Below are 72089 nucleotides of genomic sequence, written 5' to 3' on the forward strand. Positions count from 1 at the left end.
ACAATTTTATGCCGACTTTGGCAGTTAATTGCAAAGCCCCTCCTACATGCAATCATCAAAACTGCTACGTATGTCGAGGGGAATACTGCAAACAAGGCAAAAAAATTCAAGGGTTTTTTTTGAGAATCTATTTTAAAAATTCAAAGGAAAAATGGTTTACACTATTTTTTTTTATTTTTTTTAATTTAAAAACCATTTTTCTTCAATGTATTTTCTCAAACTAAATTTTTTTTTTTTTTTTTTGACTTGTACCTGGTATTTTCTTTAACCATTTCAGCCCGCGGGGATTTTTCACCTTATGCATAAGAGCTATATTCACCTCCCATTCATTCGCTAATAACTATCACTACTTATCACAATTTATTGATCTAGATCTTGTTTTTTTCTGCACTAATTAGGCTTTCTTTGGGTGGTACATTTTGCTAAGAATTTTTTTATAAATGCATTTTAACAGGAATATTAATAAAAAATTTAAAAACATTTATTAGTTTTCGGCCATTATAGCTTTAAAATAATGCTACCATAATTAAAACCTATGTATTTTATTTGCCCGTTTGTCTCGTTATTACATCATTTAAATTTTGTCCCTATCACAATGTATGGCGCCAATATTTTATTTGGAAATAAAGGTGCATTTTTTTCAGTTTTGCGTACATCACTATTTACAAGTATATAATTTAAAAATTGTTCATAGTATACTCCCTTCACATGCATATTTAAAAAGTTCAGACCCTTAGGTAACAATTTTTTTTTATTGTAATTTGTTTTCATTACATTTAATTTGGGAAATAAACAGTTAATTTTTAATGTTATATGTGTAAAATGGTATGTAACATTTTTTTGTTTGTTTGTAGATGTAGTTTTACTATTTGGCCAGAAGATGGCCACCTTGAGGTTTTTTTTCTTGTTGTACTTCTCGCTAACCGGAAGCACAAGGGGGACGGGGAAACTTTTTTTTTTTTTTTTTTTTTTTTGTTGCAGAAAGACTGAAGCTTCTAGTAGGAGAGCTTCAGTTTTGCTGCTGGGGACACGGATTGGTGATCAGGAACCATGTTCCCGTTCACTGATTCCAAGACTACCGGGGGAAGGCACGGGGGGGCACATCCACGATCGCGCCGAAGCGCGGCACTGCAGCAGAGCAGCCACTTGGACGTGAGGATCACGTCTAAGCAGCTGAAAAGGTTAACATGTGCCAATGTTGGTGGCGATGGCATGAATGGGGCTTTGTTATTCACTGCTAAAGTCGGCACAAAATTACATGAACATTTATGTGAAATTATGAATGATTATATGAAATCAATTGCATGTACAAATCATAATCAGGTATAGGCATAGTTGCAAAAATGTACGCAAACTTTTGCATAATCTTAATTAGCGGATTACGAACATCACTAGATTTAGAGTGACACTTTGAGCCAAGAATACTAAACCTTTTTACAATTTTCTAATGTTCAGAGATTGTGATTTTGGGGTTCTGATAAGCTGTAAGCCATAATCAGCATAACAAAGGCATGAAATATCTCACTTTGCATGTAATCAGTCTATTTAATATTAGTTTCACCTTTTTAAGTTGAATTACTGAAATCAATGGACTTTTGCACGATATTCTAATTTTTTTTGTTTCACCTGTAGAATCTCTTACAACAGTCATTCCTGCTGGCACAGCCCCCACTGGGAATATTTTGCCCTGTAATTTCTTCCTGGTTTTTAACATTGGCACTTTGCATGCCTGGCTGTCATGTTGAGCTATAGTTGTTTGAGACACAGCCCTGTAACAAGCATGCAGCCAGTGGAGTCTCAGCATCTGATTTGCATGCTCATTCTGGGCCAGTGACTTATAGTATTAGAAGCAGTGTATAAGCACAGAAGCCAGGCAACTGGCATGGTTTATAAGGGTCTAAAGATGGCAGCCTCCATATACCTCATTTCAGGTTCCCTTTTAAAGAGACACTGAAGGCATTTAAATGGCTTTTTACCTTTTTTATGGGAGGCATGTTTGCCCCTGTTAAAATGCCGCTATCCCACGGCAGAACAAAGGTGTTTTTTTTTTTTTTTTTTTACCAACCCCCCCCCCCCCCCTTTCCAAATCCCCTGTGCAAAACACACCACTTTCTTGGTTGTGGATTTTGCTACCCAGGAAGGCAGAGCTATAAGCTGCAGCTCTGCCTCCATGTGAGTCTATCAGCGCTGATTGCCGCCTCTCCCCGCCCCAATGAAGGAGGACAGAGGGGTGGGGAGAGGCAGCGATCTGCACTGATGGACTCGAGTAGAGGCAGAGCTGCAGCCAAAAGCTCTGCCTCTATGCGGAAGGAGACCAGCAATGTGCCCCAGGGGAAAACTACGGGGGGGGGGGGTTTGGTTTTTTTTTTGCTTTTGTTTTAGAGACCTCCAGCGATGGACCCCCAAAAGTCCCTCAACAAGCCTGACAAACGTGAGCAGGCGCAGGACATAGTTACCTCTCCGCGATACTGTGCAGGCGCAATAGCCGCTCTTTGTTCAGCTTAAGGCGGAAATACCCGATTGTATCTGCTCTACTGTGCAGACGCAAGTCCTTTGCACCTGCGCAATAGAGCGGATCGATCGGGTTTGGCTATTTCCGCCTTAACCCGAATTAAGAGTGGCTAGTGCGTCTGCACAGGATCGCTGGAGGTATTTACCACCCCGCAGTTCAGGTAGGCTCTTGTAGGCTTGTTATCTTGCTCCTGGCTGAATCTTATTGCTAAAATAGCACCCCACAACAGCTCTTTTGAGAGCTAATCTTGTTCTTGTGATCACTTTTTTTTTTTTTCGCTGTGTCAGACACTTGTGTTGCATAGACAGCCTTGCTAATTCATACTGTGTGTAGCACTGCCAGGCCCAGCCCATTCAGTGACTACCTGTGTGTGTGACAGGTGCACATTGTAATACCCAGTACTGCATATACCTACCTACCTGTTGTGCACAGTGCACCCACCTACCTACGTGAGTTGAGCGCACACAGTCACTTGGCCTGTCCGCTACCTGTCTGTGTGTGACAGGTACACATTGTAATGTAAGCTTCAAATACTTAACAGCTGGCTAAAATATAATTCATATATTGGTATAGTGCTTTTATCCTGTTGGACTAACATCAATTTCTTGGGTGCCACTACAGTGCATTCAGTAGGCAGTAACACTGTTAGGGAGTTTTGCACAAGAATTCCTTACTTTATAGCAAAAATGTAAAATCAAGATCCGTTACAAGTAAGATCAATTATGTTGTATGTAAAATTATACTCACAAATGAAGGCTCCCGCTAAGAAAAGCAATGATTAGAAAGGTGAGGGAATTTTACCTGATCTCACGTTTTTAAAAGTGGCTCTGCAGAAATAAGGTAGGGGATAACAGCAATCCACCAAGGGTCTACCAAAATATAGCATGAGATACTTGAAAAGGGACACCAACACAAGGCTAAAATATGTTAAGATTAACCACTTGAGGACCACGGTGTTTAATCCCCCTAGTGACAGGCAATGTTTTCCTAATTGGGCCACTGCAGCTTTAAGGGCTTGCTGCAGGGCTGTACAATTCGGCACACAAGTGATTCCCCCCCCCCCCCCCTTTTTCTCCTCACCAACAGAGCTCTCTGTTGGTGGGGTCTGATTGCTTCCTAGATGTTTGAAAGCGGATCACTTTTCTGCCTCCCAGGGGGACAGCAGTGTCTTATGGCTGTCCCCAGTACAGCGCTACTGTAGATCGCAGCGCTGTACAATATTAATAGATGGCGGTTTTGCCCTCTAACAGTCTCTCTGAGTGGCGATTGCCGCTGGGAGACTAAAGGCGGAGCTCCGTCCATGCGAAGATGCATGTGCGATTTCCTGCAATCCCCGCCCTCAGCCATTCATGCCAATCGTTGTGGAGTGGTCCTGGGGCCGTTCACGCCAATCTGCATGGAGCGGTAGGCTAGGGGTTAAAAAAAGTTAATGGTGGACCTACCTAACCAAAGAATACTTCTTTTGTCAGAAAATTGAGTCGCTTTTACTTAATTGACAGTTTGAAAAGGTAGGCAGTGGAGGCATTGTCTCACCCAAAGCCTCTTTTCAAGTATCCCTACTGAACAGATTGCAGGCTAACTGAAATACAAAAATCCATGATTTGAACTCGCGTTAACTATGTCAGAGGCAGAGCACTTAACCATTACACCATCCAGCCACCATTGTTTTGCACTAAACTTACAATCTGTGTTAGCAGTAATTGATTTGCACAGTTAATGTCTAAATAGCCTAATTAAATAGCATATCCCAACATACCGGGTAGTCTTCTGGAATGTCGCAAGGAAATCTTGATTCTCGCCCATAAAGCATCATCAATTGACTCTGCTTGGTTGTCCATTGCCTTTTTGAGCGAAGTGAAAACAGTGTGACCTTGAAGGTACAAGTCCCAATTTTGCTGTTTTTTTCTTCAACTTTGAAAGAGCCCTGAAAAATTAACACACATACACATAGATAAAGAGATCTATCTATCTTTATCGAGCTTGTATAACGATATATATTTTTTTATTACAGCTTTACTTTCAGAGGGAACATCGGGGTGTTGAAATACCTTTTTAGTGCTTTTCTTCATCATTTCATCAAGGCCCGTTTGTCTGTGGGTGGTATCCGGCTGTGACGCTGTGCTTCATTCTAAGAATTTTACACCATCTCTCGTTGATCTGTTAAAGAGACTGCAAGCACCTCTCATGGGCATGCCTTTAAGACTCCAACCAGTACTGCAAAGTACTTATAGATGCATACCTTTCTGTAGCTTGTGCTCTCCTCTTTCATTTGATGCCTAAATCGTTCTACACCAAATAGTTTTCATTTGACTTCCGGGTCACCCCTGTCTTCTCTGTTAGAGAAGTGCATCACTGAATGAAGCAGGAAGAGGAAGTGACACGCATGGCCATTGCAAGAGGCTCCTCCCGAGGGGTCATAGTACGACTTTGTTGAAAGTCGTCTGGCTTAAAGGCATGCCCATGAGAGATGCTCAGAGTCCCTTCAAACAAAATTGAATCAATGAAGAACAGTTCAAACCAAGTAATAATTCAACATATTATACAAAGCCAGGGATATATATTATACAAAGGCAGGAATAATATAAATATACAAAGCCAGGGATATATATTATACAAAGCCAGGGATATATAATATACAAAGGCAGGGATATATAATATACAAAGGCAGGGATATATAATATACAAAGGCAGGGAAATATAATATACAAAGGCAGGGATATATAATATACAAAGGCAGGGATATATAATATACAAAGGCAGGGATATATAATATACAAAGGCAGGGATATATAATATACAAAGGCAGGGATATATAATATACAAAGGCAGGGATATATAATATACAAAGGCAGGGATATATAATATACAAAGGCAGGGATATATAATATACAAAGGCAGGGATATATAATATACAAAGCCAGGGATATATAATATACAAAGCCAGGGATAATATAAATATACATACCTTGTTCACAAACTCTCTCTCCCTTGGTCTAACTTACTTCAAGGACAGCCGTGACGATAACATACATCACATATGTATGTTGCTATCTCGATGGCACTTTTGGTTTTTAATGGGTACACCTCCACCCATTTAGAGTAATCGGTCACAGTTAAAATGTAACGATTTCCCCTTTCTGTTAACGGAAGTGGCCCTGTTAAATCCATTCTAGCTAACTCCCAGTTATCAGAGACCTTGAAAATTAAAACATTTGGTAAGATGAAATTAAAACATTGTGCAACACTGCAGCACAAATTTACATTCCCTGAAAAAGCTGGCATAAAATGCAGTCCAAGCGAAAATAAATAACCACACATTCTTTCTAAGGCAGGGGTGTCAAACTGAAATACAAAGTGGGCCAAAATTTAACACTGAGACCAATTCACGGGCCAGCCTCAATGTCCAGTGGCTGCCCTCTTTCTTATACAGTTCCCTGGTGTCTAGTGGGCCCAATCACTCCCCTATACCATTCCCTTGGGTCTAGAGCTCTCCCCCGCCCTCTCCCCCATATGGCTTCCCTGGTGCTCTAGGGCTTCACCTCCAATATAGCTTCCCTGGTGGTCTAGAGTGGGCCAAACACAATGCAAACTGGGAAAACCACCCGAGGGGCAAATCTGAGGGCCAGATTTGGCCCACGGGCTGGAGATTGGCATATATGTTCTAAGGTGAATGATATAGTGTAGCTAACCATACATACAGTGGGTTGCAAAAGTATTTGTCCCCCTTGAAGTTTTCCACAGTTTGTTATATTACTGCCACAAACATGAATCAATTTTATTGAAATTCCACATGAAAGACCAACACAAAGTGGTGTACACGTGAGAAGTGGAACGAAAATCATACATGATTCCAAACATTTTTTACAAATAAATAACTGCAAAGTGGTGTGTGCATAATTATGCGGCCCCCTTTGATCTGAGTGCAGTCAGTGACCTATAGACATTGCCTGATGAGTGCTAATGACTAGAGTGCACCTGTGTGTAATCTGATGTCAGTACAAATACAGCTGCTCTGTGAGGGCCTCAGAGGTTGTCTAAAAGAATATTGGGAGCAACAACACCGTGAAGTCCAAATAACACACCAGACAGGTCAGGGATCAAGTTATTGAGAAATTTAAAGCAGGCTTAGGCTACAAAAAGATTTCCAAAGCCTTGAACATCCCACGGAGCACTGTTCAAGCGATCATTCAGAAATGGAAGGAGTATGGCACAACTGTACACCTACCAAGACAAGGCCATCCACCTAAACTCACAGGCCAAACAAGGAGAGCGCTGATCAGAAATGCAGTCAAGAGGCCCATGGTGACTCTGGACGAGCTGCAGAGATCTACCGCTCAGGTGGGAGACTCTGTCCATAGGACAACTATTAGTCATGCACTGCACAAAGTTGGCCTTTATGGAAGAGTGGCAAGAAGAAAGCCATTGTAAACAGAAAAACATAAGAAGTCCAGTTTGCAGTTTGCCACAAGCCATGTGGGGGACACAGCAAACATGTGGAAGAAGGTGCTCTGGTCAGATGAGACCAAAATGGAACTTTTTGGCCAAAATGCAAAACGCTATGTGTGGCAGGAAACTAACACTGCACATCACTCTGAACACACCATCCCCACTGTCAAATATGGTGGTGGCAGCATCATGCTCGGGGGGTGCATCTCTTCAGCAGGGACAAGGAAGCTGGTCAGAGTTGATGGGAAGATGGATGGAGCCAAATACAGGGCAAACTTGGAAGAAAACCTCTTGGAGTCTGCAAAAGACTTTGACACTGGGGCAGAGGTTTACTTTCCAGCAGGACAATGACCCTAAACATAAAGCCAGGGCAACAATGGAATGGTTTACAACAAAACATATCTATGTGTTAAAATGGCCCAGTCAAAGTCCAGATCTAAATCCAATCGAGAATCTGTGGCAAGATCTGAAAACTGCTGTTCACAAACGCTGTCCATCTAATCTGACTGAGCTGGAGCTGTTTTGCAAAGAATGGGCAAGGATTTCAGTCTCTAGGGGCCTGATTCACAAAGCGGTGATAACTCAGTTATCACGCCTAAAAGACTTTAGGCGTGATAACCATGGGCGTCCGCAGAAAATTTTCCAGGGGGGGGCAAAAAGTGGGGAGTTAAAAATTTGGGCTGGTGTTGTGTGGCGCGCGAAAAAATGGAGCTATACGCGCGCCGCGCCGAAAAATGGGTGTGGTCATGAACCAGAATGTGGGTGTGGTCGTGGGTGGAGACAAGTTTACATGAACTAAGCAATGGTGGGACATTAGATTAGGACAGTGGTGGCGAACCTTTTGGAGGTCGAGTGTCCAAACTGCAAAGTCACTTTACTATCACAAAGTGCCAACAGCAATTTAAACTAAATACAAACGTTTTAACTCATACATGAACATTATGGAAAATTAAGTTGAAAATAAACTGTGAAGATAAACAATTTCATCCATCGTACTCCTGAAAAAAATTATTCATTTTTTTTTTAGAACCTCCCAGTTTCATTTTCTGTTTTAAAAAGCAGAAAAAGTAGGTTTGATGCTATTGTCTCATATGATGATGATTCAGCTTTTTCCATAGTCTCGCAGTTAGCAATCATGTGACCCCCAACAAGACAAATTCAGCAATCATGAGGCCCCCCCCATCAAGACAAATTCAGCAATCATGAGGCCCCCAACATGACCAACTCAGCAATCATGAGGCCCCCAACATGACCAACTCAGCAATCATGAGGCCCCCAACAAGACAAATTCAGCAATCATGAGGCCCCCAACAAGACAAATTCAGCAATCATGAGGCCCCCAACAAGACAAATTCAGCAATCTTGAGGCCCCCAACAAATCATGAGGCCCCCAACAAGACAAAGTCAGTAACCATGAGGCCCGCAACAAGACAAATTCAGCAGTCATGAGGCACATAAATAGACAGCTTTTCACATAAATAGGCAGAATGCCCCCTTAATATGTAGACACCTCTCACCTGGCAGCAGTTCCCCAAAATACACTCAATCTGACAGCAGTGGTTCCCCAAAAATAGGTAGCCCCAGGTCTATAGGTGTCCCCAGAATAGGTGGCCAGCGGTATAGATGTCCCCAGAACTGGTAGCCAGGGGTAGAGATGTCCCCAGAACAGGTAGCCAGGGGTATATGTGCCCAGTATATGTAGGCAAGGGTATATGTCCCAGTATATGTAGGCAGGGGGTATATGTCCCAGTATATGTAGCCAGGGGGATATGTCCCAGACAGTATATGTAGGCAGGGGTATATGTAGGCAGGGGTATATGTCCCAGTATATGTAGGCAGGGGTATATGTCCCAGACAGTATATGTAGGCAGGGGTATATGTCCCAGACAGTATATGTAGGCAGGGGTATATGTCCCAGACAGTATATGTAGGCAGGGGTATATGTCCCAGACAGTATATGTAGGCAGGGGTATATGTCCCAGTATATGTAGGCAGGGGTATATGTCCCAGTATATGTAGGCAGGGGTATATGTCCCAGTATATGTAGGCAGGGGTATATGTCCCAGACAGTATATGTAGGCAGGGGTATATGTAGGCAGGGGTATATGTCCCAGTATATGTAGGCAGGGGTATATGTCCCAGTATATGTAGGCAGGGGTATATGTCCCAGACAGTATATGTAGGCAGGGGTATATGTCCCAGACAGTATATGTAGGCAGGGGTATATGTCCCAGACAGTATATGTAGGCAGGGGTATATGTCCCAGACAGTATATGTAGGCAGGGGTATATGTCCCAGTATATGTAGGCAGGGGTATATGTCCCAGTATATGTAGGCAGGGGTATATGTCCCGGTATATGTAGCCAGGGGGATATGTCCCCAGAAAAAGTGGCCATGTGTGCAGGAGGAGGGGAGCAGCGGAGAGAAGAGGGAGAGCTATGGGCACTCACCTTAGGGGGCTCTCCCTCCCTCTCTCGCTCTCCCCTCCGGAGTCCGGAATGAAGTGTGCAGCGGCTGGCAGCGGTGGGCGGAACTTACCTCCTCTCGTCGCACGCACCGGATGGATTAGCCGCTACTCTGGCCTGATCCAGACCAGAGTGCGGCACCAGAACTTCCGGCGCAGGAGCGAGAGGTAAGTTCCGCCCACCGCTGCCAGCCGCTGCACACTTCAATCCGGAGGGGACAGCGAGGGAGAGAGAGACCCCTAAGGTGAGGGAAGGGGGGGGAGACGTCCGCCCTTCCCCACTGTGCCCATAGCGCTCTCTCTCTTCTCTGCGTGTTCCCCTCCTGCTGGCTGCACGGGCACGCGGCCAGGGGGGGGCAGCGGGCGGCCAGGCTCGGGCAGATGCCCGGTTTTGCCATATGTGCGGACGCCCATGGTGATAACCTTTGCACCAGCAAAGTTATCACCGCTTTGTGCTCTAACTCGCGTGAAGTTTCCGCGCGTACTCGCGCAAAGTCCCATAGGGCTTAATGGGCACTTCGCGCGAAGCACGGTGCGCAAAACTTTGCGCGCGGGAGTTCGCGCGAATTCCTTCAGATCACGCCTAAACTAAGTTTAGGCGTGATAAAGGGCTTTTCACAGGCGTGCAAAGTGTTTGCACCGCTTTGTGAATCAGGCCCTAGATGTGCAAAGCTGGTAGAGACATACCCTAAAAGACTGGCAGCTGTAATTGCAGCAAAAGGTGGTTTTACAAAGTATTGACTCATCGGGCCGAATAATTACGCACACCCCACTTTGCAGTTATTGATTTGTAAAAAATGTTTGGAATGATGTGTGATTTTCGATCCACTTCTCACATGTACACCACTTTGTATTGGTCTTTCATGTGGAATTCCAATAAAATTGATGCATGTTTGTGGCAGTAATGTGACAAAATGTGGAAAACTTCAAGGGGGCCGAATACTTTTGCAACCCACTGTAGATAGTATGATGTCCAGCAATGTTAAAGGACTCCCTTAAGGCCAACTGCCATAACCTTTTCTTTTTCTTTTTTTTTTATATATTAACCTATGGCTTCTTTATGCTCCCGTCAGTCGTTGCATTCCCCTGCTGCAGCTCCAGTTCTCGCTGTCCCCACTGCCCACACGTAGCAATCACGACATGCTGGCGGGGTCGGCACTTCTGCCCGCTCGTCCACATCTTGCGTGTACTTATGCACAGGTGCAGTATGCTCCAGATGACACGGACAAGCGGGGATGAGTGCCCATGCATGCGCTGAAGAGCCAACCCAACTGGCCGACTGCAATAATTACGGGCGGCCAGCGAGGAGGACCGGAGCTGCTGCAAGTGAGTGCAATGCCTGACAGAGGCTGGACAGGTGAGTAAAAATAGGTTATGGCAGTTAGCCTCAGGAGTCCTTAAACTCATAGGTAAGTTGTAATGCTCAAACATTCTTTTCCGGTTACATACCTGCACAGACAAAGCAATGTAAACCTATTTCAATATAGTGGCAACCGAGAAAAAAATGAAATGGGCAGAGACCGAATGGTCCATAAAACCGTTCCTGATGTTTTTAACCTGCTCATATGTTCTCTCCCTGAGTGCCCGAGTGGTCAGCCCCACATACTGCAAACCACAAGGGCACTCAAGGAGTTATACAACCATCTTTGACTCAGTTCAGAAAGCTTTTGATGGGAAAAGACTCTCCACTTGTTTTTTGTGAGAAAGGTAGTTTTTCTTGAAACTTTTGTGCAATACCAGCACGCGTGGCAAGTCCCATATTTATAAAATCCCACAAAGTCTCCTAGTCTCCCAGATCGCTGCCTAGGGATATCCACAGCACTGCTTGTAATCAGGTCTTTTACATTTGCAGCCCTCCTAAAGATGACATTTGGTTTCTCAGGGAGCAAACCCCCTAGTTCTTCATCTGCGTGTAGAATGTGCCAATGTTTCTGAAGAATCTTTTTAATTTCCCTATGCTGAATACTGAAGTCGGTTACCATAGTAATTCTCTGATTTTCCGTATTGTTTGTTGTCCATATATCACTCCTTTCCTGTCTGTTTTGCTGCCTCCATACGTACCTTTTCTATTTCCTCTTTGCCGTAGCCTTTTTCTACAAATCTTTTGGTGAGTTTGTTGGCCTCTATATTAAAATCCATTAACTCTATACAGTTCCTGTATATTCTAAGCATCTCACTTTTGGGCACCGATTTCAACCAATTCTCATGACCGCTTTTTCTCGGTATGTAGCTATTGCGATCGGTTGTTTTTAAAGGTTTGTGTTTTGATACTCCCTCCATTGTTGCAGATGCTTAAATCAAGAAAATTCACCTTTGATTTGCTATATTCACATGTAAATACTAGATTTTCCTCATTTTTCACATGTGTTTTTCACCTTTATTCAATAAGTCAGTTTTCGTCACCCTCCCACACAAACACTATTGTCTATATACCACATCCATAGTTTGAGGGCAGTGGTCTTTCATGTCCATAAAATTCTCCTCCCATTCTGCAACATATAAATTTGCTAGGCTGGGTGCATACTTTGCACCCATCGCCACACCCACTTTCTGCAAATAGATACATTATTATACCAAAAATAGTTGTTGTTCATGGCAAACTCCAAACATTCTAATAAAAGTTTTGTTGGTCTTCATTAAAATTTTCTGATTTCTGTAAAAAGTGTTTAACAGATAAAATACATTTTGGTTGATGACCGTATATAGTGAGGTGACATCTGCAGTGACTAAAGCTATTTTCTGTTAATTGCACATTCTCATATATTAAGCTTTCTCGAGTCTTTCAAGTATGAAGGGACAGTTACTACAAGTGGTTGTAGAAAACAGTCTATGAACTCTCCCAATCTGGAAGTAATTGACCCAATACCACTGACGATTGGTCTTCCTGGTGGCTCACTGCGTGGTTACTCCTGTTGCATTTTTGCCTGAGGAAGCGGGCTAGAGACCCGCGAAACGCGTTGCAGTAGTTTTTCGAGTACTAACTAAATTTGATTGAATTTGTTGTACCATACACTTTTTTTTTGGGAGGGGGGGGGGGGGGGGAGACGAGTCCACCCTCGCCACCCACATTTTAATTGGTATCACTATTTTATTCTGTTGGCGCCTCTGTATCCTCCTTATACATACAGCATTGGCATTCTTTAAAAGGATGGCAGTAAGTAGGTGGCTTCTTTCTCCACTAGTATTCCTTGATTTTGACCCTTAATGATTAGTGTGGCGAGTTCTTGCATAAACTCAGGGCCGGGGTCTTGCCTCAGTGCTTCATGTTGTCATCTTTCAAGATCTAGTCAATCATTTTTGCATATTGTAACTTGGACAATATAACTATCCCCCTCCCCTTCCCCATCCGCAGGTTTCACCATTATTTCCTTTGTATCTGTAATACTCTTGACAGCCTCTTGAATCTCTTGTTGGTTTTTAATCTTTTATTTTCATATTCTCGAGATCTAAATTAAAGGTTTCGATTTCATGAAGGCTGCTGTGGGGTGGGTTATAAGTAGAATTGTTTTTAAGTCCACTGATAAGCATTTTCCTGCTGAGGCTGGTATCTACAGTGTTAGTGGTTGGGGCACTGTTGCTGGAAAAATACTTCTTGGGGTGGGGCACTGTTGCTGGAAAAATACTTCTTGGGGTGTAGTTTTCTAACAAATTTCTGCACATCTATAAATGTTTTTTTGGTTTTGTTTAAAGGCTGATCTGGAGCAAACTTCATTCCTTTATCCAGCAAAGTTATCTCATTTGGACTTAAGTCAATCTTGCTGATGTTTGAAGATTCCCCCTCCTCCCATTCCACCTTCCTGTCTTTCTTGTTTGCATTGTTTTCTCCTTCCTCCTCTGCATCCCCTTCTCCTATGGTGTTTCATTTTTAATTTTTCCCTGGGGGGAATTCCTTGGCCTAAAAAGCATGGATCTATGCTTGTGGTGGGAGTTCCAGGTTCCGAAACGGCAATTGTCGGAAAGGTTTGTAGTGGAGAGTATTTATGTTGGTATGTGGTACATTGGTTGTGGTCGCCAACCCTTATTATATTTTCGGGGATATCTGTATCTTGGAGACGAAGGGCCCGGTTGTGGGCGAGGACCATAGTGTGTGGGGTTTCCGCGGGGATAGTATGGAAGGGTTGGAGGATGGTTATAGTAAGTTGAATTATGAAATGATTGATTTTGTGGGTAAGGTCTGGTGGGTCTCTGGTTTAGGTCTTGTGGGGCCCATTTAGGGCCTTTGGGGGTATCACTTTCACTTGGTTTGGGTTTTACCTCTTTCGGTGGTATAGTGGGTGTGGCTGGGGGATTTTTTGGTATGTTTTTCGGCACATTTTTATTTTCTAGGTTATCAGTGGGGTTTAAGCTTTTTTCCGGACTGCCATTTGTATGCTATTTTCTTTTTATAGTCAGCGTGGTCTCTTAGATATTTCTTTTGTTTGCTTATTTTAATCTTTGTCCACTCCTTTTAGGTAATGTTGTAAATCTGCTGACAGCTTTCTGTAGTCATCTAATTCTTTATATGGTTCTAATTTAGTTTTCACTTCAAATTTTTTTTTTCATGTCTATTAAACGTCTCCTTTTATTTCCTAAATGTCCGATCTGCTCCCGATCAACAGGATCAATCAGGAGCATTTCGGATACAGATAATAATGACAACCGACATTGCTAATGAAGGGGTAAGTGAAGCATTCACACAGCAGGGCACAGGGCTGTGCTCATACCTGACTCTTAAAGTGAACCTCCAGACTAAAAATCTATTGACGTTTAAGTTTCACAGCATCAGAACTTTGTTTTTCTTACCCAAGCCTCATTTTTAGCTCTAAAGAAGAAAACTGCCCGGGCATTTTTCCCCTGATGCTGTGCAAAGCATGATGGGATTCCTGATGTTGTTCTCCTCCTTCTGCTGTTTTGGTGCAAATTTGTTTTTCTTTTAATTTTGAATTTGAGATTTGAAGCCGAGCGCGCGCGCAGCAGGGAGGAGTGATCAGGACACAGGACAGCTGGAGCGGTCTCAAGCTCCCTGTCACATCCTTTCAACCAAAAAGATGGCTGCCCCCATGAAATCACAAACATTTGCCTGTTCTTTTAAAACAGGGTGGGCAAGAGATTATATTACCTATTTTAATTAACATAACTAATGTAACTTAATGACAGTATGTTTAGGCTGAAGTTCCCCTTTAAGCTCCCCAGAGCTGCTCCATGCTCTGTACACACGCTGCTGCTCCATCCAAAGACAACTATAGCAGGGATAAAAAGGAGGCAGTGCTGTGAGCTACAGGATACTTCCAGATATTCTGGTATCTCAACTTGATCCTGTCCCCTGACACTGCCCCGGCCCTGGTCTGAGGGGGGATTCTGTGCAACTGTAATCCCCCCCCCCCCCCGCGTTTGCCTATGTGGTCTATAAACATTGGCACATCACTAAAGGCAAACTTTCCTTACACCTTCTCATTTTTCTAAGCACACCGGAATGATAGCTCCTCGGCCTTTCCATGCATGTGTACCTACTCCCAGGGCCGGATTTACCATAAGGCACGTGCCTACAGGCGCCTGATGATAAAAAGGTGGCTCAATCCTCTCCCCTAGTGCTTCCCTCCCTCCTTATGCAGAGTCTCGAGTTGATTGTAAATGAGGTTACTAACCAAGCTCTCAGCCTTCCAGTGACAAGATCTCCTTTCAGTAGAGGGTACCTCTGGCTACCTAATACTAAGGGGCACCTGTAGCTACCTATGATGGGCAAGGGAAGTAAGGGAGGAGTGACAGCTGGGTCAGGCAGCACACTTGCGGTGCAGTTCGGTGGGGGTTAGTAGATTCATGGAGGGCGGAGTCTAGGGTGCCAGGACATCTGTCTATAGGCTCCTATGCTGTAAATCGGGGCCTGCCTACTCCTCCAATCAAAAGCATTCTGGGTGCCATTTTTCTGTACATTTTTAAAAGCATTGATACTTTCAACCATTGTTCCAACACAGGATGAGGACAACTTCCAGACAGCACCTCACCCAACTTTATAAACCATCTTTATCACTCACCTTCTGCTGCTGTTGATAGCATAGAGAGCTACTGCTATGTTGCATTGCTGTGCTCTTTCAGCAGTTTTGTTTTTTTACTACTGTATTTTGCCCCGCCAACTCCAATGCGTCCATACAGATGATGTATGAGCAGATAAAGCAAGAAACATATGTCTCGCTGATCGGACAGGGATATGCTGACTGCTCAAACACCACAGGCCTATTCAGGATTGATTTAAGGATAATATTTTCTCAAAAATTGACCTAGTGATGCTACCTCTGAACCTCCTAAAGTATGTGTACCACCTGATGCCTCTGCATTGGTGCTTTACCCATAATGCTGCTGTCCGATGTGTCCAGACTCCTCTTCCGGATTTGAGCCCCACATGGTTGGCCCCGTGCTATGCACCAACTAAGTGGGGTGTGAACCCAGAACAGGAGTGCAGAACCAGCAGCCGGGGGCGGAGAGGTAAAGTTGGAAATTTATCAAACAGTTCATTGATCTGACTGGAAAACTGCATGCATTAGGCTTAAAGAGAAACTCCAGTGAAAGTAATGTAATAAAGTGCTTCATTTTTACAATAATTATGTATAAATGATTTAGTCAGTTTTTTCCCATTGTAAAATCTTTCCTCTCCCCGATTTTACATTCTGACATTTATCACATTGTGACATTTTTATAGCTGGCAGGTGATGTCAGTGGAAGTAGCTGCTGCTTTCTTTTTTTGGCAGTTGGAAACTGCTGTAAAGTTATTTCCCACAATGCCACGAGGTTCACAGACAGGAAACTGCCAGGACCATGGTCCTAGGCTTCCTGTGGGAGGTGTTTCACCACAATATCAGCCATACAGCACCCCCTGATCAGTTTGTGAATAGGAATAGATTTCTGATGGGAAAGGGGGTATCGGCTACTGATAGGGATGAAGTTCAATTCTTGGTCACGGTTTCACTTTAACTACTTTGGCCTCCTGGACGTACTTGCTACGCCCAAGAGGCCATGTGCGTGTCCGCGCGCTCCCACGGCCGATCACGCACTTGCACTCGCGCTCCCAGCCACGGTTCGTTAGCCTGGCAATCAGTGAATCGGGCTATGGTGCCCGAACACTGATTCCTCTCCCTCGCAGAGAAAGCGACAGCTTCTCTCAGAAGCTTCGCTTTTTCTGGCTGTTGCGTCCCCCATGCGTCTCTAAGCGCATGTTACGCTTAGAGTGACGTCATGTAAACAAACTCATGGCCGCCATCTTGTGGCCAAAAAGTAAAACTACAACTAAAAGTAAAAAAAAATAAAACAAACACACATTTACACTCTAAGACTACTGTTTACATCCCACCCTCCCAAAAAATACCCAAATAAAATGTTTAATATAAAAAAAAAAAAAAAATTACAATAAAAAAAAATGTAAATATTTACCTAAGGGTCTAAACTTTTTAAATATCAATGTAAAGATGAAATATTTCTATTTTTTTTTTTTTTATTTTAAACTTGTAAATAGTGATAGATGCAAAACGGAAAAAATGCACCTTTATTTCCAAATAATATTGTTGCCATACATTGTGATAGGGACATAATTTTAACGGTGTAATAACCGGGACATATGGGCAAATACATACGTGAGTTTTAATTATTGAGGCATGTATTTTAAAACTATAATGGCTGAAAACTGAGAAATGATTTTTTTTTGTTTTTTCTTCTTCTTCCTGTTAAAATGCATTTACAGTAAAGTGGCTCTTAGCAAAATGTACCACCCAAAGAAAGCCTAATTTGTGGTGGAAAAAACAAGATATAGATCAGTTCATTGTGATAAGTAGTGATAAAGTTATAGGCTAATGAATGGGAGGTGAAAATTGCTCGGATGCATAAAGTGAAAATGACTGAAGGCTGAAGTGGTTAAGGTGTCCATTAAATTTACAATATTATCATTACATTTGATCTTTCAGTTATGCATGGTACACACCATGCAGTTTCATGTCAGGTTGAAGCAATTACCGATGACTGGTCAAATCCGATTTAAAGGACTTTTTCTGACCAATTTTTGTATAGAGGTGATCATACAAAAAAAAAAAAAAAAAAGTACCTGTCAAATAGTTTGAATACATAATAGGATATTGAACGGTGTAACAGGCATAAGATTACAGCATGTATTAAGAGTAATTGATTGCTCATATAAAACCGTTGTTTAGACATTATCCTTTCTATTCCAGACAATCATAGAATCATTTCACATTGATTTTCCCCACTAAGGGCTGGTGCACACCGAGCGGGTTTTTTGGCGTTTATACGCTTGGTTAATGTATCTCAATGGGCTGGTGCACACCAGAGCGGGAGGCGTTTTGCAGAAACGCATACTCCCGGGGTGAGACATTTTTTGGATTGCGGAGGTGTTTCTGCCTCCAATGTAAAGTATAGGAAAAACGCAAACCGCTCTGAAAAACGGCAGTTCAGAGCGGTTTTGCAGGCGTTTGTTACAGAAGCTGTTCAGTAACAGCTTTACTGTAACAATATATGAAATCTACTACACCAAGAACGCTTACCAAAACCGCAAAATGCTAGCTGAAACGCTACAGAAAAATAAAAAGCGTTCCAAAATCTGAAGCATTTTGCGGATCTTCTAGTGGGTTTTGGTGTGCACCCGGCCATAATGTGTGGTTTTTTTTTGTACAATTCAGTCTTACGAATCTGAACTAAAAATCACATCTGAGGAAAATGTTATAAACATGCCATTAATGGACACTTTTATGCACACAATGCAATTTCCAAATTCACATCAAACGGATTTATCCAATTTCCAGCATGTACGATCTGCTTCTAATTAAAGGGACAGTGCAGAAACTATGGAAAGATGCATATCATTTTAAAGCTCTCTTTCTCCTCTTTCCAATGATATATAAATCACCGCCCTACGCCTTTTAGTTTTCGCTATTTTCGCGATTGAAATTGCCGCGGCTGCGATTTCGATCGCGAAAAGAGAAAACTAAAAGGCGTAGGGCGAAGATTTAGGTGTCGTCAGAAAGAGGAGAAAGAGAGCTTTAAAATGATATCCATCAAGCCATAGTTATATTGTATTACACAGGGCGACTTTTTGTCAAAGTCAGCAGCTGCATTCAGCAGAATGGAGCTGCTGACACTGGGGAAAGTGTCGGCCTGTGTAATACAATATAACTATGGCTTAAAGGATATCATTTTAAAGCTCTCTTTCTCCTCTTTCTGACGACACCTAAATCTTCGCCCTACGCCTTTTAGTTTTCTCTATTTTTGCGATCGAAATCGCGTCCGCGGCAATTTCAATCGCGAAAATAGCGAAAACTAAAAGGCGTAGGGCGGTGATTTATATATCATTGGAAAGAGGAGAAAGAGAGCTTTAAAATGATGTGCATCTTTCCATAGTTTCTGCACTGCTCGGAGTCCCTTTAAGGAGTGTAACTTTTGTGCACCATTGATCAACAATCACTTTCTTGATCAGAAATGCTGTAAATTATCCCCTAACGGGAAGATTACAGGGTGTATATAAGACACATTTTACCAGCACTTTCTGCTATATAATGTTCCTGGCAGTATCTGATACAAAAGACACAAATGGGGCAGTCCTCTGTGAGATCTTCTTAAAGCGGCACTACAGCGAAAAACTGTAAAATTTAAAAATATGTACTTATTTATACATGTTTGTACATATTTTTAGAGTAAAATGAGCAATAAATTACTTTTCTACTATGTTGCTGTCACTTACAGTAGGTTGTAGAAATCTGACAGAAGTGACAGGTTTTGGATTACTCCATCTCTTTATAGGGGATTCTCAGTGAAATATTTATTTTCAAAAGCACTTAGGGCTGGTGCACACCGAGCGGGTTTTTTGGCGTTTTTGATACGCTTGGTCAATGTATCTCAATGGGTTGGTTCACACCAGAGCGGGAGGTGTTTTGCTGAAATGCATACTCCCGGGGTGAGGCATTTTTTGGATTGCGGAGGCGTTTCTGCCTCCAATGTAAAGTATAGAAAAACGCAAACCGCTCTGAAAAACGGCACTTCAGAGCGGTTTGCCAGGCGGTTTTTGTTACAGAAGCTGTTCACTAACAGCTTTACTGTAACAATACATGAAATCTACTACACCAAAACCGCAAAAATGCTAGGTGAAACGCTACAGAAAAATAAGAAAAAGCGTTTAAAAATCTGCTAGCATTTTGCGGATCTGCTAGCGGGTTTTGGTGTGCACCAGGCCTTAGTGAATGGCATTTGCTCTGTCCAACTGCCAAAAAACTGTGTAGCGAGCAGGGAAGCTGGCCAGCATCTTTGTATGAATCCTTTTTAGGGAATATCTTTATAAAGAAAAAAAGCCTTGCTGAGAGTCCCCTATGAAGAGCTGGACTAGTCCAAAACCTGTCACTTATGTCAGCTTTCTACCACCTACTGTAAGTGACGGCAACATAGGAGAAAAGTAATTTATGGCTCATTGTACTCTGGAAAAAAATGTTTATCTAGGTTTGCACATTTTAAATTTTACAATTTTTCGCTGTAGTGCGCCTTTAACCCTCCCCCCCCCCCCCACACACACACACAGTTGCGAAACATTCACATTAAACCACTCCCATTACTGTGAAACACTCGGGCTAGGTTCATAGTGGTCAGTTGCATAACGAATGCATTATAATGCGTTAAAATGACTGTTAACTGCAATGGAGACTGGACATAAACTTTAAAGAGACTCTGTAACAAATTTTTCAGCCTTAGTTCTTCTATCCCATAAGTTCCTATGCCTGTTCTAATCTGCTCTGGCTTACTGCAGTCTTTCCTAACTGCACTGTCTCTGTAATAAATCAATGTATCTTTCCTCTGTCCTGTTTGTCGGGCTAAGGCTTGATTGTGTGGAATGTGCAGGGCTGCTTGTGATTGGTAGAAGCGATACACACCCTCTGCAGGCCCCCTGCACACTCTGAATGACTCACACACTATGCTTAGCTGAGCCTATTAGAAGCTGGTTAGTTTGTTTGTAAACACTGCCTAAAACTGTTAATTACAAGCCAGGATTGCAGCAGAGAGTGGCAGAAACAGCACAGAGGGGCACAGGAGAAAATAATGAATAGAATGGTATGCTTTTTATTGTAAGAATATTAGAGTACAGATTCTCTTTAATACAAGGCCTGCATGCAGCGAGTTAGAATAATGTGATCCGTTACATCTCAGCACTGTGAACAGGACCATATAATTGTATGGGCTGTGAGTTGACATGTAGATTTATTCTGCAATGCAACTGAGCACTGTGAACAGGGCCTCAGGGTGAGTCACACAAGTATACAGACAGAAAGCATGGTAGTCCTCTGAGATCTCCCAAGCACCCCTCCTTTGCTGTGAAACATTCAGTATTACCCCACAAATTACTGACAGAAACCTGGTAAAAGCCTTGAAGGAGGAAGTGCGCCATAGCAAGGCTTGCAACGCGTCCAATAGGCTCCAGCATGGCTCGTTGAAACGTTGGGCGGAGAGCGGCATTATGGGTAATTAACCCCGCCGCATCTAGCTGCTCAGCTGTGGCAATTTAAAGCTCATTTGAATCACGAGTTGCCACCGTGGTTACTCGGGATTAATCTGTAATGAGCAGCCCGGTCCTCAGATCTCCTATAACCCCCCTCCCCCCCTAAAAAAGGTTCAGCAACGCAAATTACTGGTAGAAACGGCTCTGTAGTCCTCAGATCTCATACCCCCTCCGTGAAACATTCAAGTACAGCAACATACATTACTGATAATAAACAGCATGGTAGTTCCTGGATCTCATACACCCTCTTGATCCCCCCCCCCCCTCCAAAAAACTTTAGGTACATCCACACTCATAGAAACAGCATGGTAATCCTCAGATCTCCCACCTATACCCCCCCCCCCCTCCCCTGTACAGCCACACATATACTACCGATAGAAACCGAATGGTAGTCCACAAAACTAGATCTCCTACCCCTTCCCGTTCCATACACATTCAAGCACAACCACACACATTACTGAGCAAGAAGCATGGTGTACCTCTCTGTACCTACAGCCTTTTTCAGGTTAGTCGCACCACCGTACAGCAACCACTCCGCATACATGTAGGGTAAACAGGGGAGGGAGATGAACCTTCAATGCGCATAGTGGGCGTGGTTATTAATGCGCACACTCATAAGAAAATGTAGGTAGGATCAATGCGTAGGATGTTCAGTAAGAGCACCCCCTCTTGTATTAGGTAATCCCCCAATATAGCCACAGATGTCCCCCCTTGTAAAAGCCAGCCCCCCCCCCCCAAAAAAAAAAATTGCAGGGTAGTGTGCACAGAGCAAAGATGGTTTAGTTGCCTATATTGATGCCACCGGAATCCATTCTCTTCACTCTGCTGAACAGCCCCTCTGTCTCCTTTTGGACTTCTCCAGCAGGGCAGAAAGACTCAATAGAAGACCCTGGAGGGACTGCGAGAGAGTGAAGATGAATGATCCCGGTGGTGACGAGATGGGCAACTATGCCAACTCACTCTGGTCCACATTTATTGTATTTATAAAGCGCCAACATATTACGCAGTGCTGGACATTAGTTTACAGACAACATTTAGGGGTGACATACAGCAATATGACAATACAGGAATACAAGAAAGACGAGATCACACAGCACAGTATGAGTACAAGGTAATGCTTAGTCACTGGATGGGAGCATGGAGATCACACAGCACAGTATGAGTACAAGGTAATGCTTAGTCACTGGAGGGGAGCATGAAGATCACACAGCACAGTATGAGTACCAGGTAATGCTTAGTCACTGGAGGGGAGCATGGAGATCACACAGCACAGTATGAGTACAAGGTAATGCTTAGTCACTGGAGGGGAGCATGGAGATCACACAGCACAGTATGAGTACAAGGTAATGCTTAGTCACTGGATGGGGCATGGAGATCACACAGCACAGTAGGAGTACAAGGTAATGCTTAGTCACTGGATGGGAGCATGGAGATCACACAGCACAGTATGAGTACAAGGTAATGCTTAGTCACTGGATGGGGCATGGAGATCACACAGCACAGTATGAGTACAAGGTAATGCTTAGTCACTGGAGGGGAGCATGGAGATCACACAGCACAGTCTGAGTACAAGGTAATGCTTAGTCACTGGATGGGGAGCATGGAGATCACACAGCACAGTATGAGTACAAGGTAATGCTTAGTCAGTCACTGGAGGGGAGCATGGAGATCACACAGCACAGTATGAGTACAAGGTAATGCTTAGTCACTGGAGGGGAGCATGGAGATCACACAGCACAGTATGAGTACAAGGTAATGCTTAGTCACTGGATGGGGCATGGAGATCACACAGCACAGTAGGAGTACAAGGTAATGCTTAGTCACTGGATGGGAGCATGGAGATCACACAGCACAGTATGAGTACAAGGTAATGCTTAGTCACTGGATGGAGCATGGAGATCACACAGCACAGTATGAGTACAAGGTAATGCTTAGTCACTGGAGGGGAGCATGGAGATCACACAGCACAGTCTGAGTACAAGGTAATGCTTAGTCACTGGATGGAGCATGGAGATCACACAGCACAGTATGAGTACAAGGTAATGCTTAGTCACTGGAGGGGAGCATGGAGATCACACAGCACAGTCTGAGTACAAGGTAATGCTTAGTCACTGGATGGGGAGCATGGAGATCACACAGCACAGTATGAGTACAAGGTAATGCTTAGTCACTGGATGGAGCATGGAGATCACACAGCACAGTATGAGTACAAGGTAATGCTTAGTCACTGGATGGAGCATGGAGATCACACAGCACAGTATGAGTACAAGGTAATGCTTAGTCACTGGATGGAGCATGGAGATCACACAGCACAGTATGAGTACAAGGTAATGCTTAGTCACTGGATGGAGCATGGAGATCACACAGCACAGTATGAGTACAAGGTAATGCTTAGTCAGTCACTGGAGGGGAGCATGGAGATCACACAGCACAGTATGAGTACAAGGTAATGCTTAGTCACTGGATGGGAGCATGGAGATCACACAGCACAGTATGAGTACAAGGTAATGCTTAGTCCCTGGATGGAGCATGGAGATCACACAGCACAGTATGAGAACAAGGTAATGCTTAGTCACTGGATGGGGCATGGAGATCACACAGCACAGTATGAGTACAAGGTAATGCTTAGTCACTGGATGGAGCATGGAGATCACACAGCACAGTATGAGTACAAGGTAATGCTTAGTCACTGGATGGAGCATGGAGATCACACAGCACAGTATGAGTACAAGGTAATGCTTAGTCAGTCACTGGATGGGGCATGGAGATCACACAGCACAGTATGAGTACAAGGTAATGCTTAGTCAGTCACTGGATGGGGCATGGAGATCACACAGCACAGTATGAGTACAAGGTAATGCTTAGTCACTGGATGGAGCATGGAGATCACACAGCACAGTATGAGTACAAGGTAATGCTTAGTCACTGGATGGGAGCATGGAGATCACACAGCACAGTATGAGTACAAGGTAATGCTTAGTCACTGGATGGGGCATGGAGATCACACAGCACAGTATGAGTACAAGGTAATGCTTAGTCACTGGATGGAGCATGGAGATCACACAGCACAGTATGAGTACAAGGTAATGCTTAGTCACTGGATGGAGCATGGAGATCACACAGCACAGTATGAGTACAAGGTAATGCTTAGTCACTGGATGGGGCATGGAGATCACACAGCACAGTATGAGTACAAGGTAATGCTTAGTCAGTCACTGGATGGGGCATGGAGATCACACAGCACAGTATGAGTACAAGGTAATGCTTAGTCAGTCACTGGATGGGGCATGGAGATCACACAGCATAGTATGAGTACAAGGTAATGCTTAGTCACTGGATGGAGCATGGAGATCACACAGCACAGTATGAGTACAAGGTAATGCTTAGTCACTGGATGGGGCATGGAGATCACACAGCACAGTATGAGTACAAGGTAATGCTTAGTCAGTCACTGGATGGGGCATGGAGATCACACAGCACAGTATGAGTACCAGGTAATGCTTAGTCACTGGATGGGAGCATGGAGATCACACAGCACAGCATGAGTACAAGGTAATGCTTAGTCTGTCACTGGATGGAGCATGGAGATCACACAGCACAGCATGAGTACAAGGTAATGCTTAGTCACTGGATGGAGCATGGAGATCACACAGCACAGTATGAGTACAAGGTAATGCTTAGTCACTGGATGGAACATGGAGATCACACAGCACAGTATGAGTACAAGGTAATGCTTAGTCAGTCACTGGATGGGGCATGGAGATCACACAGCACAGTATGAGTACAAGGTAATGCTTAGTCACTGGATGGAGCATGGAGATCACACAGCACAGTATGAGTACAAGGTAATGCTTAGTCAGTCACTGGATGGGGCATGGAGATCACACAGCACAGTATGAGTACAAGGTAATGCTTAGTCAGTCACTGGATGGGAGTATGGAGATCACACAGCACAGTATGAGTACAAGGTAATGCTTAGTCACTGGATGGGAGCATGGAGATCACACAGCACAGTATGAGTACAAGGTAATTCTTAGTCACTGGATGGAGCATGGAGATCACACAGCACAGTATGAGTACAAGGTAATGCTTAGTCACTGGATGGGGCATGGAGATCACACAGCACAGTATGAGTACAAGGTAATGCTTAGTCACTGGATGGGAGCATGGAGATCACACAGCACAGTATGAGTACAAGGTAATTCTTAGTCACTGGATGGAGCATGGAGATCACACAGCACAGTATGAGTACAAGGTAATGCTTAGTCACTGGATGGGGCATGGAGATCACACAGCACAGTATGAGTACAAGGTAATGCTTAGTCACTGGATGGAGCATGGAGATCACACAGCACAGTATGAGTACAAGGTAATTCTTAGTCACTGGATGGAGCATGGAGATCACACAGCACAGTATGAGTACAAGGTAATGCTTAGTCAGTCACTGGAGGGGAGCATGGAGATCACACAGCACAGTATGAGTACAAGGTAATGCTTAGTCACTGGATGGGAGCATGGAGATCACACAGCACAGTATGAGTACAAGGTAATGCTTAGTCCCTGGATGGAGCATGGAGATCACACAGCACAGTATGAGTACAAGGTAATGCTTAGTCACTGGATGGGGCATGGAGATCACACAGCACAGTATGAGTACAAGGTAATGCTTAGTCACTGGATGGAGCATGGAGATCACACAGCACAGTATGAGTACAAGGTAATGCTTAGTCACTGGATGGGGCATGGAGATCACACAGCACAGTATGAGTACAAGGTAATGCTTAGTCACTGGATGGGAGCATGGAGATCACACAGCACAGTATGAGTACAAGGTAATTCTTAGTCAGTCACTGGATGGGAGCATGGAGATCACACAGCACAGTATGAGTACAAGGTAATGCTTAGTCACTGGATGGAGCATGGAGATCACACAGCACAGTATGAGTACAAGGTAATGCTTAGTCACTGGATGGGGCATGGAGATCACACAGCACAGTATGAGTACAAGGTAATGCTTAGTCACTGGATGGGGCATGGAGGTCACACAGCACAGTACGAGTACAAGGTAATGCTTAGTCACTGGATGGGAGCATGGAGATCACACAGCACAGTATGAGTATAAGGTAATGCTTAGTCACTGGATGGAGCATGGAGATCACACAGCACAGTATGAGTACAAGGTAATGCTTAGTCACTGGATGGGGCATGGAGGTCACACAGCACAGTACGAGTACAAGGTAATGCTTAGTCACTGGATGGGAGCATGGAGATCACACAGCACAGTATGAGTACAAGGTAATGCTTAGTCACTGGATGGAGCATGGAGATCACACAGCACAGTATGAGTACAAGGTAATGCTTAGTCACTGGAGGGGAGCATGGAGATCACACAGCACAGTATGAGTACAAGGTAATGCTTAGTCACTGGATGGAGCATGGAGATCACACAGCACAGTATGAGTACAAGGTAATGCTTAGTCACTGGAGGGGAGCATGGAGATCACACAGCACAGTATGAGTACAAGGTAATGCTTAGTCACTGGATGGAGCATGGAGATCACACAGCACAGTATGAGTACAAGGTAATGCTTAGTCAGTCACTGGAGGGGAGCATGGAGATCACACAGCACAGTATGAGTACAAGGTAATGCTTAGTCAGTCACTGGAGGGGAGCATGGAGATCACACTGCACAGTATGAGTACAAGGTAATGCTTAGTCACTGGAGGGGAGCATGGAGATCACACAGCACAGTATGAGTACAAGGTAATGCTTAGTCAGTCACTGGAGGGGAGTATGGAGATCACACAGCACAGTATGAGTACAAGGTAATGCTTAGTCACTGGAGGGGAGCATGGAGATCACACAGCACAGTATGAGTACAAGGTAATGCTTAGTCAGTCACTGGATGGGGCATGGAGATCACACAGCACAGTATGAGTACAAGGTAATGCTTAGTCACTGGATGGGGCATGGAGGTCACACAGCACAGTACGAGTACAAGGTAATGCTTAGTCACTGGATGGGAGCATGGAGATCACACAGCACAGTATGAGTATAAGGTAATGCTTAGTCACTGGATGGAGCATGGAGATCACACAGCACAGTATGAGTACAAGGTAATGCTTAGTCACTGGATGGGGCATGGAGGTCACACAGCACAGTACGAGTACAAGGTAATGCTTAGTCACTGGATGGGAGCATGGAGATCACACAGCACAGTATGAGTACAAGGTAATGCTTAGTCACTGGAGGGGAGCATGGAGATCACACAGCACAGTATGAGTACAAGGTAATGCTTAGTCAGTCACTGGAGGGAAGCACGGAGATTAGGCAAGTTAGGTTCACGGTAATGGAGGTGCATGATCAGGTAGGACACAAAAGGAGGACCCTGCCCAAAGGCTTACAATCTAGAGGGAGAGGTAGGGGACCAGAGTTCAGCTGAGGGTTTAGAGCACTTGTGGGGGGTGGTAGGCCAGCATGCTCTGCATATCACCAGGTGAGGGGAGGCACAGGTGAGCCCTGGGGGCACCCCTCTCTCCCGGTCACTCGGGGCGGCCCGCACTGACTTGAACCCCCGTCAGAATGCCACTGGCCTTTAGTGATAGAGGAGAAAAGATTGGAACAACCACAGCTTAGCCTGGCAAACATCCTATCAAGTTCATCTGCTTCCACCCAAATTGGCCTCAGACTAAAGCTGCATACCCATGCACAATGACTGTCAGCACCATGTAATAAATACAGACAGAGTTAAAGAGAAACTCCAACCAAGAATTGAACTTTATCCCAATCAGTAGCTGATACCCCCTTTTACATGAGAAATAGAATGATTTTCACAAACAGACCATCAGGGGGCGCTGTGTGACTGATTTTGTGCTGAAACCACTCCCACTAGAGGCTCTGAATACCGCGGTACTCCTGGCAACTGTAACAATGTTCACACACAGGAAATGGCTGTTTACAACTGTCTAACAGCCAGAACAGCTAGAAACAGATACATAACATGCCCACAGTAACAATGTCACCATGTAATAAATGTCAGAATGTGAATCTGGGAGAGGAAAGATTTTACAATGGGCAAACACTGACTAAATCATTTATACATAATTATGGTAAAAATGAAGCACTTTTTTTATTACATTATTTTCACTGGAGTTCCTCTTTAAGGATATTTAACATATTTATTAAAAACAAAGGATCACAATTAAATATAAAAATGTACAAGATATTGTATTTTTTACAAGCCATTCATATTGCCTCTTATCATTCCCTTCATCTTCCTGTCTAAATCTATCTTCCTCCTATCTCTCACACCGTATCCTCTTCCCAGTCCTCGAGTTGCTCTTCCTCCTCTCTGGCTCCACCCTCCCTGACCTACTTTGACTAGATCCTCCCCTGCCTACTCTGGCTCCATCTCTTGCTCCCTCTCTTCCTCCTCTCTGGTTCCACTGTCCTCTGTCTCTCTGGGATATCCCTTCCTGGACTTGGATTTTCTATTTCCGTTTTGCCTCCTTGCTTTCTTCAGGGGGGAACCACAAAGGAGACCATATTCGAAAGACTCCTGGGTTCTTCTATGGAAAAGAAAAAATGAACATTTTAGTAAAGCAAGAACAAGTTGGAGATAAGGAGCAGAAAAGATGCTGGAATCCTTCACCACTTTTACATTACAATAAGTTTTTTTTTTTTAAATACAGAACAGCTGCCAACCCAAAATATTTATCTTTAAAGGGAAAGTCCGAGCAAATAAAAAAAATCCACTTACCTGGGGCTTCTTCCAGCCCGTCAGCCGTCCTGTGCCCTCGCTGCAGCTCTGGTGGCTCCCGCTCCGGTGGAGATGCAGACCTGTCTACTTCCGTGTCGGCTTCCTCTGCGCTCCAGCATGCTGTTCACTGGTCGCGCTGACATCTGGACTGTACAGTCCAGATGTCAGCACGACTGAGCCGCTCGCACAGGCGCAGTAGGAATCCTGCACCGGAGGGGACCCAGGACCACCAGCGGTAAGCGGAGCTGCGGCGAGGGCATCAAAACGACTGGCAGGGGCTGGAGGAAGCCCAAGTTGGGTAAGTGGATTTTTTTTTTCTCTGATGTCTTTTAAAGACAACCCCAATCTTTTATGGACAAGTTAGCATAATGTCACTAAACCAGTCAGGGTTAGCTGTATTCTGTTAAAGAAAAAAATACAATCACTGAAACAAAAAAAAACAAAGAATCGTGGTGTTTGTCCATAAAAGAAAATACTTTTAAAGTCCACATGTGAGTGCTACACAAATTGTTCCATGTTTGCAACAATGCATGAATTTTCCCTAAAAAATATAGGCTAAACACCCAAATGTACATTCTTTACTATCTTTTGGGTATGGCCTGTGCAGAAATTCCCATCACCCAACATGAGCAGACTAGGTCTGTGCTGCTAATTTACTACACCGTTCAATTACCATATTTTATATAGGAGAGAAAGTGAGCAAGGTAAAATATAGTTTGTCCATATTGCAATCTATACTGACTTACAAACTACACTATCCAAATTATTTGGTTCATCCACCTTTCAGAAGTTGACAGTTCTGTCCTGGATTACCACTAATTGTATAAATGGTCATTTCCAAGCCATATAGGTGGTCTTAAAATGTTTTTATATTCTTGGATGCATAAAGTCTTCTCATTTAAAGTGAATATTAGAGTTCTATTACTTACCCGAGTTTCAGGTACTGTAACGGGAGTCCACCACAGACCAGCTTTGGTGGAGACCCAGAAAGCCTCTGGCATGGGGGTGGACCTTCTGTTGGCCATGGTGCGTATCATGGGTAGGAATGTCGCCACTGTGTGAGGAATACAATCTTCTCCCAACCTGCCAATAAATAAGTAAACGGTAAGTATAGCTTTGTATTAAAAATTAAGTCCATGTAAAAAAAAAGCTAACTTTGCTGAAGCCCCACAGTCCTTAGCCCCTCCACCCGCTTTATATCGCAGATAAACAGGTTCCTTCACTATATGCAGGAAGAGCATCATCACTCATGTTCTAAGACCACAATCTCTATACTTGCTGTCATGTCCCCTACTCTTTCTGCTCCAGATAAATATTGATATTCATATATTTCTGCACATAAAACAACTCTTCTAACAAGTATTATTTTGCCTCTAAATGTATAACCTCTAAAAAAAAATATTCTGGTTCAGAGTCACAAGTGTAGACCTCCAGTCCTCAAGGACCATATCCATGCCAGTGTTGGGATTGACTGAGATGTGTTCTATTTGATAAACCATACTTTCCCTGTTAGTTCCATCAATTAATTTGAGCTGTGCCAAAGTGTGAGGATCTCAGTCCTTGGGGACTGGAGTTCAACATCCCTGATTTAGATGAAGATGGGCAAACTTGTTTTGACAGTGATAATGGAAGAAGACAAAATTGTAAAAAAATTGAAATTACTGTCAGGCCTTTTTTTCTTTTTTTTTGTTGCTAATCTAGGGTTTAGTTTGGAAATTCCTCCTCACTTTTCAAGCACAGGCCTCCACCAATTACTGGTATAATAGCTGATTTTAATGGCTGGTAAAATGTGCTCAATGCTGATTAGGGCCACCCACTACTATCTGTCCTGGCTGTAGAGGAAGGTGATGGCTACTCACCGACTGAAGACTTTGTATGGGTCTATCCAGATAAATATAGGCTCTGGAAGTGCCAAGTCCTCGTACCGCAGTCCACTATACGCACAGGCTTCCAGAATGCTCACGTCTTTGTAACATTCATTACTGGAGATGGATCTGAAAGACAAGATGAAGGTTCCATTAGATGTAATACAGATAAACAGCAGTAACTGGCCATAAAATGAACAGGGATGCAACAAGTATAAACTAAATGCATAAGTGGGCCTTGCTGATGTCACAGTATGTAAACCTTATGAAACAAAATTGAAGTTGTGTATAATCCTTTAGACTGAGGAGATGCCTTAGAAAGTCTGTCCTGGTGACAAATCCCTGAGAATAGGTGGGAGGAAACCTCCTTTCTAAGAAAATATGGTACTAAAAACCAGAAGGTTCTAAGCCAGGGATCTCCAACTTCCACTTTTCAAGGGTAAAATCCATGCCAGTGTTTAGGATAGTCAAATGGAGAAATTCTACTTGGATGAGCCACATCTTTCTTGATTCAGTCACATTCATTATTTTGAGCTCTGCCAAAAATGAGGTCCTTGGCTCTCTAGGGCTAGCGTTACAAATCCCCATTCTAAGCCATCCACAAGGTTTAAAACCAAAGTATATTTTTGGGTTGAAGTTAGTTTTTCAATATTTTTAACCAGTGTGAGTAAATGTATGCAAGGTGGAGGAATGTGGATAGTAGATACCAAGAGTTGCATTTGCTCCCTCATGTATATGGACATTTAAATATGTGACAAAATATGCACTCATTTCAAGCTGTGAAGGAAGAGCAGAATAAATACTTCCACCTATGAAACTTAGATAAAGAATCTGTAGAAGGTCTTGTCTCTTTATTGGAGTCCAGCCACAGTTGGTTTGCAGGATACAAACTTGTTACTACCAATGCCATCTATGGTCTCTCTACAGGTCTGCTACTTCATGCTGGACAGAGAAAGATCTGATGGCCAACAGCTAACCCTACAGTAACCATCACCATACCTCCCAACATTTTGAAAAATGGGAAATTTAGGCCATGCCCCTGGCCACACCCCCAACCCCCTAGTCACGCCCACCCCACAAAAGTTTTTTTTCCAATTATTAATTACTCCCAAAGGGGAGGCGCTGTGAGGGTGCCAGTGGGTGGGGGGGAGGAGGGTGAGGGTGGCTGTGGGCGGGCAGAGAGAGATCGAGGCACCAGCCCGGTATGCGGCATGGATGGCCGCCGCCATTACACTTCTCCCTCCCTCCTTCCTAATATGCCCCCAGTGTCCCCCGCAGAGTAAAATGGGCAGCGGTCGGAGCGGGCAGTAAGTCTTATCACTGCCTCTCTGCTGCGTACGGGGATCTCCTCTGATCTTCCTGCTTCCTGTGACGTCACAGGAAGATCAGAGGAGATCCCCGTATGCAGCGGAGGCAGTGATAAGACTTACTGCCCGCTCCGCTGCCCATTTTACTCTGCGGGGGGGGGGGGGAAGGGGACACTGGGGGGCACATTAGGAGGGAGGGAGGGGTGTAATGGCGGCGGCCATCCATGCCGCATACCGGGCTGGTGCCACAATCGTTTTTTTTTCCCACTCACTCCCCAGCGGCCGGGACCAGGGGGGGGGGGCAGCGCGGGACGGCCCCCCAAAATCGGGACCGTCCCGAAATCAGGCAGTTGGGGCCCCTGCCATCACCAGTAAACTTCATCTCTTATATGGAGAAATGAGAACAATCAGGAATGGCCACTGATCAAAATGTATTCCAAGTAATGTAAACAAATTACTATATGTATCAATGGATTGGAACAGTCCAGGGTTATCAGATGCGTCCTGCAGAGTGACTTACCTATAGGTCTGGTCTCTCTGGGGGTTATCCAGGTACCAGTGGCCCAGGAACTTGGTGCTCAGAAGTTCAGCAAGCTTATCCCCAAATTTGGTAACAGAGGCCGCCTCCAGCTCCTGCAGCCGGTTTCCCACCTTCTTTATAAACTCCACAGCGGCGGCAATTTCTTCCCTCATTTCCAATGGGATATTTTTATAAGCAACCATTTTCCTAGAAAGAAAAAAAATATTGTAATTGTTTTATTTCTACTTGATTTAATTTTATAGTAGAGTTCTTTTAATCTTATAAAAGCCTGAAGTGCACTCATCTCTTTAGGATATAATTATACAGAGTATGTGTGTGTATAATGTGTATATGTGTGCGTACACACACACACACTTTGTATGTGTGTTGCAGAGATAGTAAATCATTACTGTGAATAGTGACAGAGAAGTGTAAGGTAGCTACATGGTATGGCTCTAGCCTCTGGCATTGATGGCGACACAAATTACATTTAGCTGGTAAACCAAGGCATTTTTTTTTCAGTGACGAGACCTCTGAAAAGCTTTAGTGTTGCTGGCTAAAAGCTCTATAGCAGCAGTAGGGAACCTTGGCTCTCCAGCTGTGAAAGCTACAAATCCCAGCATGCATTTGCCTTTATTAATCATGACTGTGGCTGTCAGACTCCTGCAATGCATTGTGGGACTTGTAGTTCCTTAACAGTTGGAGAGCCAAAGTGCCCTACCCTGTTCTATAGGTATGTGGAGCTTACAGGAGAATAGTTTGATAGTTGTTCTTTAAGGAATGTCTAGAAACAAATAATATTACTAGTGAAGTTGAGAAACAAGGACTGGATTGCTTTAAAATTCAGTGAAGCAGATATGATGCCCCGCCCTTGCCTGGGTCATGTGATATAAAAGCGAAAGTTGCTAAGCAACATGAATTGTGATGTTGCAGTTGTATGAAGGAACCATACCAAGGTGTGCCTTACCTTATTTTATATAAATCCTGAACAGTCTAAGTTTATTAAAGAACAGCTGACGTGAGAGTGATATGGAGGTTGCCATATTTATATTTTTTTACACAAAGCAGATTGCCTGGCTGTCCTGCTGATCCGCTACACCTAATACTGTTCATTTATTTTGGATTTTGAATGGATTTTCTGCATGCTAGTAGCAGGTGGGTGAGTCACAAAACTGCAGCCAAAGAAATCAGCAGGACTGCCAGGCAACTGGTATTGTTCAAAAGGAAATATGGCAGCACCCATATCCCTCTCAGTTCAGGTGTATCTTACAGTGGTATTGTCACCATAAAAATCAAATTTCAACAGCAACTGGTCTGAGTGTATTAAGTGATAAAGATGCTAATCCTGCATTTAAAACTTCTGCTGTTATGGTTTGGAGTGATCACATACTTAAGGAGCACTGGCCCTTTAATAGTCAGTGCCAAATAGTTGCATGCTGGGGGTTCTTTTGATCTATCATATATTCCTTTATTTCCCTGGCTAGAACCTATCTGAAACACTATCCTCTGCTCACTTGTGTTTACAAGCAAGGCTGAGGTAACTCCGTGATTGGAGGAGAAAAGAAGAAAAAGTTAAGGGCAGAAATGACATCAGTATTTATGCTCAATCACAAGAAAATGTATGCGTGCTCTACACCAAGCTTAACCCTTTCAAGTCTAGCTGTGCAAATCTGGCTAAAATGGCTTACCATGAGACATGCTCATGCAGAAATGCATCTGCTTTCGCATGCCAAACTTTGCAGGGTCAAAAACCAATACCGCGAAGCGGTTGCCCTGCGGGAATTAGTTCATGCTATACAGCACTATCCAGGAGCGCCTCGGGGAGGCTTCTCATTGCCCCCATACAACCGGGGGGCTGTGGGGCCCCAGGCTCTCTCACTGCCTAGGGACCACAGCAACACCCCGGAGGTGGAGGCAGGGTAGCGCAGACGACCCCCCCCCCCCAAGCGTGGCCGGCGCCGGGGGGGGCCATCCGCACCCATCTCCCAAAAATTTAAAAACAGGCACTTACCTGAACGTCCATTGCGTTCTGCTGCTGCGCATCGACTGGGGGCACTGCATGCGTGAGCATGTCTCATGATAAGCCATTTTAGCCAGATTTGCACAGCTAGACTTGAAAGGGTTAAGCTTGGTGTAGAGCACGCATACATTTTCTTGTGATTGAGCATATTTGCATTCTGTCCTTTGGAGGCAGGTGGTGGATGGTTTGCTCTACGAGTGGGCTGTCTGTGCCTGTCCTCCCCCCCCCTTCTGGAGTGATGTGTGTGAGCCAGCCCTGAGCCCCACAGCTCGGGGTGACCCATGCGTCACTCCTTTCCCATGCAGTGCCCCGAGTCGATGCGCAGCAGCAAAACGCAATGGACGTTCAGGTAAGTGCCTGTTTTTAAATTTTTGGGAGATGGGTGCGGATGCCCCCCCCCCCCCCCGGCCAGGCTGGGGGGGTCGTCTGCGCTACCCAGCCTCCACCTCCGGAGTGTCGCTGTGGTCCCTAGGCAGTGAGAGAGCCTGGGGCCCCGCAGCCCCCCGGTTGTATGGGGGCAATGGGAAGCCTCCCCGAGGCGCTCCTGGATAGTGCTGTATAGCATGAACTAATTCCCGCAGGGCAACCGCTTCGCGGTATTGGTTTTTGACCTTGCAAAGTTTGGCATGCGAAAGCAGATGCATTTCTGCATGAGCATGTCTCATGGTAAGCCATTTTAGCCAGATTTGCACAGATAGACTTGAAAGGGTTAAGCTTGGTGTAGAGCACGCATACATTTTCTTGTGATTGGACATCAGTATTTAGCCTCAAACTGTGGGCAAAAGACATGGTTCCCACCAGGAACTAAATTTTCTTCATTTACTATAGAACATTCACTGAGATCAAATGTAGACAGTACAATACTTGTGTTATGTAAGTAGATCAAGTATTTATCTACACGTTGTTTTCCCTGGCATAGTGTGGCTAATCCTACTGCTTTAATAAAGAAAAGTTCATTATGTAGGTGTCCTACAGAAGGTTACTATCCTTTAACGAGAGCTGCCATTTACTCTAACCCAATAACAGACATTTAAAAGTAAAGAGTCCACGTTTGTTGGGTCACTTGTGGTATCCCTACTAGATACTTGGAGATCTCGGGAAATGTTTTAGTAAAACAGTAACATCTCTATTTATAAATCTTCCAGTTTAGTGGACAGATAATAATAATATATACCGTAAATGATTTTAGCTGGCCTTACCTTAGTAAAGTAGTTGTAGTAGTGGGAGGTAGAAGTCTCTGTCCTCTTCTAGAGATGGTGCTAGTGTCGGATTCACTAGGTGGTCAGGTGTGAGGTCTCTGGTTTAGGATCTGCCTGCTTTTATATACAGCAGCTGTAAAGAGGCCAGACTTCACTGATTGGCTTTCACCTTTCTACTCACCTTTTTGAAATGTAAATGGATAATTTGCATAACACAGAACATTTTTCTAAACACCCAGCACAGCCCATCAGCCCTGGTCTGGGGAGAGCTCCCTCTACAGGCGTTACCTTGTTACAATGTTTGTTTTTGAGGGATTTTTTTTAGATCATGTTGAATTATTCAGTATTCTTTTGTGGTAAATGTATCAGTATGTATGTTTGCCTTCACTCACTAATATATGTGAAATAGATCTAAAAATCACTTATGAAAAGTTTATTTATGCAACACATCCAACGTGTGTCTTTATAAGATTATTCATATTAAATAAGTGAAAACCATTTCTCCTATGTTGTATATTTTACAACAGTTGTAGCTTTTAAATGTTAAAATGCAGTATGGCATGCGCTTAATCAGGAAGCTACAGGCTTTCTTATGCCTGGTACACAAAATTCAATTATTTCCAACATGCCCGATCTGATTTTCTGTTTACTTCTATACGAAATGAAATCGGAAATCAGATTGGACATGTTGGAAATAATCTGGCAGTAAATCTCACTGTATGTACCAGGCATTTAAGTCTGTCCAGCCTCCATTGCAGTGCACAATCAAAACTCATTGGCCTCAATTCTGGTAGGGTTATCAAACAAATTCTCATGTGAGGTAATTTACCTCATGAGGTAATAACATTTAGCAATTCTGGAAGGTTTTAGTCATGTTTTACCTCATGAGGTAATTTACCAAAAATCGCTATTCTCATGCAAATTAGGGGGCATGTTAGCGCATCATTTACTGATCAGTTTAAGGGCCCTTTTCCATTAGCAGTCGCTAGCGTTCGCGCTGAACGCTAGCGATTGCTGAATCGCAAAATGTAAAAAATGACCGGCGTTTTCCCGACGTTTGCGGCCGCGATTTTGCTATGCTATGCACTGCATAGCAAAATCGCGGCAAAAGTCGCTCCGCGGCGCGATCAAGTAAAACGAATCGCGGTAGTGGAAATTACCTACCACAATTCCTATGTTAAAAAGCAAACCGTAGCGATTTTAAAATCGCTAGCGGTTTGCGGTTTTGCGATTAAGCAGTCGCAAACGCCCTACTGGAAAAGGGCCCTAAGACCCACCTGTACCTGGACGTAAAGTCAATTTGTGTGCATTTTGCAGTTTCCTATTCAGGCTGTGTAATAGAAAACAATAGAATAAAACTCCAAATATTAACTGGATTGTGTTTTTTTTTTTTTAATAAAGGGATGCTTAAACACTTTTTTTTTTTTTTATAGGTTGCTACATAATCAAATGCAACTCCCCCCCCCCCCCCCCCCCCCCATAAAAAAAAAATTCTTCCAAAGACTATCCTAACTTATGGAAGACAAGGTCTACTATTTATTACTGCATGCTAACTGCTGAAATGCCTCATGTTTTACCTCATTTTTGGAAATGGAGAAAATCCTTTCAGAATTGCAAAAAAAAAAAAAAAAAAAAACAACTTCATGAGGTATGTTACCTACAAAGAGATGTACCTCACATAGCTACCAAAACTGAGGCCATTGTAACTTGTTTTGTAAGGAGGGGGCTGTTACAGCTCCAAAAACTCCACTCAAAGTAGATTGATGCACCAACTCTTACGCTAAGCATGCTCTATACATTTTTTTTTTAATAGAATAGATGTTATATTTGATTTAAAAAAAAAAAAAAGCTGATTCATAAAAAGGTTAAAGCATTTAAATTTTTTTTTTTTTTTCAAACATTGATTGGAAATAGACATTATCAGAATCAATAGCAAGGGATGTAACTGACAAACCTTAGTATAGAATTATTATTTGCATAACTTTCCTCTAAGGATTCTTATTGCTGTGTATGAGATACAGAATCATTCCCCTGAATCTAAGTGAAGCCAGCAAGTTAGATAAACAGCAACAAAATCCCCAATCCTATCATAATGAAGAAAAAGCAAGAGATGAAATATAGGCCATATCCAAATAATTTTTCAACTGAGTTTTCTCCAAGAAGAATTTCTCAAACCTTACCAGTAAAATACTTTTATATCTCCCACCAAGCTAATTACTAAATATAAAGATACATTTGTTACTTTACCTACTAAGTAGTACTATTCAAAGGGCTCTATTCTCAATGAGTTACCGCATGAGTTAAATTAGATAGTGATAAATTCCGACCAAAATATCTCCATTTTGAAATTCACAATTTTTTTTTTCTCCCTAAATTACCTCATGCAGTAAAAGTGAGGTAAAAGTGGGGTAATTACCTCAAAATCTATCTCCAATTTGAGATTCTCAATTGAAAAGTTGGTGTTTAGGATTTTTTATCCCCTACAAATGGCAGGTGATTATCACTTCTCTGCTGTTGGCCTTCAGGATGGAGCCTTTTGAGCTTTGTTTGCTCGAGTTTGTCTATTTTACATAGACGGCAGAAAAGACGAGTGTGTCTAATCTCAAGGCGCACTTTCAGACCTCGTACAGTCTTTTTTACATGATTTTATAGATGCCGAGGAGAAAATTCATCTCTGCTCTAAAAGATAAGCAACAGCATAATTACCTTTAAAGAAAAACCATTTTTTTTTGTTACTGCTGATACAAATCTAACAAAAATTCTCCAGTGTATGTACTTCCTGCTTTCATGGAAGCAGACATAGGGTTAACATCTTGTGTTTACACATTAGCTGCTCTGCCATGGCAGAGGAGATTTCAGAGCTGGCACAGCTGAGAGCTCAAATTACAGTTATGATTAGTCACAGATGAGGGGGAATTAGACAGGCTAAATTATATACACACGGGGTGCATTTCTCTGTTTTCCTTCTGTCCTGCGCAAGAGTGGAAGTCCCACTTTAAATGTGACAGGCTTTCCTGGGTCGTCTCTGTGTAATGGGTGGCAAGCAAATAGGCTGCCCTACAGTGGTCAAAAAAGCTTTATTTTCCGTGCATTTTCCTGACTGTTTTATCACCTGTTTTACTTAAAACTTTTATCAAACATTTATCACACTTGGTACATTTTTAGTGAATACTCACTATTTTCACTATTTTTTGTGAATTATCACTGGAGGTAATTTTTCACCCCAAAAAGTTACCGCACATGGTTTTGTGAATAGAGCCCATAGTGTTGTATTTTTTTTTTTTTTTTTTTATACAAAAGATGAGAAAAGTTTAATTGGATAAGGGCTCTAATCTTTTAATAAGTTAGTGAGTGTTAAGGAAACTACTGTGGAAAAAGGAAATACATGATATTGAAATACAAGATTAATTCTATGTTGAAATATTCTCCATGTATGCTAATGTGTTTAAACTTATTAAAAACCACAATCTATAATTTTCAGCTTATGAATAAAATTTTTGATTTACTGGTTAAAAAAAAAAAAAAGGAAAATTGTATAAAAATCTTAACACCCCCCTTAAGATAGATATATCCCAGCCTGGTAATTGGGGGAATCTTTCTTTCTTCAGCCCAATACTAGTCTGCAGGTGTCGCCTCTCTATTGTAACTCAGCATTTGCATCCAATGGCCTGGCCACACCCCATAGATCAGCCAATGAATAGATATTTACCCCGTCAGGGAAAACACATTTCAGGCTATTTCACCTGCTGATTACAGAGGTTTCTGGTATGAATGGACTTGTTTATGGTTTATAGAGGGGTAAGTGACTGGACTTCACTAAGCACAGCCCCACCCTGCATATAAATCCTGTACAATCAGCAGGCCAAGCATGTGTGTTTATATGCAGATACCCCATGGGAGGAGACTGCTCTCTAATGTATTCATAGCTTCCCACTGGCTCTGCTGGAGACAATGTAGCTGGATGTGTTTATACAACAGAATCCAACAGGTATATTCACCAAAATAGAACTATTGTAGAATGAATACAGAATGTAATACTATGCACTAGAATACAATACAAAGAAGGCAATGCAGGTGTCGGTGTGCAGCATTCACTGGTATCTAGAGAGAGCTACAATACAAGTAACGCCAAAAATTGGACTTTTTGCACAATATTCTATTTATTTCAGTAATTCGACTTTAAAGGTGAAACTAATACATTAAATAGCATTACATCTTGCAAAGGGCTCATATGTGTGTTTTTTTTTTTTTTAAATCCCCCATGGCGCCGCATTAGCAAGAGTTTTTTTTTTTTTTTTTACAAAATCCTAAATGCTTAGAATAGGCTTAGGAAAGCCCTGCTAGTGGGTCCCAGGCTTAAAGAGACTCTGTAACAACAAAAACCTCACCTCGGGTGGGGGAAGCCTCCGGATCCTAATGAGGCTTCCCACGCCATCCTCTGTCCCACGGGGGTCTCGCTGCAGCCCTCCGAACAGCCGGCGACAGACCCGACTGTAGATTCAATATTTACCTTTGCTGGCTCCAGCGGGGGCGCTGTGGCGACTTTCGGCACGGAAATAGACGGAAATACCCGATCTCCGTCGGGTTCGCTCTACTGCGCAGGCGCCGGAAACTTGCGCCTGCGCAGTACAGCGGACCCGACGGCGATCGGGTATTTCCGCCTACTTCGGCGACAAGAGGCATCAGAGCGCCTGCGCAGGAGCCAGGAAGGTAAATATTGCGTCACGGCTGTTCGGAGGGCTGCAGTGAGACCCCCGAGGGACGCAGGACGACGTGGGAAGCCTCATTAGAATCCTGAGGCTTCCCTCACCCGAGGTGAGTACCCCCCAGGGGCCGTTTTGTCGTTACAGTTCCTCTTTAAAGAGTTTTAGGTTCTTTAAGTTCTCCAGTTTCCTCCCACATAATTGGTTTTCCACCTAAGCTGACCCAAGTCTACAGTAGGGACATTAGATTGTGAGCTTCTGATTGCAACATTTAAAAAATCTGGCCAATGTATCACACACGTGTTATGAAAAACAATTATGAAAAAAGATTGAAAACTTTGGAAAAAATTGATTAGGTGCATACGCTAATAAATTGCCCATCTACCCTACACCATTCAATTTTCATAAAAATTGATCAGAAAAATTCACCACTCCCAATCGACTTATATAAAAAATATAAGGGAAATCTCATTTGAATTTTTCACTCGAATTTTTTTCCATCTTTTTGGGACACCTGATCATTTTTATTGGATTGCTGCAAAATAAGATTATTTTATTGTATCATGTGTGGCCACCCACTCAACACAGGCAGAGTGATCGGGTCGAGAGAGGCAACAGGGGGACTCTCTGGACAGCTACCTATACTGGGGGCATCTATTCCAGGCTACCTATACTGGGGGCATCTATTCCAGGCTACCTATACTGGGGGCATCTATTCCAGGCTACCTATACCTTGCATTACCCGCCGCGGCGCACTCAGCATGCCACACTTGCTCCTTTTCTTTTATTGGCGCGGGGGGGTGTCATAATACCCCGCTCCGGGTGTCCAATGCCCTAGGTACACCACTGAGTAGATATTGGATCTATTGCATGAAAACTACATGATCGAGATTTTCGAGATTTTAAACAATTTTTTTTTTCTAGGATACTTTTATTTGACTAAACACTGATGCAAGAATTGGTCTGGCTTCAGACTTTGGAATCTGTTTAATCATAAAGCAAATTGAAGAAGTGATCTGCATTATGTAGAGTTTCTGGGCTTTAATGGCCCTTTATTTAACCTTTAACTAATGAATACATTCATCCAACCAACCAGATGTGTCCAATGGTGGATATGCTCATTGTACATGTATGATGTGAATACAACCCCCATTAGTGTAGGGACCCCTCTAAGATTGGCCTTGCTGCTGGCTATGGGGTCCCCGCATGGCTGAGGATATGGGGCACCAACAATCTTGTGTTTTGAGGTGTTGTGACTCTTCTGGCTGGGAGTTCTAGCTGAGAGGTCTTTTACATTTTGCATTACATCTGTTTCATCACATTAAAGAATTTAGATGACATATTGGGCTCTATTCACAATAACGTGCGGTAACTTTTGTGGGTGAAAAATTTCCTCCAGTGATAATTACCAATTTTGTTGACCCCTGTAGGGCAGCCCATATGCTTGCCACACATTACACAGAGACCACCCAGGAAAGCCTGTCACATTTACAGTGGGACCTCAACTCAGGACAGAAGGAAAACAGAGAAATGCACCCCGTATGTATATAATTTAGCCTGTCTAATTCCCCCTCATCTGAATAATCACAACTGTAATTTAAGCTCTCAGCTGTGCCAGCTGGCTGCCTCAGCAGAGCAGCTAATTTACAAACATCGGATGTTACACTATGGGCTTGATTCACAAAGCCGTGCAAGCGGTTTAGCACGAGTGTGCTAAACAGTTAGCACGGGAAGTGCCATTCGCGGACTTTTGCGTGCTCAATTTGCCTCGATTCAAAGTCCGCAATTGTGTGAATCGTGGCAAATTGCACCCGCAAAAGTGAATCAAGCCCTATGTCTGTGTCCATGAAAGCAGGAAGTACACTACAGATTTTTTTTTTTATTGGATTTGTATCAGCTGTAACAAATATATTTTTCTTTAAAGTTATTATGCTGTTGCTTATCTTTTAGAGCAGAGAAAATTTCCTCCTTGGCATCTTTAAAATCATCTAAAAAGGACTGTACGAGGTGTGAAAGTGCGCCTTGAGATTAGACACACTCGTCTTTTCTGCCGTCTATGTAAAATTAACAAACTCAAGCAAACAAAGCTCAGAAGGCTCCATCCTGAAGGTGCGTACACACATGCGACCATAGTCGTTTGAAATGATCGGGGAACGATAGTTTCAAACGTTGATCATTTTAAAAAAAAGCAGCCAACGACCACTAACAATGGATGATCTAGCTTGGTGGATCTTTTCCAACGAGGATCGTTTGCAAAAGTAGTACATCGTTGGAAAACGGTCGTTCGTACTAGGCTTGACATGCGCATTTCACTATTTCTCTGTGGGACTTTTCATTTTTATGCGCAAGCGCAATAGTTGCTTTACGTGATGCAATGTTCGTTCTAACAATCAGATCATTACCCACCTTAAAAAAAAAAAAAAATTACACTTAGGTCGTTCTTTCGTCAATTAAAAGTTTGTTCGTCCACAACGAACGATTGTTGTCATGTGTGTACGTAGCTTAAAGAGAAGTGAAAATTATTATTACCTGCCATTTGTAGGTGATAAAAAAAAATCCTTAACACCAACTATTCAATTGAGAATCTCAAATTGGAGATACATTTTGAGGTGATTATCACACTTTTACCACAAGAGGTAATTTAGGGAGAGAAAAAAATTGTGAATTTCAAAATGGAGATATATTGGTCGGTATTTATCACCACCTAAATTACCTGATGCGGTAACTCATTGTGAATAGAGCCCAATGGGCCGGATTCACAAAACCTCTCATAAATGATATTACCTGATTGATAAAAATAACCTTTCAGCACATTTTACAAGCAAAACAATCACTCAAAGTAAGTTACTCCTGATTAACTTCATTTCAATATTACTTTTGTTACCTTAATTATATTTGTGCTCTTTGGAAGCTTAAAAAAGTACCATTGATAAGGTGAACAAGCTTTGCGAATCAGGTGCATACAGAGGCGTAACAATAGACCCTGCAAGGGATGCAGCCGCAGGGGGCCCAGAAGCCACAGGGGGGCCCGTCCAGAGAGACTGACAACTAAGGGCAAGGAGGGAAAAAGCTTTCTGCACAATTGTTCTAATGACTGCATCTGCTCAGCCACTAATATTGAATCACACAAAGTTTTATAGACAAAGATTTGTAGAAAGTCCCCATTCGTTGTGCAGATGGCGGGGGGCCTCATCCAAAGTTTTGCAGGGGGGCCCAGTGATTTCTAGTTACGCCCCTGGGTGCATAGTATCTGGGCTTCAAGGGATCTTTATTTAGGAAGTTTGATTTGACAGACGGCACTGAAGGATGTGGAATGATTGGATTAGATCTCCACTTTCATTAATGAGCTATTAGTCCGGTAAAGTCCTTTCCCCAGACAGTGTGTTGGGCAGCAGTGTCTGGACAATGGTGCTCTCTCATGTCAATTAATCCTTCTCCTCCCTAATTAGGTGACAATAGAGGGTATTAAGGTGGCCATACATCAGGGGACTTGGCGGGACTATTATACCCTAATTGGAAGAAATTCTTTGCCACCAAGTGCATGCCAGACCAACAAAGCGACCAATTTTGGGATGGAAATTGGTTGCATGGTCGCCCGTGCATGCTGCAAGATGTCGGGCTGAAGTTGGTTGGTCGGGTGAGCGGCGGTACAGAGGCCAATTTTGGAAGAACGACAAAACTCCCACTGCAATGTACAAGTGTGCCAGGTGTGTGGATTTATACATTACCTGTCCAGTGTCAGCCTCCACACTGTGTCCGTCCATCTCACCGGGCAGCCGCATACACTCACACGCAGCGTCTGACGTCATCCGTTATGCGCCGCTTGGGTGTACGCCTGTATCTGGCTGCCCGGTGATACGGACGGACACTGTGTGGATAAAAGACAGGAAACAAAAGACCGAGAGCCAAATCTGGTGTAGTATGTTTGACCAATATGAGAAAAATTGTAGTTGAGAATATACTCACAAGTGTGGGTCACCACGCAGGCGACCACTGAAATGGCAGGTGGGGAGAATTATAACCTGACCCCACTCAGGTATAAAAAGTCGCTCTCTATAGGAAGAAAAATGGGGATACACCCCTCCACCAAGGGTGGACAAAATGTAAAACTGGTAAAATAGAGGCGCCAAAACAGGATAAGATCAATTAAAATCCGGTTAAAAGGAAGGGGTGGGTGGATCCACTACCTTCACCAAAATGACCAGGCCAAATCCAAGCCAAAAGTAATACAAATAAAGTATTTATTGGTCTCCAAATATAGTGCAACGCGTTTCACGGGCACACATCCCGCTTCATCAGGCAATTTGAGGTAGGAGAACACAATGCTGGTGCATTCAAGAGCTAGAGCGCCTCTGTAGACTGTGTGGAGGCTGACACAGGTTAGTTAATTTATAAATGCACACTGGGGGGGGGGGGGGGAGACATTTATACATTGGGGGCAGCGGTGGGCTCAGCCGATTCCCTGAAGAGTTCATGCTGAAATCCCCCGGGAATGGCCTGTCGTGTATGGGCAGCTGCCACAAGAGACAAATTTCTCTCTAATCAGATTTGATCGATTTTTTTGTCAAATCTGTCCATAATAGTCAGGTCTATGGGCACCTTTACATCACTCAGACATCTCCACCTACTTGTGAGTATTTAGGAAGGTACAGGTCTCATAAGTAGACATCACTGGTGACCATTGTGTGGAGCGCACTCTGCACCTTCATCTCTATCCTCTCCAACACTGAGGGAGGAATCACCCTCCCATCTGTGGGAATCAGACCATTCCCCACAAGCAGTTTGCAGCATAATTGTGCATTAAGGCATGTGGTGTTTTACAGTCGCCATTGATTGCAATGGGAACGCATGCACTGTGCAGAAAGTGGTGCAGGTTGTCTTTCTTTGAATGGCTCCTGAAAATGCAACACCATAGAGCAGTGATGGCTGACCTTGGCACTCCAGCTGTGACAAAAGTACAAATCCCATCATGCCTCTGTCTCCCCACATTATGCTTAGAGCTTTCAGAGTATTGCAATGCCTCATGGGACATGTAGTTCCACCACAGCTGGAGTGCCAAGGTTAGCCATCACTGCCATAGACTATCAAAAATGGTGCAGTGTGACCCCTGCCTCAGATAAGAATGAAAAAAAAATCTTTATTAATCAGTAAACTGTATCTCTCACTATCCTACTTCCCCAATTTCTATTCTGAGCTCTGTATTTATGTAATGTTAAAGTGGATCTGAGAAACTTTTACGCGTTGCATAATTGTGTTCCTTTCATATAGTTTATAGGGCATTCCTCAAGCCAAATACCCTTTTTTTTTTTAATACTGTAATTCCCTATAAACTAAACAAGCCTCGCCCACAGCTTTTCAGAGAGCCTTGGCACTCGGTCCCTGGTAGCAGGGGCTTATGGGAGCTCAGTCTGGGCAGGAGGAGGAGGTTACTAGCCATGGATTTCAGAGGCAGAGGGGAGGAGGGAGGAGGAAGTGGGACTGAATTTACACACAGGCAAGCTGATAGCATCTCCAGCCCTCAGCCTGTGTCATGTGACAAACAGAACATGGCTGCCCTCATTGTATCACAGGAAGAAATAATCAAACCGTTGAAGCTGTTTGCAGCTAGATTTGCTGTGTAAACTAATCTAAACTTTAGAGAAGATATATATATATATATATATATATATATATATATATATATATATATATATATATATATATATATATATATATACACAAGTTACTTGTTATAGTTAGTTTTTCATCTCGGATCCGCTTTAAAGGTAACCTTAAGCCAAAAAAAAAAAACAAAAAAAAAAATCACCTGGGACTTCCAGTAGCCCCCTGCAGCTGTCCGGTGCCCTCGCAGCCTCGATCAGATCCTCCTGAACCCGCCGGCGACCACTTCCGGTTTCGCCGTCAGGACCCGACAGGCTGGGAACGCGAGTGATTCTTTGCGTTCCCAGCCACAATAGCTCCCCCCCTAACAATGGTTAATTTGCATATATTCAGCAGTGATGCACTGGGAGACATCTCAAGCTCACTCCAACCTGAATTATTTTAAGAAAGCAAACTTTTGTTTTTCTCAATATTACTGAAATAGACAACATATTCTGATCCGGCCAGTGCTTTCACAAGGCCAAAATGGGTCATTTCCCAGGGCCCAAAGCTCCTTAGGGGTTCAACAAGTCAAGGACTGTAAAGGTCAGAAGTTTACTGTTAGTACAGCATTAGAATGTAACTGCCATTTGAACAGGTTTTTTTTTGTTGTTGTTTTTTTCCTACCTGAAACTGTCGATGTTTCTGAGCACTTTTTTTTGCTTGTTGGGAGGTGCTAGAAAAAGTTGGTAAAGGGAACCTAAACTGAGAAGGATGTGGATTTTTCCTTTTAAAATACCAGTTGCCCGGCTCTCCTGCTGATCTCTCTAATACTTTTAGCCACAGCCCCTGAACAAGCATGCAGATCAGGAGCTCTGACTAAAGTCAGACTGGATTAGCTGCATGCTTGTTTCAGGTGTGTGATTCAGCCACTACTGCAGTCAAGGAGATCAGCAGGATAGTCAGGCAACTGATATTGTTTAAAAGGAAACATCCATATCCCTCTCAGTTAAGGTTCCCTTTATGCAAATCTTTAGAACGTTTATTAGAAGTCACATAAGACTACTTAACTACGTTAGCCTCAGTTAAAGTATATCTACATCCTCTGACTTCGTCTACGCCAACAGGACATACCGTATATACTCGCATATAAGCCGACCCCCCAACGTTTACCTGAAAAAACAGGGAAAAATGATTGACCCCCATATAAGCCGGGTGTAGGAAATGCTGGATTGGTGCAGGCCGTGTGATCCCCCCCAGTGTGTCCCAGTATAGCTAGTGCCCAGTACAGCTAGTATAGTGCCCAGTATAGGTAGGTAGTGGCCAGTATAGCGCCCCCCCACGGCTATTACCTGCTTAGGCAGCGGCTTCCTAATCCGGGTTCCCCTCTCATGTTCCATATAAGTGTATTACAGCAGAGCGCCCGGTGCTGCTGCTGTGACGATGCAGTGGGCAGGAAAGAGCGGTTCCCCTGGTAACAGCGATACAGATCGTCGCTACAGGAAGCCGTGCTCTTTCCTGCCCCCTGCATCGTCACAGCAGCAGCACCGGGCGCTCTGCTGTAATACACTTATACGGAACATGAGGGGAACCCGGATTAGGAAGCGGCTGCTGCCTAAAGCAGTTAATAGCAGGGGCGGCCGCAGGGGGAGCAGGAGTGTATGCGCAGACCACCAACCACCAGGAAAGACTCGCATACAAGCAGACCCCCAACTTTTGCCCCCCCTTTTTGGGGGTCAAAAATTCGGCTTGTATGCGAGTATATACGGTAGATATGTCTCGTAGCTGAAGAACGGCTGTGCATGATTGGGCTTGCTCCTGTGCACACCTCCTGCACTATCTGATACAGCACTAATTGGTGAAAGGGAATATATGTTCCCTAAGCCGATAAGATGGATTTCCATTTGCCAAATACTTTTAATTTTCTCAGTTCATAGTAAAAAAATAAAATAAAATAAAAAAACCCACACACTGCAGCATTATTTCAGAATCCAATATCCTAACCTAATTACGCACTGCCTGTACATATACTGTATACATCCCAACCTCTTGTTTCCACCCCATTCCTTTAGATTGTAAGCTCACAAGGGCAGGGCTCTCTCACCCTTTTGTGTCATGGTGGAATGTTATTAATTTAATTGCTTGCACACTGTTAGACATTTATACATTTTAGTCATCATGTTACGTCAAATTATAATCAGCAGTGCTGTATCTTGTATCAGTGTTCATATTTGATGTATATCATTGTCTGTATCATTATGTGTCCCTTGTTTGTTTTCTTACATTGTACAGCGCCACAGAATATGTTGGCGCTTTATAAATAAATAATAATAATAATCCTCGCAATAATGAATAGGAAAATACGTTTTGTAGTAGGAAAAAAAAACATAGTATCCCAGGCAATGCTTCAACATCTAATAGTGGCTGTCCGTTCCTCCACCATTCCAGTGCTCGTACCCATTTGAAATGTGACTAACTGGACATTATTGTGTATTTTTTTAAGTGACAGTATTTGGTTAATAAATAGGTGCATAAGTGACTAGGTGAACGCAGCACAGTATCGCCATATTATATTACTGAGATATTGGCATAGTATTAACACACTTGTGATCAAGGTAGTAGCGCTGTAATGAATAGTAAATGGTATAAATAGCTGAAAAAAAGTTGTGTTTTTTTTATCTACAGCAGCGCATTGTTTTTAAACTGGGATTGCTAAAACTGAGAATTTTTTTTCCCTATATTTTTCTTTTTCGCATTAAAATAAATAGAAGACACGTGGGCAGCACGGTGGCGTAGTGGTTAGCGCTCTCGCCTTGCATCGCTGGGTCCCCGGTTCAAATCCCAGCCAGGTCAACATTTATTTATTATTTATTTATTGTATTTATAAAGCGCCAACATATTACGCAGCGCTGGACATTAGTTTAGGTTACAGACAATATTTAGGGGTGACAAACAGCAATATGACAATACAGGAATACAAGAAAACCAGATCACACAGCACAGTATGAGTACAAGGTAATGCTTAGTCACTGGAGGGGAGCATGGAGATCACACAGCACAGTATGAGTACAAGGTAATGCTTATACTGTGCTGTGTGATCTCCATGCTCCATCCAGTGACTGACTAAGCATTACCTTGTACTCATACTGTGCTGTGTGATCTCCATGCTCCCATCCAGTGACTGACTAAGCATGACCTTGTACTCATACTGTGCTGTGTGATCTCCATGCTCCCATCCAGTGACTAAGCATTACCTTGTACTCATACTGTGCTGTGTGATCTCCATGCTCCCCTCCAGTGACTAAGCATTACCTTGTACTCATACTGTGCTGTGTGATCTCCATGCTCCCCTCCAGTGACTAAGCATTACCTTGTACTCATACTGTGCTGTGTGATCTCCATGCTCCATCCAGTGACTAAGCATTACCTTGTACTCATACTGTGCTGTGTGATCTCCATGCTCCATCCAGTGACTAAGCATTACCTTGTACTCATACTGTGCTGTGTGATCTCCATGCTCCATCCAGTGACTGACTGAGTACAAGGTAATGCTTAGTCACTGGATGGAGCATGGAGATCACACAGCACAGTATGAGTACAAGGTAATGCTTAGTCACTGGATGGAGCATGGAGATCACACAGCACAGTATGAGTACAAGGTAATGCTTAGTCACTGGAGGGGAGCATGGAGATCACACAGCACAGTATGAGTACAAGGTAATGCTTAGTCACTGGAGGGGAGCATGGAGATCACACAGCACAGTATGAGTACAAGGTAATGCTTAGTCACTGGATGGGAGCATGGAGATCACACAGCACAGTATGAGTACAAGGTCATGCTTAGTCAGTCACTGGATGGGAGCATGGAGATCACACAGCACAGTATGAGTACAAGGTAATGCTTAGTCAGTCACTGGATGGGAGCATGGAGTTAAGCAAGTTAGGTTCACTCAAATGCATAGCATGGGTGCACAGTAATGGAGGTGCATGATCAGGTAGGACACAAAAGGAGTGAGGACCCTGCCCAAAGGCTTACAATCTAGAGGGAGAGGTAGGGACACGAGAGGTAGGGGACCAGAGTTCGGCTGTGGGTTTAGAGCAATTGTGAGGGGTGGTAGGCAAGAGTGAAAAGGTGAGTTTTGAGGGCCTTCTTGAAGGTGTTGAAGGAGGGGGCTGCCCTAATGGGTGGAGGTAGGGAGTTCCATAGTGTCGGAGCGGCTCTTGAGAAGTCTTGGAGGCGTGCATGGGACTGGGTGATGCGGGGGACGGTCAGGCGAAGTTCATTGGAGGAGCGGAGTGAGCGGCTTGGTGTGTATCTCTGAGTAAGATCAGAAATGTAGGTTGGACAGGTTTTGTGGATGGATTTGTAGGTCAGACACAATATCTTGAATCTGAATCTGGACTGGATAGGAAGCCAGTGGAGGGATTCACGGAGGGGAGCCGCCCTGGTGGAGCGATGGGAGGAGTGGATAATTCTGGCAGCCGCATTCAACATATTCAAGGAGTTTGTATATTCTCCCCGTGTCTGTGTGGGTTTCCTCCGGGTACTCCAGTTTCCTCCCACATCCCAAAAACATGCAGATAAGTTAATCTGCTTCCCCCTAAATTGTCCCTAGACTATGATCATACACTACATGATACCTACATAGACCTGTGACTATGGTAGGATTAGATAGTGAGCTCCTCTGAGGGATAGTTAGTGACAAGGCAACATACTCTGTACAGTGCTGCGTAATATGTCAGTGCTATATAAATACTTAAACAATTGTTCTAGGGGAAAATGCCATACAATGAAAGTCTCTGGTTTGTCTTGAGAAAAAAAATAGATTTCATTGATAGGGATAAAGTTATTGCTGACTAAATAGGGACATAACTAAAATGGCAAAAATGCTCTGGTCCATAAGAGGGAAACAAGTTCCAGATGCAAAATGGTTAAAGGGAAACTCCAAACAGATGAACTACTACGGCCCAGCAAAACTTCAATTGAAGTACCAGGGCTGTGAAAATAAGTCTACAGCGGCAGGTGACTGCTGCTATGACTGACATCTCGTGGCCAAATAGTAAATTACACAAATTCACTTTTATGTAATTAAAATCCCAACACTGACTTTTATAATTGACCATTTCCCTTCCCACACCCTCCCATTAGTACCCAAACTTTTTTTGTGCATATACAAATATTTTTTTTTTACATAAATACATTAGTTAACTTACGGACTGAACTTTTTTATGTCAAAAGGGTATATTACTGTTCATTTTTAATTTACTGGCTTGTAATTAGTGATGGGCGCAAAACAGAAAAAAAAATCCACCTTTATTTCCAAATAAAATATTGTCGCCATACATTGTACTAGGGAATTTTTTTTTAAAGTTCCAATAACTGGGACAAATGGGCAAATAAAGTGTGTTTTATCCACAGTAGATCGTCTTATTTTAACACTATAATAGCCAAAAACTGAGAAATGTTTTCAATTATTCCAATTAAAATGCATTTAGAATAAATTCTAAGCATAATGTACCTCCCAAAAGAGCCTAATTGGTGGCAACCCTCCCCCCCCCTGCCATATAGATAATTTAGTAGCGATTACGTTTTTGGCAAAAGAATGGGATGAGTGTAAATTGCTCTGGTCCTAAAGGGGTAAAAACTACTCAGCGGTTAAGTGGTTAATAGGTGGGGAAGAAATTTCAACCAGAAATTGTCCCTAACATGGGCGTACCTTAAGGGCCCGTTTCCACTATAGCGTTGCGGAATCGCCGGCGAATCGTCGCAGGCAAATCGCATGCGGGTGCGATTCCGCATGCGTTTTTTGCCGCGATTTCGCATAGGTAAGGCTGTATGCGAATTTAACCATGTAACTGCCTGTGTAAATTAACATTAATACCTATGCGAAATCGCGGCAAAAAACGCATGGGGAAAACGCATGCGATTTCCCTATTAAATACATTGCGTGCGATTCGCCTGCATTCCACACGCAGGCCAATTCTGAGGACCCTACCATGCAGATTTTTTCTGCACAGAAAAACGTGCGGGGAAACGCACAAGTGGAAACAGTCCCATCCACTTGTACTGACTGTGCGAATCCGCATGCGGGCAACGCATGCGGATTCGCGATAGTGGAAATGGGCCCTTAGTCAGGTGTGAGAAAATGGGAGTTTTGAGTTGAAAATATTTGTATTGGGTTGAATTCTATGTACATTTAAAATGGGTGCCAGAAACGTTTGGGTGTCAGATATACACAAGTGTAATATTGGTAAATTACAGATATTCTATGACGAATCTGAGTAAATCCAATAGTCATTTATTTGGAATCATACGGATTATTACTAGGACTAACCTTGCACTCACATGAGCCCCCCTCAATGTTCAACACCACCCACCGCCCCGCCAATGCCTGACCAACCACCTCAATTAACTGCTTAAAGGGAACCTTAACTGAGAGGGATATGGATGTTTCCTGTTAAACAATACCAGTTGCCTGGCACTCCTGCTGATCTCTTTGGCTGCAGCAGTGGCTGAATCACACACCTGAAACAAGCATTCAGCTAATCCAGTCTGACTTCAGTCAGAGCACCTGATCTGCATGCTTGTTCAGGGGCTCTGGCTAAAAGTATTAGAGACACAGGATCAGCAGGAGAGTCAGGCAACTGGTATTATTTTAAAAAGGAAAAATCCATATCCTTCTCCGTTTAGGTTCCCTTCAATGAATCCTTACCCAATGTGGTAATGTTAGGATTAGGATATGTTTCATTTCAGTATATACTGATATTCGTCTTTAGGGATGGAAAGAGAAGAAAAGACTGGAACAACCAAAGCTTGTTCAATTGTTTCCCCCCAAATTGGCCTGAGATTAAAGGTCCACAATGACTGTCAGCACCATGTAATAGACAGGTTACAGATATTTACTAAACATAACATAAAAAAGGATAACAATGTGTGTTCTCTGGCTCCACACTACCTCACCTACTTTCTGACTGCATCCTTCTCCTCTCTGGCTCCACTGTCCTCTGGGGTCCTCCTTCCTGGCCTTGGATTCTCTTTTCCTTTTGCCTCCTCTGTTTCTTGGGGGGGGGGGGGGGGGGCACAAAGGAGACCATATTCTGAAGACTCCCGGGGTCTTCTATGGAAAAGAGAAAGTTTAATTTTAGTAAACCAAGAACAAGTTAGAGATATTGAACAGAACAGATGCTGGTATCCTTCACCACTCTATCGAGCCTTACGTGTTTTTTTGTTTTTTTTTAATCTAATAATTAGCTGCCATCCCAAAATGTGTCTTTAAAGAGTCTAAAGCCTTTCAAGTGTCTTCTTTTTACTGTTCATTTGTCTTTAGCAATATGAGCATAGGTGAAATACCGCATTCCCGAGACAGAGCAATGGTTTTAACCCCCCACCCCAAATCTCGGGGCAAAATTCCACGACTTTCCAGGTAGTGGATTTTTCTGCCCAGGGAGGCAGAGCTTTGGGCTGTAGCTCTGCCTCTGCTGAAGTCAATCTGCGCGCAGATCTCCACCTCTCCCCGCCCCTCTCAGTGAAAGGACAGAGGGGCGGAGATTGACGAGCGTAGAGGCAGAGCTACAGCACAAAGCTTTGCCTCTACCAGGAAGGAGCCCCGAATTTTGCCCCAGGGAATTGGGGGGGGGATTAAATATGTTCTGCCACAGGAATGCGGAGTTTCACCTAGGCTCATATTGCTGAAGATAAATGAACACTAAAAAGAATTTTGAATGGCTTCAGACTCTCTTTAACCTCCCTGGCGGTGCATTGCTGTCTTGATTTATGGGACTAAAAGCAGTAAAAAAAAATTCAAGAATTTTAGGCCTCCAATTTTTAAGTCTTAACTCGCCAAAATATATCAGAATAAAGACCTGGTAGACATTCTGCGTATAGATAAGACTGGAACGCAAAATTGTGGAAATAAAAATGTATGAACTTAAATAGTGAAACTGTACACATAAGGCACCAGACTAGATGTACATATATACCTAATACACCTACCGTGTGTGGTATATTTTGAAACTGGGAGTGGCACAGAGGGCAACATTACAAGTGGGGCAGTAGAAGCAGGATTCCTTTTGGACTTTTTTTCCCCCTTTGCCATCAGTCTAAAGGTGCGTACACACGTCAGATAAAAATGAAAGATCACAGACCAATGTATGAGATCTGAAGATGTCATAGACTATGAATGCATTTTGCAGGAATGGATCTTTTGCAGGAACAGATCTTTTGCATGTGTACAGCATCTTTGTGTGCAGCATCTTGCAAAGATTTCTATCTGATGGGGAGTTCAGCTCCATAGAATAGACTGTGTAGAGTATGGCTCTCATACTACATGAAAGGGGGTAAAATTGATCTGTGATCTTTCATTTTTATCTGACGTGTGTACGCACCTTTAGGCAGCAGGCAGAGAGTAGTCAACATCCAGGCAAAAATCGGTAACAGTATGGCAGAAGCACTTAGCTCAGAAGCAGTTGGGAACCAAATGGCTATATTAACATCCTGTGCTTTCAAATGAGCTTATCTGCCATCTCTGCCATGGCAGTCAGGTGACAGAGGAGAGATCAAATTACAACTTGTGATTAGAGACAAATCGGGAGGAATTAGACAGGCTAAACTCTCTATATACATGCCGGGTGCATTTCTTTGTTTTCCTTCTACCCTGTGCAAAAGTTCAGGTCCACTTTACATTTTTGTGGCGCCCCCAATGACATCATAATGTACGCGTACCTCCGCAAGTGTATGATGCTTCGCCGCTGATTGGTCACCAGGATCCTAGAAAAACGGAGGTGAAGGGAGTCTCGGTGGCCGGGGAGTGTGGTTTATCCTGAACCTACATTTTTATTGATTTCTCAATATGAAACATGATATAACATTATTGCATGTGTGCCATTTGTAGCCAGCAGGTGGAGCTCTTGGCTACACAACTTACACATTTTTGGAATTGCCACCCGCTAACAAAAGCTTGCAAATGTGGTATCCATAAGATTTGTCTACTTTCCATAATGAAATTTTTAGTTTTTTCCCTAACCACTGAAATTAAACACAAAAACCATAAACGAACTGTGTTTTTTTTGTGTGCATAAGTCTACTTTTGTTAATGTTCGTGCTGCACAAATTGCTCCATGTTTGCATTAAACCATACATTTTCCCTAAAAATAAGCTAAAACACCCAAATGTACATTATTGGTCAGATCTCACCCTGGTTCCCTTCAGTTGTCCGCTTTCCTCCTGCTGCTGCTCCAGGATCTCTGCATCCCGCCTCAGACTTCGCCTTTGACCTTCCTGTAAGAGGCTAGAGGAACTGCTGGATAAAAAAAAAAAAATTGTGGAAAATAGGTTAACCCAGATGATGCAGATGATTAAATCTATATATAAGTGCGTGCGTGTGTGTGTGTGTGTGTGTGTGTGTGTGTGTGTGTGTGTGTGTGTGTGTGTGTGTCGCGATCACGCGGAAACGGCTTGACCGATTTGAACGAAACTTGGTACACAGATCCCTTACTACCTGGGATGATATGTTCTGGGGGTCTCGCGGCCCCCCTGCACACGTGGGCGGAGCTACAAACCGCAAATCAGATTTCACCCATTCAAGTCAATGGAAAAAATGTAAAAGGCTTCCATTCTCACAGTAATCCCCACACATGGCACAGTTGGTCACTTGGTGACTGAGGTTACAAATCCAGGAAAAGTGGGCGGAGCATAAAACTGCCAATCAAATTTCAGCCATTCATTTAAATGGGAAAATGTAAACTGCAGCCATTCTTAGACTGTTAATCGCAGGGTTCTCAAACTTGGTACACTTGGTCACTGGGTGAATACGATTACGATTCAAGAAAATGGGTGGAGCCTACAACAGCCAATCAAAATTCACCTATTGATTTTCAAGGGGAATATTTAAACTGCTGCTATTCTTACACTTTTAATGGCAGATGCTTCAAACCTGCTACAGTCGGCCATTGGGTGACTGGGGTCCAAATTCACTAAAGGGGAGGGGCCACATACAGCCAATTAGATTTCCTTGGTGAATAAACTGCTTCCATTCACATTTTTTATGCCAGGAACCTGAAAGCTCACAAACTTGGTCATTGAGTGACTGTGTGTGTCAAGGTTACAAAAAGTGGGCGGAGCCAAAAAAACTTTTATTGGGAAAATATAAACTGCAGCCATTTTTTACACCGTTTAGGCAGGGTTCTCAAACTTTGCACAGTTGGTCACTGGGTGACTGAGATTAGGATTTTGGAAGGTGGGTGGAGCCTACAACAGCCAATAAAAATTCACCTTTTGATTTTCAAAGGGAATATTTCATCTGCTACCATTCTCTTATACTCTGAAAAGCAGATTCCTTAAACCTGGGTGACTGGGGTCCAAATTTTGGAAAGGGGGCGGAGCCACAAACAGCCAGATTTGTTTATTTTTCAATGGGAATATACAAAGTATTGATACCAAGGACCCCAAAGCCGATAAACTTGATAACTGAGTGACTGTATGTCAAGGTTAGAAAAAGTGGGCGGTGCCAACTACATTTTTAACATGGCAGGGTTCCCAAACTTTACACAATTGGCCACTGGGTGACTGGGATGAATATTCAGAAATGTGGGTGGAGCCTACAACAGCCAATCAAAATGTACCTATTGATTTTAAAGGGGAATATTCCCATTGCTACCATTCTCACACTGTTAGTGGCAGAGGCCTCAAACCTGATACAGTCAGTCATTGAGTGACTAGGGTCCAAATTCACTAAAGGGGTGGAGCCACAAACAGCCCATCAGATTTGTTAGATTGATTTCAGCCATTCTGTTATTGGCAGGGTTCTCAAACGTGACACAGTTGGCCACTGGGTGACTGGGACTAATATTCAGAAAAGTGGGTGGAGCCTACAGCAGCCAATCAAAATTCACCTTTTGATTTTCAAGGGGAATATTTACATTGCTGCCATTCATGCACTCTTAATGGCAGAGGCCTAAAATCTGCTACAGTCAGTCACTGGGAGACTGGGGTTTAAATTCTGAAGGGATCAGGCCAAAAACAGCCAATTAATTTGTTTAATTTCAATGGTAAAACACAAAAATGTTCAAATTCAGTAAAGGTGCGGAGCCAAAAACAGCCAGATTTCTTTGCTGGATAAACTGCTTCCTTTAGCACAATTTTGATGCCACGAACCCAAAAGCTCACAAACTTGGTCATTGAGTAGTGACTGTGTGTCCAGGTTACAAAAAGTGGGTGGAGTTAAAAACAATTTTTCTGGGAAATTGTAAACTGCAGCCCTTCTTCACTGTTAATGGCAGGGTTCTTAAACTTAGCATAGCTGGTTACTGGGTGACTGGGATTAATATTCAGAAAGGTGGGAGGAGCCTAAAAATGGCAATCAAAAATCACATGTCACTTTTCAAGGAGAATATTAAAATTGCTGCCATTCTTGCACTTATGGCACAAGCCTCAAACCTGGTACAGTTGGTCATTGGGTCACTGGGGTTCAAATTCAGAAAAGGGGACAGAGCCACAAACGGTGAATCAGATTTGTTTCATTTCATGGGAAAATACAAATTATTGATGCCAAGGACCCGAGAGCTCACAAACTTGGTCATTGAGTAGTGACTTTGTGTCCAGGTTACAAAAAGTGGGTGGAGCCAAAAACAAATTTCAATGGGAAAGTGTAAACTGCAGCCCTTCTTACACTGTTTATGGCAGGGTTCACAAACTTTGCCCAGATGGTCACTGAGTGACTGAGATTAATATTCAGGGAAGTGGGTGGAGCCTATAATAGCCAATCAAAATTCACCTGTTGATTTTCAAGTGGAATATTTAAATTGCTGCCATTTTTACACTGTTAATAGCAAATGCCTCAAACCTGCTACAGTTGGTCATTGGGTGACTGGGGTTCAAATGCTGGAGGGGCGGAGCCACAAACGGCCTATCTGATTTGTTTAATTTCTATGGGAATATACAAATTATTGATGCCAAGGACCCCAAATCTCACAAACTTAGTCATTGAGTGTTTGTGTGTTAGGGTTAGAAAGTGGGCGGAGCCTACACCAGTCAAATACATACCCGGGCAACGCCGGGTCATCAGTGGGTGGAGACAAATACAAATTTCACTGGGAAAATGTAAACTGCAGCCATTCTTACATTGTTAATGGCAGGGTTTTTAAACTTTGCACAGTTTTTCACTGGGTGAATGGGATTAATATTCAGAAAAGTGGGTGGAGCCTACAAAATTAGGCTCCACCTATTACTTTTCAAGGGGAATATTTAATTGCTACCATTCTTGAACTGTTAATGGCACAGGCCTCAAACCTGGTACAGTTGGTTATTGGGTGACTGGGGTTCAAATTCAGAAAAGGGGGTGGAGCCACAAACAGCCAATCAGATTTTTTCATTTCAATGCAAATTATTGATACCAAAGACAGCAAAGCTCACAAACTTAGTCATTAAGTAATTGTGTGTTAGGGTTAGAAAAAGTAGGCGGAGCCAACACCAGCCAAATACATACCCGGGCAACGCCGGGCAATCAGCTAGCATTTTATGTGGAACAATGGTATGGACATTGTTGTTTTATTTGAATAAAAGAATGAGCAATGCCTCTGCTACACTAATAACTGCCTTAAAGGAATACTGTAGGGTGTCGGGGGAAAATGAGTTTAACTTACCTGGGGCTTCTAATGATCCTGTGCCTGCGCAGCCACTCACTGATGTTCGGACCTCGCCTCCAGTTCACTTCTGGAATTTCCGACTTTAAAGTCGGAAAACCACTACGCAGCCTTGTCCTCGCTCCCACTGATGTCACCAGGAGTGTACTGCGTAGGCGCAGACCATACTGGGCCTGAGCAATGCATTTCTGGTGACGTCAGCGGGAGCGAGGATACGGCTGCACAGGCGCAGTGGTTTTCCGACTTTAAATTCTGAAATTCCAGAAGTGAACCGGAGGCGGGCCGGAGCATCGGTGAGTGGCTGCGCGGGCACAGGATGTCTGCAGGGGGGAGGCGGGGCCGGAGCATCGGTGAGTGGCTGTGCGGGCACAGGATGTCTGCAGGGGGGAGGCGGGGCCGGACCATCGGTGAGTGGCTGCACGGGCACAGGATGTCTGCAGGGGGGAGGCGGGGCCGGAGCATCGGTGAGTGGCTGCACGGGCACAGGATGTCTGCAGGGGGGAGGCGGGGCCAGAGCATCGGTGAGTGGCTGCACGGGCACAGGATGTCTGCAGGGGGGAGGCGGGGCCGGAGCATCGGTGAGTGGCTGCGCAGACACAGGACATCTGCGGGGGATCATAGAAGCCCCGGGTAAGTTCAACTCATTTTCCCCCTACTGTACTCCTTAAACCTAGAAACCACGGTGTGTATATGGTTAAATGACATCTGATGCATTTTATAAATCTTCATGGATGTTTGCCACTTGTATGCATTTTCCTGAATTGTCTTCCACACATGTATACAGTCAGTAAATGACGTGTCAGGAAGTCGGCATACACACTATTCTGTCAGTTCCTTCTGCATTCCTTTTCAGTTGGTATAACTAGAAATCACTGGGGCCCCCTGCAAAACTTTGGATGAGGCCCCCACCCCCCCCCCCCCCCGCATTTTTACTATCAATTACATTAGCTTTTGTGATAAAACGTGCATGTTTACACACGTAGAGATACACAAGACCATATGCAATTAACTTTTTCTCCCGCAGTTTCTACCAGGAGAGATTTTTAAACTTATCAAAATGTCTTTTTAAGTCACCAGAAAGCAAGAAAATACTCAATATAATTTTTGATAGTACTTTTTCACTTAGGAGAAAATTTGGGAGAAAAAGGCAATTGCATATGGGCCCTTTATGTGCAGAAAGCGCATACAGAAAATCGACAGATGAGTGTGCTCCCAGCCTCAGCTTATTACACTGACTGGCCTCCATGTGCAGATCATGTCCTCTAGTCCTTTGAGAAGGCCTAGGGACAAAAAGCTCATCCGCCAAGCTATTATATTGCCCTCTGATGTATTTATACATGTTAATTAGATCTCCTCTAAGGCGTCTTTTCTCTAGACTAAATAAACTCAGTTTATCTAACCTTTCTTGGTAAGTGAGACCTTACATCCCACGTATCAATTTTGTAGCTCGTCTCTGCACTAGCTCTAAAACTGCAATATCATTCCTGTAATGTGGTGCCCAGAACTGAATTCCATATTCCAGATGTGGCCTTACTAGAGCGTTAAACAGGGGCAATATTATGCTAGCATCTCCAGTTTTTATTTCCCTTTTAATGCATCCCAAAATTTTGTTCGCTTTAACTGCAGCGGCTTGGCATTGAGTATGATTATTTAACTTGTTGTCGATAAGTACTCCTAAGTCCTTCTCCAAGTTTGATGTCCCCAACTGTATCCCATTTATTTCGTATGGTGCTAGACCATTGGTACGACCAAAATGCATGACTTTACATTTGTCAACATTGAATTTCATCTGCCATGTATGTGCCCATATAGCCATCCTATCCAGATCCTGTTGCAATATGACACTATCTTCCTGAGAGTTGATGATTCTGCACAATTTTGTATCATCTGCAAAAATAGCAACATTGCTCACTACTGCATCTACTAGGTCATTAATAAATAAATTGAAGAGCACTGGACCTAGTAAAGACCCCTGTGGGACCCCACTGCTAACAGTCTCCCATTTTGAGTACGATCCATTGACCACAACTCTTTGTTTTCTGTCCATTAGCCAGTTCCCTATCCATGCACACAAACTCTTCCCCAGTCCTTGCATCCTCAACTTTTGCACCAGACTTTTGTGGGGAACAGTGTCGAAGGCCTTTGCAAAGTCCAAGTATATCACATCTACAGCATTCCCAATATCCATATTAGCATTCACTACCTCATAAAAGCTGAGCATGTTAGTCAAACAGGACCTGTCTTTAGTAAACCCATGTTGATGCTGAGAAATAAGATTATTTTCTACTATGAAGTCATGTATAGTATCTCTTATGCTGCATACACACTTGAGATAAAAGTCTCTGGAAAAGGCAAGATCACAGACCAATTTTACCCCATTCCATGTAGTATGAGAGCCATACTCTACACAGTCTATTCTATGGAGCTGAACTCCCCATCAGACAGAAATCTTTGCAAGATGCTGCACACAAAGATGCCCGAACACATTCAAAAGATCATTATCTGCAAAAGATCTCTTCCTGCAATAGATCCATTCCTTCAAAATGCATTCATAGTCTATGAGATCTGCAGATCCTCATACACACCTTGTTTAACAGACTTTATCTGCATATCTGGCAATCATCTGCAGATCTGAAAATCCATCCTGGTGGATCTGATCTGCAGATGATTGCCTGCTAAACAAGGTGTGTATGATGATCTGCAGATCTCATAGACTATGAATGCATTTTGAAGGAATGGATCTATTGCAGGAAGAGATCTTTTGCAGATACTGATCTTTTGAGTGTGTACGGGCATCTTTGTGTGCAGCATCTTGCAAAGATTTTATCTGATGGGGAGTTCAGCTCCATAGAATAGACTGTGTAGAGTATGGCTCTCATACTACATGGAATGGGGTATAATTGGTCTGTGATCTTTCATTTTCCAGAGACTTTTATCTCAAGTGTGTACGCAGCATTAGTAACCCCTCAAATAGTTTGCATACAACTGATGTTAAGCTTACAGGTCTATAATTTCCTGGATCTGATTTTTTGCCCTTCTTAAATAATGGGAAAACCTGGGCTGTACGCCAATCCACTGGGACTCTGCCAGTTGCAAGAGAGTCACAAAAGATAAGATAAAGGGGTTTAGTTATAACTGAACTTAATTTCCTTAGGACCTGAGGATGCATGCCATCCGGGCCAGGTGCCTTGTCTATTTTTAATTTTTTTTAGTCTTGCCTTTACTTCTTCCTGCGTTAAGTATTTAATATTACAGTTAGAAGATTGAGACTCTTCTGCCTCTGTAATTTGCAACAGTGCTGTTTCCTTTGTGAAGACAGAAGCAAAGAAAGCATTTAATAACTCTGCCTTACCTTGGTCATCCACCATTGAGTTCCCACCCTCATCCTTTAGGAGTCCTATACAGTCCACCTTTCTTTTTTTTAGAGTTGATGTACTTGTAAAACTTTTTTGGGTTAGATTTGATATCCCTAGAGATTTGATTTTCAGCTTCGATCTTTGCCAGCCTAATTTCTTTTTACAATTTTTATTGCACTCCTTATAATTGCTTAGTGCAGCCTCGGTCCCCTCCTGTTTTAGGACCTTATAGGCATTCCTTTTCCTCTTCATTTTATCCCTAACCTTTCTATTCATCCATAGAAGCCTTTTTTTTATTACTAGACATTTTGTTTCCATATGGGATATACATACTACAATATTGATTGAGAATACGTTTAAAAGCTTGCCATTTCCCTTCAGTGTCCTCCTCTTGTAGTACATTATCCCAGTTCACCAAACTTAGTGCCTGCCTAATTTGATTGAACTTTGCTTTTCTAAAATTCATAGTTTTAGTGGTCCCGCTGCCCCGTGGCCTATCAGTCACCAGATCAAACGCTATCATGTTGTGATCACTATTTCCCAAATGTTCTTGAACCTGCACATTTGATACATTATCTGGTCTATTAGAAATGATCAGATCCAGTAACGCATTCCCCCTAGTTGGTTCCGTTACCATTTGAGTCAAGTAATTGTCCTGTAGTGCTGCCAGAAATCTGCTGCTTTTACCAGAATGGGTAGCCTCAATACCCCAGTCAATGTCTGGAAAGTTGAAGTCACCCATAATTATGACCTCGTAACGGAAGGCGGTAGGAGCGCGCGAGATTGTGTGCACGGCTCAGCAGCAGCAGCAGTGCAGGCTATCTGGATGGAAATATCCGTCCAGATAGAATTTAAGTGGTTAAATGAAAAATGCTGTAACCGATTGCGCATCAGAGGGGTGGAGGAAGAAATGGAGCCTATAGACATTGCCTAGGGAGGGAGAAAAACTGAGCCAAATCCAGCCTAGGGACATTGCCACTAGCAGGATGGTCTAATCCATGCCTCCCATCACTGACCTGGTAATGGTAATTCAAATGACGAAATGCACAAAGAGCTTCTCTGCATTTTAAAATGGTTTTCAAGTGTGATCTAGAACAGGATACTGCCTAAGACAAGTTGATGTTTTGGAAAAAGATAATTTTTTTAATTAGAATATATTGAATAAACACTGAGGTCCAAAGGACCAGCCCTATAGGTACTAAGAGATACAGTAATCTTTATTAAACTTGAAGCAGAGGAGTGTGTGCGTATTCACTACCTCTGGGACGGACAATTGTACAGCTGTGTTGGTTCACACTGATGTTAGTCTCTTTAGGCACATGGGTGTCTTTGCTGATCCCCCTCCACTCCCAAGGTCAGCCAGAGTGGGGTGTAGCGAGCCCTGTGTGACCAGTAACAACGTAGTGAACACAAGACTCTAGATGGAGCTGCTGATATGTTTGTTGCAGCAGTCTACTAGGTCGCCATACCAAAATAGTAGACAACACAGCTAAATAAATATATACCTGAAAATATATAAATCCCCCACCAACTGTACAATCGGACAGAGTGTCCCCCTGCAACCCTCAAAATAGCCCAAGTCCACTCTGACTTCGGCTATTTTGAGGGTTGCAAGGGGACACTCTGTCCGATTGTACAGTTGGGGGGGGGGGGGGGCAGAGGCGGGACAAGGTCCTCCAGCACCCAAGGCTGAGACACCAAAGTGCGCCCCTCCATCCCTGCCACCCCAGCAGTCACACACTGGTTGCTAATAGACTAAGAGGTGCCACAGGGCCCACAACCTCCCCAACACCTTAATATCTAGTTATCTGGCTTGCAGTCACTGCCATGTATCCCCTTTTCTTATTTCTTTCTGCTTCAAACATAATTAGGAATGACAGCTGAATGAATTGTGCGCCCCCTCCTACACTGTGCCCTGAGGCTGGAGCCTCTCTAGCCTATGGCCCGGCCCTGGGGGGCTTCCCTGTAAAATGCTTCCCTGTAAAATGTATGCGTTAAAGAGAAGAAGCGAGTTTTATACTCGCTTCAGATTCTCTTATATTCAGCAGGGGCATGTGTGCCCCTGCTAAACCGCCGCTATCGCGCCTTCACAACGGGGGTCCCTTACCCCAAAATCCCCTCGTGGAGTTACTCGCTTCAGTGTCTCTTTAAGAGGTAACACACTGCAGCAGTGCGTCACAATAAACGCAACTTTAACGTTGCACTGTGAACATCGCAAAGGGTTAACATTGTTGCCTTGCAGTAACCTGCGTTATGCGACTTTATTAACGCAGGACAATAACGTCCCACTGTGAATCTAGCCTGAGGGTTTTGGCTCAGGGGTCTGGTAAACTTAACACCCCGTGTATTTTTCCCAAAAATGTGTTAATCCTCTCCTGTAATACAATGTATGACATGCTCTTTGTTGATTGACGGTTTTTCTGAGCGTCTCCCTTGGGTTCTTGTCCACCTCTATAATGTTTGCCATGGTATACTGCTTGCTCAGATTACATTGATGCTTACTGGCAGGATCTTTGTAACGGTTTTATTTACCACTGTTGTGAACATCAACCGTATTGTATTGTCTTGAAAGCGTGTTTTTTTTCATATGTTCTGTTACTATCTTTCATTTCAATAGAGCTGACATGTTAAGCCAAAAAAAATAAAAACCCAACAATAACTCAGCAGTAAAATGAATTAGATGGGGCCCACTGCAGTTTACCTGGTCTCTCACAAATCGTGTAGTGTACACCCAGCAATAGTCCAGAAACAGCCTCTCACCTATCTCCAGCATCTTCTCATAGTTCTGTTTCATATTTCGATAGCGACTTTTCTCCCACTCGGCCATCTCCAGCCATTCCTGTTTTGTGAAGTACCGTGAGATATCTTCAGAACGACTAGAAGCCTAGAAATAAATGTCAGATTTGGATAGCATTATATGTGCCTTTTAGTTTGCTGGTGTTTACAAGTTGTGGAGGCCGAACCTCCGATTTTCAGTTCGCGAACCGGGTTCGCGAACTTCCGCGGAAGGTTCGGTTCGCGTAAAAGTTCGCGAACCGCAATAGACTTCAATGGATGTTTCAAGGGGTCTAACACCTGGAGGGGGGCATGGCGGAGTGGGATACACGCCAAAAGTCCCCGGGAAAAATCTGGATTTGACGCAAAGCAGCGTTTTAAGGGCAGAAATCACATTGAATGCTAAATTGCAGGCCTAAAGTGCTTTAAAACATTTTGCATGTGTATACATCAATCAGGTAGTGTAATTAAGGTACTGCTTCACACTGACACACCAAACTCACCGTGTAACGCACCGCAAACAGCTGTTTGTGTAGTGACGGCCGTGCTGGACTGGTGCGCACCATGGCGAGAGTGCAGGTTTTGGTGGCTTTACAGCCCATATGGTCGCCTGGCTGATGTAGGTGAATGAGAGAACAGTGACTGTCCAGCTGATCAAATTTGGTATGCAGTGGCAGGTTCACTGAACAGGTATGCAGTGGTGGGTTCACTGAACAGGTATGCAGTGGTGGGTTCACTGAACAGGTATGCAGTGGTGGGTTCACTGAACAGGTATGCAGTGGTGGGTTCACTGAACAGGTATGCAGTGGTGGGTTCACTGAACAGGTATGCAGTGGTGGGTTCACTGAACAGGTATGCAGTGGTGGGTTCACTGAACAAGTATGCAGTGGTGGGTTCACTGAACAGGTATGCAGTGGTGGGTTCACTGAACAGGTATGCAGTGGTGGGTTCACTGAACAGGTATGCAGTGGCAGGTTCACTGAACAGGTATACAGTGGCTGGTTCACTGAACAGAACAGGTATGCAGTGGCAGGTTCACTGAACAGGTATACAGTGGCTGGTTCACTGAACAGAACAGGTATGCAGTGGCAGGTTCACTGAACAGGTATACAGTGGCGGGTTCACTGAACAGAACAGGTATACAGTGGCAGGTTCACTGAACAGAACAGGTATGCAGTGGCAGGTTCACTGAACAGGTATGCAGTGGTGGGTTCACTGAACAGGTATGCAGTGGTGGGTTCACTGAACAGGTATGCAGTGGTGGGTTCACTGAACAGGTATGCAGTGGCGGGTTCACTGAACAGGTATGCAGTGGCGGGTTCACTGAACAGGTATGCAGTGGTGGGTTCACAGAACAGGTATGCAGTGGTGGGTTCACAGAACAGGTATACAGTGGCGGGTTCACTGAACAGAACAGGTATACAGTGGCAGGTTCACTGAACAGAACAGGTATACAGTGGCAGGTTCACTGAACAGAACAGGTATGCAGTGGCGGGTTCACTGAACAGAACAGGTATGCAGTGGCGGGTTCACTGAACAGGTATGCAGTGGTGGGTTCACTGAACAGGTATGCAGTGGTGGGTTCACTGAACAGGTATGCAGTGGCGGGTTCACTGAACAGGTATGCAGTGGCGGGTTCACTGAACAGGTATGCAGTGGCGGGTTCACTGAACAGGTATGCAGTGGCGGGTTCACTGACCAGGTATGCAGTGGCGGGTTCACAGAACAGGTATGCAGTGGTGGGTTCACAGAACAGGTATACAGTGGCGGGTTCACTGAACAGAACAGGTATACAGTGGCAGGTTCACTGAACAGAACAGGTATGCAGTGGTGGGTTCACTGAACAGGTATGCAGTGGCGGGTTCACTGAACAGGTATGCAGTGGCGGGTTCACTGAACAGGTATGCAGTGGCGGGTTCACTGAACAGGTATGCAGTGGTGGGTTCACTGAACAGGTATGCAGCCAGGAACAAGCTAAGCCTAACTAATCTTTCCCTATGAGAGACAGTCTGCAGCAGCTCGCCCTACTCTCACTAACGCAGGCACACGAGTGAGCTTAATGGCCGCCGCTGCCTGCCTTTTATTAGGGGGGGGGGGGAGTGGCTCCAGGGGCTAGTGTAGCCTAATTGGCTACACTGGGCCTGCTGACTGTGATGTAGAGGGTCAAAGTTGACCCTCTTGGTGCATTATGGGGCGAACCGAACTTCCGCAACACTTCGCCTGCGGGACAACCGTTCGCAGGCGAACCGTTCGGCCCAACTCTATTTACAACAACTCTTTTCTAAAATAGTACCACCCTATAGCCAGCAACACAAATGGGCAAAACAGAAAGCAGTTCTATGGACTGTGTACACCAGTGGTCCTCAAACTCAGGCCCGCAGGCCGAATGCGGCCCCCTGAGGCTTTTTCACCGCCCCGCCCCACCCTCTCAATCTATTACTTATAGATGCGGTCCACTGCATCTTTAAATATCTGCGACCCACATATAGAATAGCAGTGCTGGCGCCACCCAACCACACGGGTCCAATTTGAACTGCAGGTTCACCTGGGCATGCTTCACTGTCTGGAGCAAAGATGTTCTTCGGGCGCCACATAAATGGCTGCTTCTCTTACAGAGGAGTTCTTCTCTGTGTTGCAGGACATACTATCTGCACATGCTGTGTTGGGGGGGGGGGGGGGGGGGTAGGGCATAATATCTGATTTGGTTAAATGGGAGGCATAGCAGGTATTAGTTTACGCTACCTAGGCTCAATGTAATGTTCTCTGCATTTTATTTATATTCCTGCCCCCCCAGCAGTCTGAAGTATCTTGACCCGGCCCTTGACCGGAAAAGTTTGGGAACCTCTGTACACAGATGCTTAGTTTTCTGCATTTGACCTGGATGTCCTTCTGAACTCCATTGAAACAAACCTTGAATTTAGAACTTACGTTTTTAATTAGAAATTATGGAGCAGCGATCACCTGAGTTAATTGGGGCCTATTTTTAAAATAAAGTTGAAATCTTAAAAACTTCAAAATCCATATGCAAAAAGTCCAACTTAGAGAGCTTGTATACGTATCCGTAACTTCTCTATTACGATCACAAATCTGTGATGCACAATTCCCTTCTCATCAACCTACGGTGGTTAGCCACGTTGAGCGAATTGTGCATCATGTTTGCATGTGTATCAGCGCCAAGAAAACAAAGTGGACATTGTTCTTCTTTCAGCAGCTTCCAGAGTTCACAAACAGGTAAATTATATATGATCAATGCAGAGTCCAAAAACAGAAGACTAGTCTTCAACAAAGAGCAGGTAAATCTCCACCACAATAAATATCGGGGTCACGGCACAGCTCTGCAATCATGGATACCCAGAAAAAGGAAAGAGGCTTACCAGCTGGTGACAGCCCACATTATAAGGTTGTATCAAGGCTTTGGTAGGACATCAGGATGCAACAGTCCGTCCAGGATCCACCAATTCAGCAATGATTCCTCTCACCAATGGATATCCGTAAACATCATAAAAAACAAACAGCAACTACACGGGGCCCATGCAATGCTGTTTGTTTTTTATGATGTTTACGGATATCCATTTGTGAGATGAATCATTGCTGAATTGGTGGATCCTGGACGGACTGCTGCTTCCTGATGTCCTACCAAAGCCTTGATACAACCTTATAATGTGGGCTGTCACCAGCTGGTAAGCCTCCCCTTTTTTTGGGGGCATCCATGATTGCAGAGCTGTGCCGTGATCAGGCATGGTCGGAATAGCCGATTTCCGTTTCCGGCACAATTCCGCATTCCGTCATATAGAAATTCCGTTACCGTTCCATTCCGACGGTATACCGGGGCAGTTCCGCGGAATTCCGACTTATACGGAATTCCGTCGGAAAAATTTTAAAATCTCTCTCTCTCTCCTCCTCCTCCCTCCATCCATATCATGCAGTAGGGAATTGCAGATTTTCAAAACAGCTTATATACCATAGCTGGGATTTGAACCCAGAACCTAGTGTGTAGTAGGTATCTGTCTTAACCTCTAGACCATGACCCACACTACATGCTAAAGCTGGCGGTAGCATAAACCATACTTCCATTATGATCAATTCGATAGAAAAAGTAGCATGATTAAGGATTTGTACTTTTTGAAAAGCATGCTTATATACCATAGCTGGGATTTGAACCCAGGACCTAGTGTGTAGTAGGTATCTGTCTTACCCTCTAGACCAGGGGTCCCCAAACATTGTTCTTGGTTAAGTATATTAAGCCTGAGTGACCCCCCCCCCCCAACAGAAGTACCCCTGGGGTACGCGTACCACATGTTCAGCACCTAGTGGACTGCTGCAATAAACATATCAGCAGCTCCATCTAGAGCCTTGTGTTCACTACGTTGTTACTGGTCACACAGGGCTAGCTACACCCCACTCTGGCTGACCTTGGGAGTGGAGGGGGATCAGCAAAGACACCCATGTGCCTAAAGAGACTAACATCAGTGTGAACCAACACAGCTTAACAATTGTCAGTCCCAGAGGTAGTGAATACGCACACTCCTAATGCGCATGTAGAACGCAATGGACGTTAAGGTAAGTGCCGGTTTTTAATATTGGGAGGTGGGTATAGACGGCTCTCCCCGGCACTGGCCATGCTTTGGGGGGGGGGGGGGGGGTCGCCGTGGTTCCCAGGCAGTGAGAGAGCCTGGGACCCCGCGGTCCTCCCGGTTGTATGGGGGCATTGGGAAGCCTCCCCGTGGCGCTCCTGGATAGTGCTAATGTAGCATGAACTAATTCCCGCAGGGTGACCGCTTTGCGGTATTGGTTTTTGGATAGTTTGGCATGCGAAAGGAAATGCATATTTGCATGAGCATTGCCTCATGAATAGCCAATTAGGCCAGATTTGCAAAGCCAGACTTGCTAGGGTTAAACTTGGTGTTTGAGCACGCATACATTATCATGGAAAGCCTACTTCTTCTTGCTTCAAGGTTGAGGCGCGTACTCTATTAGATAGATAGTAGATGGCCGCCGCTTTACATGTCTTTCATGGCAATAACGTTATACAAATTCCTACGTCAGGTAACTGTTTCTATCGGTCGCATACTTCTGGAAAAATGTCAGAGGAAACTGTTGCTCTTGAACTTTGCAACATGGCTGCAAACTATGTTTACCAACATTGGGATTACTTCGGCGATGTGCTGTCCGTTGTTCTTAGCCACAGAAACAGTCATACAGTCTGCGCAGTAGTCAGCCGGTGTGACGCGCAGAGGCCGGCGCAATGACGAAGAGCGTCCCGGTTCAGGAAGTGGGAGCCCGACAACCGGCGCGGGTGTCCCCGGTGTGGTATGCGGCGGAGGGACCGGGAGAAGAGCCAGGAGGACTCCAAGGGGCCTCCCGACCTATGGTGGGCTGCAGAAAGCCCGAGTACCAATTTTTGTTCAATTTCAATTTATAAATAGCGGCTGCCATCTTGGCTATGTTACAACTTCCGGGTCACCCCTCTCTTCTCTGTTAGAGAAGTGCATCACTGAATGAAGCAAGAAGAGGAAGTGACACGCATGGCCATTGCAAGAGGTTTCATAGCACAACTTTGTGGGAAGTCGTCTGGCTTAAAGGCATGCCCATGAGGTGCTCAGAGTCCCTTCGAGAACCGAGAAGACTCCTTATGGTCCCACCAGACTGCCAAATGGATCTTGTCGAACGGATCTTTGCTAGTCAGAACCATCTCTTCAACAATCTGACTCCATTTAATCGTAATACTTTTCTGCTGTGCACCGACTCTTCCCATGCCATCTATTGGAGCTTGAGAGGTGCTGCAAAGAGGGATGTGTGAAACGGCCCAGGATAGGTGTGCCAAGCTTGTGGCATCTTATCCAACAATACTTGGGGCTGAAATTGCTGCTAAAGGTGCATCAACAAGGTATTAAGCAAAGGCTGATTGATAATACTTTAAAAGAGACCCTGAGCAGTACCTACAATCAAAAATGCCACTTACCTGGGGCCTCCTCCAGCCCACCGTAGGCCGCAAGGTCCCCCGGCGTCCTCCTGGCTCCTCTCCGTGTGCCCCCACCGGCTCCAGTTACCAGCGACACCTGGGCCGGGTGTCTGGCAGGCTGTTTTTTACGGCCGTTACTCTGTTATTTTGTTACACCAGATATGTGATTTGTAATTAATGTAACTTGTTTTAGCAATATGGCACTCTAGCACTGAGTACCTTCACTCCTGACGAAATTTCCACCTTAGGAAATGAAACATGTCGAGTTATGTGTAGAGTTACTGGTTAGATATTGGAAAAGGGGAGGACGGTAATTTGCTACCACCGATAATACCCCCCTACCAATTGGTCACTTTCTATGTGTTTAACAAATAGGTCTTTTTTAATACATATTATTAAAAGTTAAGTCTTAATCTTCAGTCCTCTTTGGAAAGGGACATATGGAGGCAGAAGCAGGGAGGAACAGTGCGCAATCACGCTGGTGCGGTGGACGGCATATGGGTCAGCGTGTCTGACCATGACTGGCAGCAAATCAAAATGGACATTTGAGGAAGAGCGAGGCAGCCCTTTGGCAGAGCAGACTTACTGGAATGCCCGCACAGACGCTGCTGTATGCGGATCCGGCCAGGAGGAAGAGTGACGGCAGGGTCAGTGTGTCGGGCCGCTGCAGCGGCCATGATTGACCGCGAACCCCACAAGATTTGCTGGCATCTGAAGGATAAATAGACGCGGAGGCCACCTGGAGATTACCATTAAAGTTAGTGACACAATGGAGCGTTGGTACGGTGGGCAGCAGGGGTTAGCGTCTGACCGGTGTGTGTGTAGGTCCCTGGTGCTGGTCCCAATTGTTACATTCAGACCATAAGATGCACATACTTTCTCCCCCACTTTTGAGGGAGAAAAAGTGCGTCTTATGGTCCGGATAATACGGTAACAATGTGGAAAAAGTGATGCGCTGTGAACACTTTACGGATGCACTGTATATAACACACCTCTTCTCTAGTATCCAGTCCATAGCATTTTATATAGGATGAATAGATACAGTATATAAGACCCGAGCTTGACATACATATACTAATACTCTGCTGACTTCCATCATACAGCAGCCACGCCTTGCTCCACAAATGAACGGTTCCTCCTTCTCAGGTCCGACCAAAGGATCTGGACCTGTTTTGCATCCAGGACCCGATTGAATTGGGCCCTCAGGATCCTCCGCACTCTCCACACCAGGGCTTGTTTCCCATTCCAGGCGCAGAGGTCATAGTGGCCTCTGGTAAGAGTCTGCAAAAGAAGTATAACAGTATTATTACCCACTATATGTATTATAGAATCCTTAATTAGGTTTCTTCTTACTTACATCATAATGAAATACACGTCAAAGATATTAGTGTTCAAAATTGTGGGAGCCAACTATGACTGCAGACAGATATTACTACAAGAATATATGAGGCCATCTATGACTGCTG

The 72089-nt window shown here is 43.8% G+C and overlaps 1 protein-coding gene across 1 annotated transcript; it reads right to left on the minus strand.

Moving 5' to 3' along the window:
- Positions 1-27702: 27702 nt before the first annotated feature.
- On the minus strand, positions 27703-52931 carry LOC137523110 (maternal B9.15 protein-like). The gene is made up of 6 exons (XM_068243329.1): positions 52857-52931; positions 35609-35741; positions 32390-32596; positions 30557-30691; positions 29627-29780; positions 27703-28506 (listed from the first exon to the last, which is right to left on the minus strand). The coding sequence occupies exons 3-6, from the start codon at positions 32590-32592 to the stop codon at positions 28429-28431; spliced, it is 570 nt and encodes a 189-aa protein (XP_068099430.1). The 5' UTR covers positions 32593-32596; positions 35609-35741; positions 52857-52931; the 3' UTR covers positions 27703-28428.
- Positions 52932-72089: the final 19158 nt, after the last annotated feature.

Source organism: Hyperolius riggenbachi, chromosome 6, assembly GCF_040937935.1.
Source record: "Hyperolius riggenbachi isolate aHypRig1 chromosome 6, aHypRig1.pri, whole genome shotgun sequence".
Taxonomy (NCBI): Eukaryota; Metazoa; Chordata; class Amphibia; order Anura; family Hyperoliidae; genus Hyperolius; species Hyperolius riggenbachi.

Coding starts and splice junctions, on each gene's coding strand:
- LOC137523110 (XM_068243329.1), bottom strand. CDS start 32,592: ATGGTTGCTTATAAAAATATCCCATTGGAAATGAGGGAAGAAATTGCC. Junction 30,692..32,389: donor CAGAGAGACCAGACCTATAG/GTAAGTCACTCT, acceptor CTTGTCTTTCAG/ATCCATCTCCAGTAATGAAT. Junction 29,781..30,556: donor CCATACAAAGTCTTCAGTCG/GTGAGTAGCCAT, acceptor ATTTATTGGCAG/GTTGGGAGAAGATTGTATTC.